This window comes from Gossypium hirsutum, chromosome D05 (genome assembly GCF_007990345.1).
Source record: "Gossypium hirsutum isolate 1008001.06 chromosome D05, Gossypium_hirsutum_v2.1, whole genome shotgun sequence".
In the NCBI taxonomy this organism is placed as follows: Eukaryota; Viridiplantae; Streptophyta; class Magnoliopsida; order Malvales; family Malvaceae; genus Gossypium; species Gossypium hirsutum.
Window position 1 is genome coordinate 13,096,821 of NC_053441.1, and position 72,089 is coordinate 13,168,909.

The window sequence follows — 72,089 nt, forward strand, 5'->3', positions numbered from 1 at the left end:
TCAACCAAATAATCATTAGGTTATCTGTTGGAACATGTCTTCCTTTGTTTGATTCACAGTTGGAGTAGCATAGCAACCTCGTGGTTAGACTCCATTACCTCATCAACTTTAATCATTGTTATTCTTGTTGTTTCTCTTCACTAACTGGCATTTCATTTTATTGATAAGATTTCTCCCATTTTTATTTTTATTTTGCTAAAATTCTTTTTAAATAAATGACAAGTTCCAAACTCTATCTTGTTCAAGCCGGCCGAGATTAGATGGGTGATGGATGTGGGAGGCAGTTCAGAGCTTATTTTAGAACAAAATTATTTAAACATATACAATTAAAATGTTCAAAGTTGACGATAACTTATAGTGAAGCGATGAAATCATCGATCGATAAAAATCAACGATAAAGAAATGAAATGAAATGAAATGGTTCCACTTCATCAAAACGACAGCAAAGAGACAATTATAATCCATGACATGATCAATATAATACAATATAAAATATAAATATTCCACCACACATACGTCGTAACAAAATATTATAATTGAGCTGAAGAACCAAAGCTCTTTTCTATACATATATTTTGTTAGGTAAATTATTATTGTTATTATTTATAAATTTTAATAGGATTATTATTAAATGTAATTTAATAAAAATAATAAATAATTTAATTATATTTTAATATAATTATTTTTATAATAAAATATTTTAAATATTTTATTTTTATATTTTTTGAGTCTAAGTTTTAAAGGACTAATAAAAAATTTATTTTGTTTTGTTATTCCATTAAATGAGTATTACGTTCAACCAGATAAAAGAATAATTTACCATTCAATGAATAAGGAGGGGTGCTATCCCATTCTCCCAACGGTGTTGATATAACTCAAAATTAGAAAGAAAAAGTAGAGGCTATAATTTAGGTTGAGGAAGAGATTAATGAATGAGAAGAAGAATCTCTAGCTTTCTGCTTTTTAGACTTCATAATGATATTTATGTTACAAATATGGCACCAAGCAAGATTCTAAATCTATTGATGATGTTAAAAGGTGAGGGCAAAACCTAAAGTGCGTTTGTGTATCTTTTGAGCTTTCATTTTCTTACTAAAATGATGAGTTTTTCAAGAAAGTAATAGGAACCCGGATCTCTTGGCTATTGGCTTTATATCATTGGTGATTAAGAATGATTTGAATATTTAATTAATTTTCATTTAATCTATTGATTTTACTGAAATGGAGAAGGAAATACTTCATTAATTATGTTTTTTTCAAGTACAATTGATATTTCCCCTTTTATTATAGATGTGGAAATGACCTTTGGCAATAATATTTCTCCTCAATTATTTGATGTAAAGGATTTTGAACCCTATGCACGTCACGATCAAAGGGCTAAGTTTAAGTTAATTAAAAATAAACAAAACCCTACTAAGATTGGCCCTCTGCATGTTCTTACTTCTTGATATAAGACAACTGTACTTTTATTTAAGACTACAGCCAATTTTCATTTTAACATATTGATCTCCAATATCTCTTTTTAGAACATTTTCAGGGAAGCATACACCCTACAATTACTAGGTTAGGATCCCACATTGTTGAACTGATGGCCATCGATAATGTTTCATTTTGATTTTGTTCTAATTTGGCTCTGTTTCGATGCTGCACTACCTTTTGTTCTGTATTTCATATTTTTGTTTTTTTTCTTTAATTGGAGGTAAGAGATTACCAAAAATTTTATAGATAAATTCAGCTACATTTGAGTAGGCATGATAATGCAATTTCCACCTCAAAACTGGGAGTCTATAAAATCTATCCAAGAGGTTTCATTACAGTTAATTGAAAAGTCCTCATCACCCTACCACAAGAAGATTATTATATTTTATTTTCATCCAATGGCTTATAACTCATGTGAAACACAACATCCCAACAAATCTGTCCTTGATGTGTATATATATATAAAAATAAAACCATGCAATATGTAACTTGGGGTTAAGGGTTTTTTTCTAGACTGTTAGAGACGGTCCTAATTTCTTGCCAAGTAATTTCAAGGGCTTCAGACTCTATCAATTAATTATAGACAAAAAGTTAGGAGTAATTAGCTATATGATAATTACAATACTACAAAAAGAAGAAGAAGAGCACACCTTTAAAATTCTAATATAAATAATACTATTTAAGCAAAATCATTGTTGACGACGACTCAACTTATAATATTATCAAGAATAAGGATTTGGTATACATGCATCAATCATGTTTCTCCTTGCATTATTATTTTATACGTTGACATAATATGAATTATTATTCTATTCAATCATTTACCCTGAAATCCTTCATCAAAGTAACCGACCCCTCCTCTGAATAAAAGGAATTGGGGACTTCCCAAATTATTGATTTTTTTTAAAAATAAATTATTTTGTATATATGTAGCAAAATTATGATAGTTTTGTATGTCTCCTGCAGTTAGTGAAGTGCATGCAATAATGGAAAGTAATTGCATGGACGAACATGATTTAATTGAAGTATATGTAAATTTAGTGCTTTAATTTGTAGTTGGCCCTACTGGCATAACTTCTAATGTTTCATCCTGATTATTTGTTCCAGATTTGTTTTTTATATTTATCCAAAAGCTCAAAAGATTTTCGGATATATATTTTATTTCTTTAGACTTGAGATGATAATTTGTATTCTTAGCACCCCAAATTTTTATTTATGAAATTAGACATATAAATTATTCATTTGCACTATTTATGTATAATGGTGCTAGATAATGGGAATAAATATATACGGGTCGAATTTGAATGGGTAGGTAAAGGTTTTGATCCTTTTCAAATGGAAAATTTTTATTTAAGTTCTCTATAAAATAAAGAAAATTGCATTTAATCTTTTCAAAAAAAAAAGATGAAATAATAAATTAATACATTATAAAATTATGTTTCTCGGAATTTTATTATCCAATTCCGGTCTCCCTAAATAATTTTTTGGGCTCACTCTTTAATATATATACATGTTTTGGCATTTTGATATGTGATGTTCAGAGGCAGGTAGTTTTGGCTACCTAGCCACCCCAAAAAAAAAACAGTAAAATATTGATTTTTCTCTTGAAATTTTTAAAATGTTTTAATTAGGCCTTTCAATTTTTTTTTGAATATTTTTGTTTCTTTAGAAAATTTTTTATTAAACTTTCTTAAAATTTTTAAAAATTCTCATTAATATCACAGAAAATTTAATTACACTCCAAATTTGTTTTTTAAAAAATCTCATTAAACTAATAATTTTTTTAAAAATTTTATTAATCCTGAAAACTTATTCTATTAATAGAACAAAATTGATAACAATTTAGGAAGAAAATACTAGTAAGACTAGTGGTTTGATCTTCATTCCCAAGATAGGGATGTATTCAATCATGATAGTAACGCCGTACCAGACCAAATTATAAGGGAAAATTATTCCACTTTATGCCACCTAGATTTTGTACAATCTAATCGACTCGAAGATACAAGACATGCATGGCTAAAATGTAAGGAGTCCTTTTGAAAACGAAAATCGTTGAAAGGGAATTGAAAAAGATAACTCTTCGTAGTTCTTACTAAACTTCCAACCATTTACACCGACCACCAGCTACCGTACTTTCTAATGGAAGACAACAAAAACAAAGTGGGAAGACAAAGTACCCCCAATCAAAACCATAATGAAACTGACAGGTTTTTTCTTTTTTTTTTTTTTTTCTTTTTTGGTTGTATAACTATTACAGTATCTCCTATTCCAATTCCAAAAGTTGGCGATTTCTAGCACCTTGAAGCCTAATTTGGCGATTGAACTTCTCAATGAACTCTTCGACTCTCCTGTTAAGTTCCTCATTTGACATGGTGGAAAACTCGTCGTCTTTGGCACTTGGTTCCTCATGTTCATGCTGCTTTTCCGTCTTTGAACGATGTAAAGCACCCTTCTTGTCGTCAAGTGCTTTATTAACATGTTTCACTTTTTCAGACTTGCTTCGTCGGATAGTTTTTGGTTCAATCTTCTTCTTCTTGTTCTTGTTGTTGATCATTACCTGGTGATCACAACAAGTTCCATTATCAGCTGCTTTAATAGGAGTTTCGTCCTGCTGAGTAGTCTTTGCTTCGAAATTGCCAGTTGAAGGTTCAATTTTGACAATTTCCAATATCTTTTCCGGGATAATTTCATTGTTAATTTCGATTACATGATCATCTGCTTTATTCTTTTCATTCGAAGTAATCTCTTCTCCCACGGGAATGTTCTTTTTCACAATTTCGGGGTATTGCGAAACAAATGGAGGAGCAACAGTAGTAGTCGTCGTCCTGGCTGCTTGGCTACGCAAGGCGTAATATTCATCGTAAAAGTCACGCTTCTGGTCTTTGGAGGAAGAGAAAGCACCGTAATCAGCGGCAATGATGAGGATGAGAGTGTTGGAAATGACGAACCAGAACTTGTTATCGCTGAAAAGAGCCGACGGTGAAAAGCTGAAGACGTAGAAGATAGAGAAGTAAAACACAATGGAGAAAAGAAAGGCAAAGGGTGCCACCATTCCTTTTCCTTTTGCCTTTCGATAGGCTCTGGATTTGTGGGATTTCAATGGATTTTCCATTAGACTTGCAGTTAGAGAGCTTAGCTAAGTGTAGGGAATGGAAGAGGGAGAAGAAGGGTATAATAATATTTGAAGACTGAAAGAGCAGGAGCAAGGCTTGGGGATTTGAAATCGGAGTAGGAGAAGTTCCGAAGCTCAAATCCGCCTTTTATAGGGGTCTCAATTAAGTTGGGAAATAATTGAAGCAACCACCATCACATTTGTAAATCACAAACACACCCCTACAATTTCATTGTATTTACTTAGTATGACCTACTACCTTTCTTATCATCTTTTCAATAACTACGTGATTTATGTTTAATGAAAACAAACTTAGGGTTAGTATTTGCTAAAGTTCAAATATAGTTATATATTTAATGTTTCCATTACACAATTCATCTTTTCAATTTGAATGCTATTAATGTATCAAATAAATTTTTATAATTTTGACACATTGGTAACAAAGTTTAATTTAAATTCCAAAAGTAATATTTAAAGGACAACCCATGTCTCATTTAAAGTTTTAAAAAGATAAAATATTACCTACTTGTAAAATTAAAACATCATTTAAAAATACTTTTATATTTTTAAAACATAATTATAATTATAATCATTAATGGAGATGACAATTAAAATAAATTTTTTTAAAAAAATCTCACATATAACTTTAAAATTTCCTAGATATGGGTCTCATCAACTATAAAAAAGATATTGCAATTTGAAAGAAAATGATATTTTCTGGATATGAAGCAATCATTGCAAACAATTTCCTTTTTACTTCAATTAATCTTGAAAACACGTAACTTCATAAGGGATCAATAAGAGCCAACAACTTATAAACTTTGGTCCAAATAGTTTTATTAAATTGTAGTGTGATCCTAGTCATTTGCTACATTCATTCTGAGTTGTAGACTTTAGAAATAAAAAAATAAAGAGAAGAAAAAGAACACCGTTAATATGGCCAAGAATGCATGTTTTGGCACTTATATTTCACATCACCGGCACAATTATGATCGGATTACCATAATATAATATCCAATTCATCGATTTGAAGTCAAACTGTAAACCAAGTCAAATAATATTTGCCTTATATCTATCATCACAAAACGACATCACAATCTTCTCTCAATCATACGTTCATCTCTTAATAAACTTTCCACTGTTAATTGGACCACACTTTAACACGCATAATACAAGACTAAAAATTGAAATTACACCCACACAGTCATACCCCATGCTAAAACATGATTGATTCCACGTGTTAATTTCCCTGTTGAGGACCCACAATCCCAAACCCCGGCCCTCTTTTTAATGATCATCAAAGGGTGGGATCTGGAGGCCCATCTTTTCTTCATGATTATGTGCCCTCCACGACATTTCATGTAAGTGCAATGTAAATGGGAGTTTCCTTTGTTTGATTGCTTAATCATTGAACTTTTTTAACCCAAAAAAGCCACCCCTAGTCCCAACTGCAACTATTCAAGGCGGGTCGAGTTTAAATAGGTTTAAATATGATATTAATATATTTTATATTTACTTAAATCTCGACTCAACTCAAAATATAGATTTAAAATTTTGTTTAAGTTCATATATATTTATAAAAGACTAATTTAAACTCATTTTAGACTCATCCATATTATTTTTAATTTTTTATATAATTTTAATTTAATATTTTTTTATTTTTTTACTTATTAAATTGTTTATATAGTTATCTTAATATATTTTAATATTTACATTGTAGTATTATATATTTAGTACATATTTATTGTATAACATATAAAATAACATAATATAAAGTATTATAAACTTAAAAATAGTTCAGGCCGAGCTCAAGTTTTAAATATTCAAGCCCGAGTTCAACCCATATTATGACTGAGTCTATTTTTCTCCTAAGCCCATTTTTCGAGCCTAATATTTTTACCCAAACCTTCTAAAGTTTCAACGGACCTTCAAGCCTGAATATATAGCCCGACCCATAAACAGGTCTAGTTTCAAGTGTATGTTTAATTTTCTAATCATTCTCTTCTCCAAAAGTTTTTGAAATTTAATAAGGGGTAAAACAACAATTTAGTCTCTAAATTTGACAATTTTTTTCAATTGGTCCTTAAACTTTCTTTGTTCACATTAATTTTTGAACTCAACAATTTTTTTCTTCAATTTTGGTTCATGTGATGTTGCAGCACCACATTATCACCTAAAAATTAGGTGATAACATGGCACATTCTCATAATGTCACATCATTAAATAGACCAAAATTGAAAAAAGTTACTAAACTCATTCAATATAAACAAAAAAAAACAAAGATTAAGTTGAAAAATTACCAAATCTAGGGAGTAAATATGTACATTCCCCTTAAATATAAACCAAAAACATCCTGATCTTAAGCATAATATAATATATTAAGATGTATAATATAATAGAGGTGGTGGACCACGGTTTGTCACCTTTTAATTTTGCAAAATTTGCCACAATCTTACACATGGTACCATACAAATCTTTGATGGGGACCCGCCAAGGAAAGGATCTCTTCTTTGTAGCCGCCAAGTGTTGGGTCCCATCCCACTTGGATGTTAGCCACGTGTAGGTGCAACAACACCAACTTTTTGAAGATCAAAATGGGATTATTATTTTGACAAAGTTTACAACTATATTTATCGCCTCGTTTGCACTTATAATAATTGTGGAGGACTCATCAATCTCATGATTTGGTAATCTTCTTGATCGCCAGACTCAATCTCACTTTCTTTCTTTTTTTACTATAAATTCAGAACTAAGAATTTTGACATGATATGAAATGTGATGCTTTTATACACACATAATTTAATTTCGAAATATTATATATGTGATTAACGAGATATTGATTTAATGATAAAGTCGAGAGTTTAAAAATCTTGAAATCTCAAATTTGAGTTATATTTTATTTAAATCATGTGAGCGTTCTCTTCAAATTTTATTTTGGTTTAAGTATCACCATGTATGAGTATTATCTCAATATATTTTGATTATTAGTTCAAGTATGCTTTGTAATTGTTAATTTTGGTTATGGTTATTCATATATTATTTGTAATTACAGTATTTTTGTAACTTCAAAAAAAAAGTGTTATCACGAGACATTAAATTACATTTTGCATGCATAAATAATATTTATGTAACACTAAAATAATTTAATTTAATTTTTAAATTTATATATAATTGATATGCATAATTAAACCAAAATTGAAATTTTTATGTGTATAAATACATCAAATCAAATTTAATTTATCCTATCTTCTATTGTTCTTTTTTTTAAAGTTGGCCCTTTTGAAAAATGTTACCCTCCTTTTTGTTAATAACTTGTTATTATAAAATTTTTAGGGTATGGGGAAGGAGATTTTGAGAATCCCATGGCAGATGATGATTGGTTAATCGTCTCTCTTTCTTGCGTGATAAGATCGAGTACAAGATTGTTGCAAGAAATTAAATATGTTTATGGAATAGGGTTTTGTAGTAACCAGAGGAACACTCCAAAGACAGCAAGACAAAGACCAGTTTCGTGGGCTTCCTCATTTATAATTTCTTAATTGATTTTGGGTTCAACGGAAGAGATGGCTTAATTCATGGTAGCGGAGCGCGGCTACTTTCATCTTTATTAACCTCAATATTTAATGGGCGACAAGAGTATTCTAGATCATAAAAAAACAAATCTGATTAATAAGCTAAGTTTTTTTTACGTTAAGAATAACACCAGATCTTGTAGCAACTTCATATACACAAAAATTGGCTTAAAAAAGAATGAACGGTCATGGATTATCTAGATGGCTTTTCTACTTGGGTTTTCTTGTGGTCGCTAGAAAGCGATGGAGGTGTATTTGTTAATCATAATCACATATTATGGACCCTGTTTAGGGTGATGCTTAGTCTTTTGTAATGGTGACGTGTATTTTTATCATGCAAACTACCTCTTATTAATTCTTGAATAAATGAATAACAAGCTGAAAGAAATGGTCACATTAACCCAACACACCCTATTCCTATACAATAGTCAATAAATAGAAGAAATTGATAGGCGCTAAAAAAGAAGGAAACAAGAGAATTAATAAAAAGTGAAGGTATTTATACAAAACGTTTTATTATCTTAAAAACACAACTACAAGAAAACATGCCCAAAATCCTCAAGGATGGAATCTATTTGTCATTTGGGTGGTGCTTGATAGGTACGGCGGCCGTATAGGGTTTGGTTAGGGGCGGTGAGAATATGGACAAAAAGTAAAATCCACCATATATAACTTGATGCTACATTCATGTATCCTTTGATTTATAAAGTTGGTTTTTTTTTTTTATATAAAAAGAGGCTAAATGATTGTTGTTCTACTAACATTATTATTTGCTTTTTTCTTTACTATGCTTTTCCTCTAGAAAAAAAAACCACAAGAAATATATCTTTGTAAATAGTATGGCTTTTCCTTTCGGCCATCAGTAGTTATTTTTTAGCTTTTCCTTTTTAGAATTGCTTTTGAAAAATACTTCTAAAAAGTTAAAAATTTCAGCCAAAAGCAGTTTGTTCTTCACAGATTTTCTTTTAAAAGTACTTTTGGAGTCAGAAGTACTTTTTTTAAGTAATGAAGAACTGGCCCTAAAAGTTTTTTCTAATCAACCGAGGATGATAATAGGTTGTGTTTTGAAATTTCTAGAGGTACAGCTAGATATTTCCTAACAAGATGGCTACATTTCTACTTCGGCAACTGCGGAAAGGCCCACTCTCAAAAGTTCCTTACTTTGGGCTGAAGACCTAATGTTAGCCCACTTTTGCTGAAACTTGAATTTTATTTTTATTTATATATAAGTGTAACATATATATATAACTTCATTGTTTTATTTAATTTTAAATTAATTAATATTTGAAAATAGAGTTCATTATATTAACCAACTTCAAATTAATAAATTTTATTTATTATCACATTAATGTTGTTTTGTTTACCAAAAGCAATTAATTTATTAAAAATTATTAAAAATGATTGTAATAACATAATAATATTATAGTAAGTAAAAATAATAATAATTAATTCCTATCAATGTAATAAATTATGATAGATAAGGCAACAATTATAAACTATATCACTAAAATTTCAGAATTTGCATAAGCTGTTGATAAAAATAAAATATTTACAAATGGCTATTGTAACATTAATTTTTCTAAGTTAACTCACAAATATAGATCATTAAATGGTATGTTTCTAAAATTAAATTTTTTTAAAATAATACTATTAATTCAAAATATTTTTTTTGGAAATTAGAAACTAATAGAAAAATAAGAACAAATATTGATAAAAAATTATAAAATAATGACTAATAATTGTAACATAATAGCGCATATTGCAATATATAATTGATAATAAAAAGATGATTTACAAATATGTTCACTCCATTATTTAAGAGGTTTGATTTCACTATTCAATTATTAGAATGATGAATTTAGGGAACAAAAGTAATGCCATGCCTATTATGAAAAAAAATAATTTTAACTATTGAAATTATTTATTTTTTTAGTTTAGATTTTTTAATTAATAAATTTTAAGTTTATTTATTTTATACAATTACTAAACTTTTGCTTTCTATTTTAAAAATATTATTTTATTATTTTAAATTAATCAAATTTCTAAATCAGAATAATTATTATCTAATTAATAAGTGCATATTATCTTGAGATTAAACAAAGGTATTATTTCATAAATCAAAAAATAAATATGCATGCACGTGATATTAAACTAGTTTATTTGATGGACAGAAATTGTTTAAACTTGGATGGTTTTTTTAAATAAACTATAAAATCAAATGTTTAAAAAACTTAATTAGGATTTAACTAGTTACAAATTTAATTAGGAAAAAAATTAAAATCATTTTTTTAAAAAGCAAATATTACTATTAATATTTTTACATAAAAATAATTTAAACCGAAACACATAGTGAAATTTAAACTTAAACCATCAAAATTCTCAAGACATTTCAACTAAAATCTCATTGGTTTCTTGTATATTTTTTTTTACTCTCATTATTTACTTCTTTTAGATTTATTAAAAGTCATAAATTAATTTGATTATTCCAATTGGAAGGCGTAAACAAATAAGTTGTCTCTTATGTCACATGCATGGTGGATAATTTATTAAAAGTGAAATTATCTTGAAAGTAAGTTCCAATTTTTATTTCTCCAATAATCCCATTTGACTTTAATTAATTGTCATGTTATTCAAAATTTGAATATTACTGAGAACCAACAGTGTCGCAGACAATTTTAATTTCGGCCCACGGAAATGGAAAATATTAACAAAAGATGCAACAGCAGAACTCATTAAGCCCAATTGCAGATATCCAGAATTTGTCATTTTCTTCGGAAAATGTTGATGAATCTCAGCACTTGCTCAATTTTATAAACCCAATCATTTGGATTGGATTGTGTCAGAGAATATATGCTTTAATTTACTATTAACAACATTATTGACAAGACAAATATTTTTTATTATTTAAATCATTTGTAACCAATACTCTGCTAATATTATGATATTATTTTTTCATCTTCTTTATCATATTATTTCCGTAAAAATTACCAAAAGGGAGAAAAAGGAGAAGAAATTGATAATTTATACTTGAAGCATAAATAGGTGTTTAATTTGCACGATGCATTTTAATAAAATTCCAAATAATTAGTTATTGTCTAAAATCTAACTTCTCACATAAGCCGTCAGCCATGCAATCGCGGGTCAAAATTTGATAAGAAATTTCATTAAAGAAAAATGAAGCTCTATCCTCATTGAATTTTGTGAGGTTGGGCGACTCTCATCACACGTCAAACAGTTGCTTGTAACGATCACACGCATTTGATGTCCGTGAGGAGCACCATCCCAACATAAGAAAGCGACGACTCTCACTCGCCACACTCCCATCGTTTACAACAAAGCTTGTTTAGAGTTTATGGGGGGAATACTTATCTTGAGGAGGAAAATAAAGGACAAAACATCCATTTCTCTTCCTGTTTTAATAATATTTGATCACATTTAATTTATATGGAGATTTAACTCATGCCTGGTTGAAAATTCAATTAATAATTTTATTATAGAAAATGATTATATTTATTTTTTTTATACAATGACTAGAATTATTTATAGTCACTCCTCAACAACACATGAATTCACATCTTTTTATATTGACAATAATATCCATACCAATCGAGTTAATCTTCTATAAATGGGTGGAAAAAGAATTGAATCTAGAATTTTGTACTAATTACAATTTATTTCCACAGTATAGGTGAAGGGTTCGATAGTAATTTTAATTTCAAAATGATAAATATACTATTGAAACTTTTGTTTATAATTAAATTAGAGTAATCAAATTACATCGAAAGAGAAATTACATTAACCGAAAGACACATTAATTAAGATTCAAATGCAAATTAGATGGGGATGGTTGGAGCAATGAGAATAAAAGGAAAACGATCACTACACAGGTTCTGACGTTTCCATGACCCAGATTTGGCTTCAATGCTCGCCTTGAAAGCCCAATCCCAATAATGCTCTCTCTATATTTCTCTCACATCTTTTCTCCACACCATGTCACTTGTTTGTTTGTTTTTTTGGTTACTTCTCTCTCCACCATTATTTCCAATCCTTTTCACTTTATCTCCCCCCCCCCTCCTCTCTCTCTCACTCCCCATTGTTGGACGTAGCCAAGGTCTGTTCTTTGCTCTTTATAATGTTCTGTCCGATTATAGTTTTCTCTTAAAACCTTAGGTATGTCATCATCTTTGTATGTTTGATTATGGGTTTGAGCTGATTTCTGGCTTTGGTCGAGTAATTATTGAATGATCGAAACTTGTCAACCTTTCTTTTTGCGATTATTTTCATTGAAGTGGATTTAATTTGAACTTTCCCGTCAACATCCTAAATTTAATCCAGTGGTGTAATATTACAATCATGAGCTTTAAATAACTAACGTGTGATCGTTTTCACTATACTCCTTTTTAGTTATATGTTGTGGAGTTCAATTATTTTGACAGAAGATTTAAGTGGATTTGAAACTTTTGAGTCATTGAAAAAAAGTTGGAGAAAAGTGATAAAATCATTCCTAATTGCCTTTTGCTGGGACTTTTTGGCCTTGAAAGAAAAAAAAAAGTAGTACTCTACAGATTTCTTTTGATTCTGCCATGCTGGCCACTCTAGTATTGGAGTTTTAGGCAGGGGTTTAGATTGCGGTGATCTTATAGTGTAGTTGACCTTTGTTTTAGCTCTCCTATTTTCTCTGAACAACATCAGTCTGACGTATTTTCTTTTTCCTGGAATTCAGATTACATTGGGATAGCAAAAATTATCTGTAAGGAAAAAAAATGGAGATAACTAATGTCACTGAATATGAGGCCATTGCAAAAAAGAAGTTACCCAAGATGGTTTATGACTACTATGCATCAGGTGCAGAGGACCAGTGGACTCTCAAGGAGAATCGAAATGCATTTTCCAGGATTTTGTAAGTTCTGTTACTTTACAAATGAATAGCTTTTGTATTGTGGACTTGCGATGAAAAACGTAACCATACTTCCAAGTTTTCTGGCAATCTTTTTTCTTTGTGGGTTATATAGTAGTTTTAGTTTTATCTTTTCATTTAATTATTCTGGTTCATTTATTTTATGATAGGTTTCGACCCCGCATTCTTATTGATGTTAGCAAGATTGACATGACCACCACTGTCCTGGGATTCAAGATTTCAATGCCTATCATGATTGCTCCGACTGCTATGCAGAAAATGGCTCACCCTGAAGGTATGAATGTTCTGGTTTTTTAGTACCCTTGTTATGAGATTGTTTGAGCAACTAATGTTCACATATCAGATTGAGCACAGTCGTCTTTGGTTGCTGAGTATGCTTCAACTTGCATGATGATTTACATTGCAACTCTGGATATTTCCTGAAACAGAACAAATTTGTATACGAATGATTTCCAGATGCGAAGGAGTGAATAAAATGTAAAATTTAACTTTCATATGCAGACATAGCATCAACTCTTATGATGTTCATGGACTATGCCATAGAAGTCAAACAAATCAGCTTAAATATTGAATGTTTTTTGAAATTAGAAATCTTCAATTCATTTATGGAGCTGGTTTGTTGTCTTTAACTGAAACACTAAAGATTGTAGGTGTATATTATGTACTTGTTTTAATTCGTGTATCTCTGTCTTAATGTGAAAGTGTGTTTCTTTATGCAGGAGAATACGCGACAGCCCGAGCAGCTTCAGCTGCAGGAACAATTATGGTTTGATTCTCACTATTAAGTTATCTTTACTCTAAATCCGAATTTGTATATGTATAGCTTGTATTCTGCCTCCCGCAGTCTGCTGCTTTAGATTTTATTTATGATTTTCCCCTTCAGACACTATCCTCGTGGGCTACTTCCAGCGTTGAGGAGGTTGCTTCAACGGGACCTGGCATTCACTTTTTCCAACTCTATGTGAGTTTGAGAAATCATCTTTACACTTTTTGCATATTGTCTTGCTTGTTAGTGTTGTGTTGTATCGTCTGAATCATCAAATGATCAATGGTTACTGCTTATTTGTTCAGGTATACAAAGACAGGAATGTGGTTGCACAGCTTGTGAGAAGAGCCGAAAGGGCTGGTTTCAAGGCGATTGCCCTTACGGTGGACACTCCAAGACTTGGCCGCAGGGAAGCTGATATCAAGAACAGGTGAGACATCAAATGCAAGCAAATTAACTTCTGAAAGTGGGCGAAAGAAAGGAGGGTCTTAGTTTTGGTTTCATTGTTTCACCGTGCGAAGAATATGACAGTATTGGATTTCTTGCACATACTCGCTTGCAGGTTTACTTTGCCACCATTTCTGACTTTGAAAAACTTTGAGGGTTTAAACCTTGGCAAAATGGATAAGGTAAATTCTATTTTATCCCTAATCAGTCTCAGTCATTCATTATCTATTTACTTTACCTGTTTGTTCATCTAATTGTGGAGATTATCTGGCAGACCGATGACTCTGGACTAGCTTCTTATGTTGCTGGCCAAATTGATAGGTCACTGAGCTGGAAAGTAAGATGTTGTATATAATATATATATTACATTTCTGGGACTGTATAAAATAGAAAAAATTCTCAAATTGTGTTTATGGTCTATAAAACAGGATGTAAAGTGGCTCCAGACGATAACATCGTTGCCTATTCTAGTTAAGGGTGTTCTTACTGCTGAGGATGGTATGCAAGCTGATCTAAAGCCATCTTAATGAAACTACTTCGTTTCAATATTTTTGTCATGAAACCTGCAATGTTAATATTGCAGCAAGGCTAGCCATACAAGCTGGAGCAGCAGGAATCATTGTATCCAATCATGGCGCTCGCCAGCTTGATTATGTGCCTGCAACTATTATGGCTTTGGAAGAGGTACATACTTCCAGTGAATAACATATACTATAATTGCCATTTTTTGAAAATCTATATGCGTAGTACTGTTGGAGTTTAATAACTTAGTGGAGCTAACATACAGGTTGTTAAAGCTGCACAAGGCAGAGTTCCTGTTTTTCTTGATGGAGGGGTTCGGCGTGGAACCGATGTCTTCAAGGCATTAGCTCTGGGTGCATCGGGAATATTTGTAAGTATTTGTACATATAGGATAATTAGCCTATCCTCCCCTGCAGCTGTTCCAGAACATATCTAGCAACCCCTTGAACAACCCACGCGGTATATATTCACATATAAATCCTGATTGAATTTGGAAACCGTGTGATATTTCATTTTCAGATTGGAAGGCCAGTAGTGTTTTCATTGGCTGCGGAAGGGGAAGCTGGTGTTAGGAAAGTGCTTCAGATGCTACGCGATGAATTTGAGCTGACTATGGCATTAAGTGGTTGCCGCTCACTAAAGGAGATCACACGAAACCACATTGTTGCCGATTGGGACGAACCTCGTGTTGTACCCAGGTTGTAAAGGTGATGATGGCTTCTTTCAAATGGTCAAAAGTTCTAAGAGTATATTTCCATTAAAATAAACTTGGTGCTTGATTTGATACAAGTGCTAAAAATTTAGCTTATGTTTTGACAATAGAAGGCATTCATTTTATCAGTATATCTGCTCCTTTTTCTTGCTTCAAATTAATGTTGATATGATATTATTAGCCTGAATAGAATGGAAACCAATATCAGCCAATCCAAGAACTGTTGCTGTATGTGTTAAAATCAAATTCAACTCTTGGGTACAGAGGCACACAAGTACTGAGTTACATATACCGACAAAATGATCCAATTTCAACATTTTTTTACTACCACCAACAGTTGTTTCGAAACGTCCGAATCTGAGAACCAGAACTTGAAATCGTATGTGTCAACTTTTTTTTCCTATAAGGTTTAAGTTAATTTTAAAACAAGTATAAATATTGCTTCAATTAATATCTTTTTTGGATGAATATTTGTTCTGCGAGTAGTCATCCTGGATTGAAATCAAATAATGTTTAGAACAAGTTCAACCACATTTATATTCCTCGTTTAAAACAAATTATATTTACAAGAAGAGTCCTTGTTCATAATAAACTCTTTCAACAAAACAATATTCAAAATAACCTCGAATATGACAACATTTTTGTCTTAGGATATTTTGAAGAGTTAACTTAGTGGATCAGAGGTAATTAAGAAATTTCTTTTTAATTTTATCATAAACATAATGAATAACCATTATTAATATATATTTTTACATAAAAATCTCATTCATTACTCTTATTCAATATTTTCCAATTTTTAACATTTTCAAAGCACTTTTGGGCATTAGTTGCAATTTGATGATGATAAATTTGCTAAAACATTTTTAATTAAATAATTATTATTTTATAATATTTAGGTAAAAAAATTGTAAACTGTGTGAATTTGGGCATTGGTTATATTTTGGCGGCATAAAATTTCTAGATCTACTTAGGTTAAACATGTTCATGGGTCGGGTCACCTGGCTCGAAGGCCCGCCCGAAATGTGGGAGGGTTTGGAGAAAAATATAGGCCCGAAAAATGGGGCATGGACAAAAAATAATGCCCGTTTAAAAAATGGGTCCAACCTCGGGTAAGGCATTTTTGGCCCGGGTCTGGCCGAATTCACTAAAGGACAAAAAAACCATTTTTTATTTCAATATTGTTTTCTTCTTATTTGCTCCCTATTTTGCTACCATTTTATTATTATGTTTGTAACACCCCTAACCCGAATCCATCGCCGGAATAGGGTTACAGAACATTACCGAAGTTTACAAATTAATTATCAGACATTTCATTTCATCTAGCATTCATATTAGAAACTAATCAAAATCATACATATTGTCCCTTAAACGAGCCCTTGAGGCCCAAGTTACGCATTAGAAACAAATAAGGACTAAGTTGAAAACTCAGAAAATTTTTTGAAATTATTTAAAATTTTCAACACTGCAGGGGTCACACGGTTTAGAGACACGCCCGTGTCTCAGGCCGTGTGGGCATTCGAAATAGGGACACATGGCCGTGTCTTAGCCCGTGTCCGTGCCCGTGTAGACGAAAATAGGACATTTTACAAGCCATATTTCTCACCCAATTCTGTGTCATCTACAATCAACATTACACATATCAACAAGCCATAATTAGACATCCAAAACAAGCTAAAATAAGTGACTAAACTCAACAAATTACATATAAGCCATCATTAAACAAAATACCTATATATGTCATTATAACCAAAATCAAAATATTTGAAAGTACCGATAGAACCGATGGATAGTGTGATACAACTCCGACAAGCTTCCAACCCAATCGAGCTTCCGATAATCTCAAAAGTAAAGGAAAACGAATACATAAGCAATGAATGCTTAATAAGCTCGTATAAATTTTAATCATAATACATCTTTTTAAATATGAAATTTATACATATCAAGAATAATCCAATATTGATACCACAATACCCATGAAGTTATATTTCACAACTCACTAAGTGAATAAATCTACAGTATCACTAATACATATTATTCCTAGCATAGTAGGATTTAAAACAACTTTAACTCTTTCAAATTTTCTTTCTTTTCATTTGCGTTTCTTTACTTTCCACACTCATTCCATATGCATAACACACCAGTCATAAGCATATCATTCAACCATAACTACAAGCTAGTGCATTTAAACATAGACCTTTTTCAAATTAATCACATGATAAAGCATTTCATAAGAAATTGCATAACTTAAACATTACCACTCTTTCATAAGCACAAGCATATTTTCATTTGAGCACCTACCATTTCAATGCATCTTATAATTAAACATATTATCATTCAACCATTAGTTTGACACTTGTCTAAGCATCAAACAACAACACTTGTTAGCGTACTTGAACATATTTCATATAATTTCAACATGAATAACCTTATTATCTCAACATGTCACACTTGAATTTATTACTCGTCTCAATTTACATAATTTTCATTAATCAACATATCAAGATATTGATATATATGCATTTCACGATACATATCATTCTTTTACTGTTTCTTCATATACATATATCATCCAAGATAACTCCCGATAACTTACCATTCGAAGAACAACTTATGAATATTAGCACATCATTTTCAGAAGCTTGAAGGCTGAACAGAAGCTCACGAGAGCTAAATAGAAACCCATAAGGGTTGAACGGAAGCTCGTAAGAGCTTAACGGAAACCCATTAGGGTTGAACAGAAACTCATATGAGTTAAACAGAAGCTTGTGAGAGCTAAACAAAAACTAAACACGAAAGTTCGCAACAAATGCTGAATCTCGGTTTACTTGAGTAATTTGCCGTCAATTCTTCCTTTGTTGGCTTTCGCCACACAACAATTGTACTCAATCCCGCGTTCTGTTTAAATCGGATATTCACTTCAAATTCATAATTTAACAATATTTTATTTTTCAACTACATGCTAAATACATAATAATTTAACAATATTCTATTTTTCAATAATATACTAAATACATAATATCATTAATCATTTCAATATAATTATTAAACTTAAACCATACAAACTTACCTGAATTGAATTGTAATAATTGCAGGAGTTCAGGGACTATTTCGCTATTTTTCTTTTTTTTTCTCAAGTATCTACGGAATCTTGATCTAAAATATAAAATTACTCATTCATTAGCATGTATTTCAGTTTCAATTCATTTCACAATTTATACCCTTCAATTTTTTTGAATTTACACAATTACCCCAGTTTTTACAACTTTTACAATTTATCCCCTTAACTAGTTAATCTATCAAATCAACTAATTTTTCTCAATTAATAATTTATCCAAATATTCTAGGCTATCATACAACCCTTAATAAAACAAAAATTTAATACCAAACCCTAATATTTTAACCATTTTCACAATTTGATCCTAACATCAATATTTAACAAAATCACTTTATAATATCATCATACAACAAAATTAAAGCTCTAAACCCACTTGATATTAATAATTTCTTTCATTATATTAATTTATACAATAAAAAATTCATTTCATGCAATTTGGTCATTTTTTACATTTTTACAAAATTGCCCTTAAAATTTTACTTTTATTCGTTTTAGTCTCTGAGCCTAAAACATGCAAATTAGCCATTTTTAATGTAAAACCATGCTACCTGAATATTCATGACATTTAAAACAGCCCATTATCATGTTTTTCTATCACTACTAATAGGGGTGTGCATTCGGTTAACCGACCCGAAATAGCTATAACCGAATTAACCAAGATTCTAAAATTTTTAACCGTTAACCGAACCAAAATTTTTTCGGTTAATTAGGTCGGTTAACCGAATTAACCGAAAATTGTATGGTTTTATTTTTGGTTAAGAATTAACTGAATTACCCAAATTACCTGAATTACCCGAATTGAATCACTACATAATTAAAAATATTACATAAGTTTTTGAATCACTACATAATTAAAAACATTACATAATTCTTGAAATTAACACATAGTTGAAATGTAAGTCTTTAATATTCTCCATTTATATCCATTTCTTCTCTCCAAAAAATCTCCATTTACATTAAACCTAAAAAAAACATGTGTAATTGAGTAGATACTTAAGAGTTAGACTTTAGTTTTATTTTTATTGGGTTGGTAATTGGGTAGACTTTAGTTTTAGCTTTATTGGGTTGAGTAATTGGGTAGACTTTAGTTTTTGTTTTATTGGGTTGGGTAATTGGGTTGAGTAATTGGGTTTGGTTGGATAATTTTATTTATTAATTTTTTCGGTTAATCGAAAAAATTCGGTTAACCGACCGGTTTCGAACCGAATTATCCGTTAACCGAAAAATCATAAAAAAATTAACCGACCCCGACCAAAAAAATTTGGTTAATCGACCGATTAACCGAATTCGGTCGGTTAACTAATTTTTTTCGGTTTTACCCGAATTATGCACACCCCTAACTACTAAACTTAAAAATAACATAAAACCTTAACATCCATACCTTATTCTTTTGAAACCAAAATTTAGCTTAACTTTCTCTCTCCTCCAGCTTCTATTTCTTGAATCTAACTTGATATTCTAGCTCCCCATAGTCTCCTTATTATTTTTCTCTCTTAGTAGCTATAAAAATTCTTTTGATTTCTAAGTGAAAATGATAAATTTTTAGTAAAAGGACCAAATTATAAATAAAAGAAAATTTCTTTCTTTCTTTTCTCTTCTCACGTTAGTGGCATGGAAAGATGATGAGAATTCTTCATCTCATCATCTTTCTTTCCTTATATACTAAATAAAATAATAAAAAAATATAATTAAAAGTCAAATCAAAATATTAATAAACTATTATTTATTTAATTAATCTAAAATATCACCAACATCATCATTACTCTTCAAAATTATCTTCTTTACTAAATGACTATTTTGCCCCTTATGATTCTTCAAAATGCTTCCATTGATTTTGGTAAAATTTTGATTTAACCCCTCATGCTTTTTTCACTTATTCAATATAGTCCTAATTCATCCATTTTCCTTAGTTTCTAGATCATTCCACTTTTTAATCTTTACACTTTAACCCCTCAAATTTTGAGTATTTACTCTTAAGCCATAAAATTTTTCTCACTTTTACGATTTAGTCATTTCTTGAATTAATATATCATAATATACTTTCCAGTGTTGACATAACTTAAAATTTCACTTTTTGTCACTTTATTTCCTTATTTTACTATATCAAGAACAATATCTCACTTTCTTAGGGTGGGTTTGGATGTGCGGTGCGTTTAGCTGCTGTTAGTGTAAAAACAACGGTGGCGGTGAGATTAGATACTGTAACGATACTGTAGCGTAAGATCAAAAGTAAGCTAAACGCACCGCACCGCACCCAATCGTCCATCCAAACTCACCCTTAGTGTAGTAACTTTCGGGGTATTACAATGTTGCTACTATTTTGTTGTTATTATTTGGATATTGTATAAAACTTATTTTTATTGTTAATTTTGTTATTATTTTAAAGACATTTGTTAATTTTGTTATTATTTTAGAGGCATTTGCTTGTTAAGTTGCATCTATATTAATGTTATTTAAGTATACATATTTTTCAAAATTTATTTTCAATTTGTTAGAAAATATTTATTTTGATATTTTTAATATTTTTTATGTATTATATATATTTTAAAATTATATAAAAATAATATAAAAATTAATATAGATAGGCCAAATCAAGCCCAAATTTTAATATTTTTATTCAGGTCGGAATTAAATAAAATTTTAAACTTATCTTTCGAGTTCAGCATGGACCCAACAAATGAGCTAAAATTTTAGTTGAGCCCAGCTTGACCATGCATACCTCAAACTTAGGTGATGTGAAGTTTCGAACGAAATTTCGTGACCCATTACCTGACATTATCTCAAATTTCTAAGCATCAAATTCATACGCGTCTTCGGGGAAGTTTCTTTGGGCATTTTGGAGTGGCAAAGAACGGGAAATCCAGAGGAAACACAGCTGGGGTCTGGAGGGCACGATTTCCTGGTGATTTCATTTACCCATATTTTTGTTTTCTAACACACGGCATCCAGCTGTATGATCATTTTCTAAGTTGTTGGGATTGTGATTTTTGAGTCGGCACCTTAATAAATTGGGCGTGATTTTGTTTTTATTATTCACCAACTTGTTGGATTTCCAACTTTACTGCATGCCCTTGAGACCAGACCACACAATCTCCAGCTACCGTCACAGTGGACATCGGTTCCAACAAAGCCAATGCCTAATCCAATCGCACGCCTTGTCCTTTCACCACACAGTTTCCTGATTGAGTGAATGGCCCTACAAGGCTGGATATATATACATTATCAATCATATAATATAAATTTTAAAAAAAGTTTAATATTTTTAGAATAATTTAATTGGAAGTGAAATTATTACCGTCAAATTTTCCAGGATTATTACAGTTTCTCTCTTACCATGTAGTGAGAATATTCTTAGGAGATGTTGACGATATAAAACATGTGGAAATATGTTAGTCCAAGTCGTAAAATTTAATTATGGCATAATGAAAATTTGAAAAATTATTTAAAATCAACTCTATACATATTGATTAAAATTCGTATTTAATATTGATATAGATTCAAATTTAACTTTCTTTTTCCAATAATAAAACGTTATAAATATATTTTCTTTCAACAAAACTATACATACATATATATTATCAGGAAAGTAAAAGAATTAAGTTAAATAGCAACAAATGGCATAATAGATAACCTTCCTAACAGCGTTAGCACGCATAATGGACAAATCGCAATAAAATATGGTTCGTAGTGTTTAAGGATGTAGGTATAGTTTGTCAAATTTTGATAAAGTTTTTGTGCTTTTTATTGTTTATTTATTTATTTTTAAATATTTTGTAACCTATAATTATAGTGATGGTACTATTAAATTACATTGTCTTCTCTAATTTAGCCAACATAGCAACACATTGATTACCTTCTTTAAACGTGTACTTCAACTGATATCAATGGAAATCAGCAAAGAGAATGACGCAACCATAAACAAGAGTATGCAACGAAGGATTAGTTGAACTCTGATTTTGAATTAAAGTAATAAACCCCCATAGTCCCGCTTGCAAATTTGTGATACGGGGAATACGGCGATAAGCTCCAGCTGCCCAGTATCTCGAAGGAGCATCCCATTTTCAGCCCTCCCAAGATTAGCAGCCATTGCAGAACCATCCGTACTGAGTTTTACGATTAAAATGCATATATAATTGTCCCCCAAAGTGGATTTTACAGTTATGGATAAATAAACATATTTTCAAAATTTTTATGTAACTGAACGAATTACGAATTTACGATAAATTGTAGCAAAGTTAAAACCCAACCTTAGATCTCATATATATTATATAAGGTACAAAAACATTTAAGAAAACAATTTTATATGGAATGGTTACTTTTGTGACAAGTAGATTGTCACATTGTTTCGCACATCATCTTTTATATTATAAAACCGGATTCGTAATTTAAAAAATTATAAATTATTTAAATCACACCTTAAATAGTTAATAACACTTTTTAATATTTTAATATTAATTCATGTACAACTCAAAAAAAAAGAATTTTTCCTAATTAATTACAAAAAAGTTATTTAGAAAATTCTAATTATTTTTAAAATATTTAATTTGTGAAATGTTATGCATAAATTTCTTTTATCATCTTTTACAAAAAAAAATTATACAAAAATTATGAAATGATTTAATGTATTTTTGTTGAGGGGAAATGACTTTGACCGTTTTATTTCCTTACTTCAAGTAAAGCGCGGAACACTTAAATTTATTAAGAAAATATTTTATCATTTTGATCGAGGCCTAAAAGAACAAAAACATTATCATTTACCTAGGCTGATCAATTGATGTATCTCAATAATTTTAATTAATAGATGCATTGCAAGGGAAAGAAACTAGTTTGAAGCAAGACGAAAGATGAAGCCTACAATTTTTGTATATTGGTTGTAAATGATGGAAATGGAAGACCATCACAAGAACAATACAACAAATAAATAATTAAGCATAATTGACGTAAATTAACAAATTAATGGTTAAAAAAATCATACTCTTCAAGTACTAGCGTAATTATTCATTCATAAATTTACAACAAAAAACAAAATTTAAAAAAAAAGGGTAATAGTTCCTAGCCGAAAACATAGATCAGTTGCTTCAATTCCACTAAATTTCAAGCATTGATGATGACCTCTATATATTAATGGTAAGGAGAGGTAGCTTGGATTCGCGTCTTTCGTTTCTGGAGGAACCGTTGAAGCGATCTCTTCATGGAAAGTGATGTGTTTGGGCTATTCACCTGGGATTTTAACGTCGGCGACACCGGTTCACATCCCGTCGGACTTTTCATTCTTTCATCTCTTTCCCGGTTTGCTAATATTAGAATGGCTTTTGCCTGCAATTTCATGTGCAAATGTTTATTAACAAAACTGACCCACCAAATCCGTATATCATAACTCTCAGAATATATATATATATATGGAGTTGTTTTAGTGAATCATGTTCATGGATTTAGGATTCAATAAATTAATATAAGAGTTTTTAAATCTGATTTAAGTGTCATGCCATAAAATTCGTGGTTAATATTAGGATTACAATGGCAAATTATATCTGATTTAAAAGTATTTAAGTAACTAGGTTATCACAAAAAGTAGAGATTTTTATGATTCACAAGTGAAGAAAACGTGATATAACATAACATTTCCAGTAGTTTCAAAAATAATTTAAAAGTATTAATATAGAAATCTTCTTCGCCATTCTTTTGTTTTTCTTCATCCAACTCCAATGCATTTATTTCCTAAAGTTTCTCAAGTAAAACGGAATCCTAACCTGAAGCTCTGTAACATCAGATACGCAAACTCTTCCATTGTAGAAAATTGTTAGCTGTTGCTGCTGGGTTTCTGGGCTTTCAATTCTTGCTTCCATCCTTCAATCACCAAAAAATGAAAAAGAAATCAGTTATACTATTCATTTCGTTAAATACTTATCAATGCTGATGCGAAAACCGAATGCCTACAGCCTACATATATAAAGAGAAGGAAAGGGAAGTACTTACATGTCGTGACTGTCGCTGGGATAACTAGAAGGAAGAAGACGAAGTTCCAAGTTGCAGTTTCGTCTCATTTTTATATATAAAAAGAAGTCTGTTTTAAACTAAAGCTGCGATTAAAAGCTTTGGGTGGTTTAGGGAAGAAGCTGAAGAGATGGAATATAGAAAGAGAAGAAGAAAATGAGAATATGTTGGGGGATAAGATGAAGAAGAAGGGGTTAAATATAAAGGAAAGGTGGTGGGGTGGGTACTGAAAGCTATGTTAAACACGCGATGCACAAAAAACGCGACACACAATACAACCCATTAAGAAATCAAAATAAAACAGAACAGCTCTAAATTTCTTGAATTTAAGCACATGGAAAACGCTCTTCTTATTTCCTAACTTCTTTTTCCATTGTTTCACAAAGGTACAAAACGGCAACTTTTTCCTGTTTTTTCTCCTTTCTAATAAAACTACTATGCTAATCGATAACCTCATTTTCCTGATTTGCTTTTTTACAAGTCGGCATTACTTTTTTTAACAAGAATGTTTTTTTTTTCATGAAAATTAAATTGCCTTTTCATGTGTTGATAATGAAATTTTAGATTACAATAATCAGATAAAATGCTATATTTATACTTATCAGTTAATCCAAAATCAATAAATTAGACCTATTTTTAATTTTTTAATATTTTTATTAAATTAAAATTTTATTCAGTTCAATTTATTTAAATAAAATAAGAAAATACCGGCCTTGTGGAGGGGGAAATTTTTAATGATAGACAGTATTGACATTTACGGAAACGATGTATAAATTCAATTAAATGACACAGAAATGGGTTGGATTTTTCTTTTGGGGATGGTCTTTTGTTTAACATTTGGGTTGTGTTATTAATATTAGCCTTTCTAAGCTACCAAATTAACTAAAGAATTTGAAAAACCTCCGTTGCTTATAACATCATTAATTTTAGAGTGAGATTGTTTCATTAAAAACAATTTTTAAAGTTTAGATTGGTTATTTAGAAAAATTAATATTATGTAAAAGATTCTTTATATTTGGTAATTTTCTTGAAATCATTTTGTAAAATTCGTTGGATGTGAAACAAATATAACATAAATATATTTGCTACAAAATATTATAATAATATTTTATTTTAACAGTCAAAATTAATTTCTAATAAGATTGAGAAAAATATAATGTCGGTAATGACAATATATCGCAAAGAAAAATAGAAATAGAAAATAAAGAACACACAGATTTTACGTGGAAACCCTTTCGGGAAAAACCCACGGGCAGAGGAGAAGAAAATTCACTATATCGAATTCGAATTAATTACAAGAGGAGTAGACTATATCTATTTATAGGCTTGTAAACCTTATTCTAATAGGAGTGAAACTCCTTATTCTAATCAATATCATATACATGGAGTTTAATAAGATTTAAAAAACATTATTCTAAAATAAAATAAAAGAAGTATAATTCTATAGGAATTTTAGTTTTATTTTATTTTACCACTGTATTTTATTTAAATAAGGATTCAAGTCACTTAATTCTAACAATCTCCACCTTGACACGAATTCTTAATAAACAAGTTCTTCATCGCGAATTTTCAATGAACAAGTTCTCCACCTCTTCCATAAAACCCCTTAAGGGTTTATCTTCAACAATTAACACCAACCAAGTCTAAGCAATGCTCAAACTTGGTTATAGGAAGTGACTTAGTCATCATATCTGCAGGATTTTCATGAGTACTAATTTTGCTCACAACAATATCACCACGAGCAATAACATCACGAACAAAATGATACCGAACATCAATGTGTTTTGTTCTCTCATGAAACATTTGATCTTTTGTAAGGAAGATGGTACTCTGACTGTCACAAAATACTGTATTGATTTGAAGGTCTTCATTGAGTTCACTAAAGAGTCCCTTCAACCATATAGCTTCTTTACAAGCCTCAGTAATCGCCATGTACTCAGCTTCAATGGTAGACAAAGCAACTGTAGTTTGCAAAGTGGCTTTCCAACTGATTTCACAACCTCCGATTGTAAAGACATAACCGGTGAGAGATCTTCTTCTATCGAGGTCCCCAGTAAAATCAGCATCAACATACCCAATGACTCCATCTCTAGTTCTTCCAAACTGTAAACAAACATCGGTAGTACCTCGTAAGTATCTTAAAACCCACTGAACTGCTTTCCAATGTTCTTTACCAGGATTCGCCATGTATCTGCTAATTGCACTAACTGCATATGATAAATCTGGACGTGAACAAACCATGGCATACATGAGAGATCCCACTGCACTAGAGTATAGAACATGTGACATGTACTCAATCTCATCATCTGATTGTGGAGACAAAGCCGATGAAAGTCTGAAATGGGCTGCTAAATGAGTACTAACAGGCTTAGCATTCTGCATATTGAATCTGGAAAGAACTTTCTCAATGTACCCTTTCTGACTTAGATACAATTTACTTACTTTTCTATCCCTGAGAATCTCCATACCAAGTATCTTCTTTGCTGGCCCCAAGTCTTTCATCTCAAATTCTTCACTTAGTTGGACTTTGACCTTTCTTATCTCTCTTTTATCTTTCGCTGCTATCAACATGTCATCAACATAAAGGAGTAGATACACAAAAGAACCATCACTTTTTTTTTTAAAGTAAACACAACTGTCAAAGCTACTTCTCTTAAAATCATGAGAAGTCATAAAGGAATCAAACCATGGCATACATGAGAGATCCCACTGCACTAGAGTATAGAACATGTGACATGTACTCAATCTCATCATTTGATTGTGGAGACAAAGCCGATGAAAGTCTGAAATGGGCTGCTAAATGAGTACTAACAGGCTTAACATTCTGCATATTGAATCTGGAAAGAACTTTCTCAATGTACCCTTTCTGACTTAGATACAATTTACTTACTTTTCTATCCCTGAGAATCTCCACACTAAGTATCTTCTTTGCTGGCCCCAAGTCTTTCATCTCAAATTCTTCACTTAGTTGGACTTTGACCTTTCTTATCTCTCTTTTATCTTTTGCTGCTATCAACATGTCATCAACATAAAGGAGTAGATACACAAAAGAACCATCACTGTTATTTTAAAGTAAACACAACTGTCAAAGCTACTTCTTTTAAAATCATGAGAAGTCATAAAGGAATCAAACCTCTTATACCACTGTCTTGGTGACTATTTCAAACCGTAAAAGGACGTTTTCAGCAAGCAAACATAGTCTTTTTTTCTGAAACTGTAAAACCCTCTGGTTGTTACATGTAAATATCCTTCTCAAGTTCTCCATGCAAAAATGCAGTTTTTACATTTAACTGTTCAAGCTCCAAATCATGCATGGCCACAATACCAAACAAAGCTCAAATCGAACTATGCTCCACAACTGGAGAGAACACATCTGTGAAGTCCACTCCTGGAATTTGATTGTAAACCTTTGCAACAAGCCTTGCTTTATATCTGGGTTCTTCAACTCTTAGAATTCCCTCTTTCTTTTTAAACACCCATTTACAACGAACAACCTTTTTACCTTTAGGAAGTTTCACAAGATCCCATGTTTGATTTTTGTGTAGTGATTCCATCTCCTCTTGCATAGCAATCATCCACTTTTTTGAGTCTTCACAACTAACCGCCTCAGAATAATTAGATGGCTCTTGATTTGCATCTATATCTTCAGCCACATTTAAAGCATAAGCAACTAGATCAGCCTCGACATACTTCTTTGGAGGTTTAATTTCTCTTCTAGTTCTGTTTTTGGCGATAGAGTATTGTGGTGAAGAAGCAACTCTATTTTGAATTTTTGTACTGGCTTTAGTAGTCGACTCTGTTGTAGATTCTAGATCAACCTGATGCTCCATCTGCTTTTGATTTTCTTTATTGGAAGAGTCTTTAAGAGATAAGTTAGGTAGCATAGCAGTTTCATCAAAAATAACATCTCTGCTAATCACAACTTTTCTATTTTCAGGACACCATAACTTATACCATTTTAAACCAGCTTTATAACCAAGAAAAACACATTTAATAGATCTTGGTTCCAATTTTCCATTATCAACATAAGCATACGCAGGACAACCAAAAAACTTTAAATCAGAATAGTCAGTAGGATTACCAGACCATACCTCTTGTGGAGTCTTTTTCTCAATGGCAACGGATGGAGATCGGTTGATAAAAAAACATGCAGTAGAGGCTGCTTCTGCCCAAAAAGACTTTGATAAGTTGGCATTTGACAACATACATCGAACCTTCTCTATGATTATTTTGTTCATTCGTTCTGCAATGCCGTTTTGCTGTGGAGTATGACGAACTGTCAAGTGTCTCATGATCCTTTCTGACTGGCATAGTTTATTAAATTCATCAGAACAGAACTCTAAGATATTGTTTGTGTGGAGATATTTTATTTGCTTTCTTGTCTGTTTTTCAATCATGGTTTTCCAAGACTTAAATGCGGAAAACACATTGCTTTTCTGCTTCAGGAAGAACGCCCACACTTTTCTGAAAAAATCATCAATAAAAGTTAGTATATAATTAGCTCCGCCTCTCGAAGGCACTCTGGATGGCCCCCATGGATCAGAATGAATATACTCTAACGTTCCCTTCGCGTTATGGATTCCTCTGGTGAATCAAACTCTCTTTTGCTTCCCAAAAATGCAGTATTCACAAAACTTCAGTTTGCAAATTCCTTGCCCATCAAGAAGTCCTTTTTTGCTCAATTCTGCCATGCCATTCTCACTCATATGCCCTAGGCGCATATGCCAAAGTTTAGTAATATTATCATCTGACAAGGAAGAGGATGACACAGCTACATCACCAATAACAATAGAACCCTGCAAAACATATAACTTGGCAGTCTTTCTCTGCCCTTTCATCACAATGAGGGAACCTTTAGAAATTTTCAAAACCCCACTTTCAGCTGTGTATTTGTACCCTTTTGAATCAAGAGTACTCAATGAAATTAAATTTCTCTTTAAATCTGGAACATGTCGTACGTCACTGAGTGTTCTGACAACTCCATCAAACATTTTAACTCTAATTGTTCCAACACTTGCAATTCTACATGAAGCATTATTTCCCATCAACACAATACCTTCAGACATTGTTTCGTAAGTTGTAAACCAATCCCGATTGGGACTCATGTGGAAGGTGCAACCCGAATCAAGGATCCACTCCTCGCTCGCTTTGGAATTGTTGACAGAAGCGACTAGAAGTTCACCATCGCTGTAATCTTCTACAACATCAGCTTTACCAGAATTTTCTAGTTGTTTTCCATTTTGATTCGCAACCTCCCTTTTGATCTTATTCTGTAGCTTATAGCACTCAGATTTAATGTGCCATTTATTCTTGCAAAAGTTACAAGTTTTACCTCTGTTTGAAGACTTCGATCTACCTTTAGATTTACTGCAAGGATTCCGTTCCTGTGTCCTTCCACGATCATCATCAACATTCCGATCTTGTCTCCCACGAACAATAAGACCCTCTCCCTAAGAGTCAGTTTTAACCACAAGATGCTTCATATTATCATACGAGGTTAAAGAATCATAAACCTCATCAACTGTGAGAGACTCGCGGCTATATAAAATCGTATCTCTAAATGTTGAATAAGACGGGGGCAACGAACAAAGTAGAATCAGCCCTAGATCTTCCTTATCATACTGAACCTCCATGGCCTCTAAGTTTGAGAGAATTTCTTTGAACACTGTTAAGTGTTCGTGCACAGATGCACCTTCCTCCAAACGATGAGCATAAAGACGCTGCTTCATATGTAGTTTGCTAGTTAGAGTTTTCGACATACATATATGTTCCAACCTCTTCCATAATCTAGCGGCAGTCTTTTCCTTCATCACATCCTGCAAAATTTCATTAGACAAATGCAGATGTAATTGTGTTAACGCCTTTCGATCATTGCGCTTCTTCTCTTCTTCCGTCAAAGTTGAAGGCATCTTATCTACCCCTAGTAGGGCTTCCTCTAAGTCCATTTGTGCAAGAATTGCTTGCATCTTTATCTGCCACAATGCAAATCTGGTGTATAAAATCGTATCTCTAAATGTTGAATAAGACGGGGGCAACGAACAAAGTAGAATCAGCCCTAGATCTTCCTTATCATACTGAACCTCCATGGCCTCTAAGTTTGAGAGAATTTCTTTGAACACTGTTAAGTGTTCGTGCACAGATGCACCTTCCTCCAAACGATGAGCATAAAGACGCTGCTTCATATGTAGTTTGCTAGTTAGAGTTTTCGACATACATATATGTTCCAACCTCTTCCATAATCTAGCGGCAGTCTTTTCCTTCATCACATCCTGCAAAATTTCATTAGACAAATGCAGATGTAATTGTGTTAACGCCTTTCGATCATTGCGCTTCTTCTCTTCTTCCGTCAAAGTTGAAGGCATCTTATCTACCCCTAGTAGGGCTTCCTCTAAGTCCATTTGTGCAAGAATTGCTTGCATCTTTATCTGCCACAATGCAAATCTGGTGTTGCGATCCAACAGCGGAATTTCGTACTTCAAAGACGTCATTACCGTGATTGAGATGAACAACCCGGAAGCTCGGATACCAATTTGAGAAAAATATAATGTCGGTAATGACAATATATCGCAAAGAAAAATAGAAATAGAAAATAAAGAACACACAGATTTTACGTGGAAACCCTTTCGGGAAAAAACCACGGGCAGAGGAGAAGAAAATTCAATATGTCGAATTCAAATTAATTACAAAAGGAGTAGACTATGCCTATTTATAGACTTGTAAACCTTATTCTAATAGGAGTGAAACTCCTTATTCTAATCAATATCATATACATGGAGTTTAATAAGATTTAAAAAACCTTATTCTAAAATAAAATAAAAGAAGTATAATTCTATAGGGATTTTAGTTTTATTTTATTTTACCACTATATTTTATTTAAATAAGGATTGGAATCATTTAATTCTAACAAAGATAATAATTTATAACAATAAACATCATATATAAACTTAATAAAGAATATCTAATTTGATAATAATAAATATTATACATAAACTTAATAACAAGCCATGCTTAATTAAAACTTCATTTCAATTATATATTAGATATATGAGACTGAATAGTGATACATTAGAGTTAAAAGTGAAGCTAAGGATGATTTAAGCAAATACTCATATTTATAAAATTAAAATATTCATATTTTATATTATAAAATATTAATATTAATATAAATATTTTTTATATATATTAAGAATATTATTTTTAATTATTATTTTTGAATTTTATTATTAAAATAAAATTGTAATATTAAATATTTATTAAAATTTTTAAATAAATTATTATATTATTAAATATATGTTTAATAATATTGAATATTATCATATTTTATATTAATATTTAAATGTTTTTTAAATTAAAATAAAATATTATTAATAGTATAATAAATTTAGACTTGTTTCAAGTTTAGTTTTTATAGAAAAATAAATTTATTCATAAAGACGTTCTTTTTTATAAAATGATTTGTGCTTTTTCGAAAGGTCAATTAAGGGGTTTGTTTTTCGTTTACCTAAAAATTATTTTTCGCTAATTAATATATTTTTCATGAAATAAACATAAAAAATATAAAAATTATTTTATATAAGTTATTTTCTGTAAAATAATTGGATCCTTAAATGCTATGTAAATCTATTAGAAGTTAGTTTATATATATAGATGGTTAGAATAATGAAAAAAAGAGCCTATTTTTCTTCTTCAAAAAAAAACAAAAACTTATTATATCGAATGAAATTTAGATATTTTATAGTATAACTGAATTTAATAGCTTTATTGTACGGATTATAAGAAACGGTTGTACGAGCGTTATGTTTTCTGTTTAGCGACGATAAAATCCTTTTTGACTTTACATATTAACTACTATTACTTTTTACTTTTATCATGCACGTGTCACCATATTCACCATATATTTGTAATTATGGGGGAAGACAAAGAGGAGCATCCTACCTTTGCTCTTTAGGATCGTTTAGGTATTTACTATTTCGTATTGAAGTATTTAATTAATTATTAAAAAATATTTTGCTTCAAAAAAGTTGTTGTTCAATTTATTTTTAAAATCCCAATATATTTGTTGTGTTGGCTAAAAAAACACCCCCAACATATTAAAAAAATACCCCAATAAATAACACATTTTTATTATAATTAATAATTAGTTATTAATTAATGTTCTTTTACTTTATTGATTGGTTAGTAGTTAATATCTTTTTACTGTAATGATTAAGAATTAATTATCACCTCTCCACTCACTTTTTTTATCTCATTTAATTGTTAAACATATTTTTATTATTGTATTGTTATTAAATATTATAAGTATTGTCATTATTATTAAAGATATAAGTATTATTATTCAACATATTTTTTTTATTATAGGATTATTGTTAAACGTATAATGAATACATAAATACAAAAATATGAGCAAAATGTTAAAATATAATAAATTAATATTATTCAACAATAATCCTCTATAGTTATAACAGGTGTTTTGAGGTTACAAGGTTTCAGTTGTCTGTAAAATTCTAGACGTGACATATACATGGTTTGCCATCCAACTGTAGACATGGTAGGCATTGGGTAATCTCCTTCTAATTGTACCATCACATTATGATTATCATATACATGTGCAATTGTAATAGCATGATGATATTGAAAATGTTCCGGACCTCTCCAAATAGGAAAGAAAGTTATGTCACATTGCTTGGTTAAATAATTAAGGATCACCCCAAACCTGTTAGCAATTAGGACACCTGTCATAGGCATAACCATCCAGTGTTCTGCTGGTGCAGGCGATTGTGAGAAACATAGTGAATTACGTAATTCATCGATTCCATAAGTGAAAACTCTAGCATAGACATCATATGAACTCAATAACTCGTCTAGCAGTTGATGTTGAACATAGAGCCATTGATCTTCGCCATAACCATGACAAACAGATATTGCTCGGAATCCGTAATTTCCATCACCCCTGACATCTTGTACATGTGTGATGTAAGGGTGGAACATATCTGGAATTTCTTTCATTAGTGGATGAGTGCCACATGATTCAGGCATCCGGTTTAAGTCTATGAAGTCTGAAGCTTGCTCTGATGGCTCCTGGTTTAAGTCTGAAATTTCGATTACATGTGAACTATGTCTTGCAGGTACTTTGTTCAACTCTACCAGATCCAACCCAATAGATTTTGACGTGGTTGAATGGCTACGTCTTTTGGGAGCTTGACTTATAGAATTGACTCGTTTTTGTTGTTGTTTTTTCAAGGTTGGTCGTACACGCATATTGTTTTGAATTGTAGGTTCTTTAATGAGTGTTTTCCTCGGCTGGAATATATCTCTTAACTTTCTTAACAGAATTTTTTCCCCGGATTTTGACTACTTAGTGAAGTTTTCTTTGAACATTTCTAACTCACCGTCACAACAAATATCCTCATTTTCCACAGAAGTTGACGGTGATAAGTCAAGCTTCCTCCAGAATACATCTATTGAATCCAACGGAATACACTCACCTGCATTGAAATGCCATTAGTTTATAAAAATTCAATATATAAATAAAATTTAGAAAATAATTGTTAAATATACCACCTGAATTCAAGTAGATTGATAGCATGCAAGCGCATGGTAACCCACAACTATGACGTAGTTTACAACCACAGTTTGAAGAGTCAAGTTGATGTCTACTCGACCGCTGAAGTTCCCCTTCTAGGATATCTAGAGCTTTAAGTGCCACAAAACCCCGCAATAATCTGAAACACAGTAAGTTGTGTTTGAGGACAATTCTACTCTTTTCAAAACTTTCATATATCGAAGTAAGTTGAGACTTCACAATCTGATCGATACAAACAACAAATTTATCTAGAGAAGAATTTTTTGCACAAAGGTATTTCTTTAGCTTTGCATGCTGGCTCTTAACTCTATTCGTAGTTCGTTCTTCAAAGTTGAGATGCCGATCAATCCAGACCGATACAAACATTTCCTTATATTTGCTTAACCACACTTGATCTAGATATTTTAAAACACCTGAATTTATATAAATGTTAGTTATGTATAAAAAGTCTTCTAAAACTATAAACAATTATTTATAGAATAACGAGGCTTGTATCTGGATATTCGCTCAACATTGATTGAAGTTTTCTGTAGTTTTCGATGTACAATATCCACGTTAGAGATTCAACGAGTACAGTCCACATAGCACGAAAGGAGTCCCACTCATGTTGCGACTTGATAGACTGCCTACAATGCTTTTTAATATTTTCAGTAATGTGCCATCTACATAGTAACTGAGTGGCATTGGGGAAAACTTGTTGGCATGCATTCATCAGAGCCAACTCTCTGCCCGTCACAATAACACGTGGGTACATGCACTATTCTAGTGTCAACTTTAGACATGTTAATGCCCAATTATAGTTCTCCTCCTTTTCGTTAATGATGAAGGCAAAAGCTATACTAAATGTCTTGTTGGTTGAAGTCACGCCAACAATTTGAACAAAAGGCAGATCATATTTGTTCATTTTGTACGTTGCGTCTACAATCAAAACGTGCGGAAATGCACGCCATATATCCAATGATCGTGGATGAATGAAGAATAGATTTTCCAATTCATTTGAAATATTATTTACTGAAAACTCAGTAAAAAATTATTTATCATTCAAAAGCAACATAAGTGTAACACCCCTTACCCGTATCCAACACCGGAATAGGGTACGAGGCATTACCAAAACACATACACTTGTAAACATATTTAACCGACTTATAAAATTTCATCTAAATTAAAACTTTCAAAATAATTAACATGTTTCTATAACTTTTCACAATATATCCTCAAAATATTATAATCATAATAATTAGGGCATACGAGACCCGATACATACTCATGCAATTTAATGCTTCATTTCCATTTCATCCAATTCGCAATTTCTCATGCTCACAATTTAAATCATATCACTAACAATTTCCATTTAATTCACCTACAATTCAATAACATTAAGTTCAACACTAATACATATTTACCATTTAACTCAACTTTTATCGATTATACCATTCAATAACACATTTATGAAATTCTCAATTTTTCAATGAAAATATCACTTTAGCTTATATAACAACATCATCCTGGTATAAATACACTACCACTTATCCATTTACTTTAATTTTTTTGGGCCCATTTGTCACTTATCGTCATTAATCAAATTAGGGAACGGTAATGGAAAATTGAGTACTTCACTTTCACTTTACCACCATAGTATAACTATGGTCTTACATATGACCACTTATCACTTGTCCCTGATCAGATAAGTGTAGCTAGGCTACCACTTATCACTTTGTCACTTGATCAGATAAGTATAGCTAAGGCTACCACTTATCACTTTTTCACTTGATCAGATAAGTGTAGCTGAGGCTACCACTTATCACTTTGTCACTTGTCACTTGTCACTGGTCAGAATTACTCAAATCCGGCGTTCCGCTCATTTGATCATTTATTCAGTTTTCGCATTTTTATTTTATTCTCATTTCAACAATAAATATATCTCAACATACATTATATAACTCATGAAATTAACATTTAATCGTTGGATTTCAGTCATATGAATTTACTATTTCAATGCATAACTTATAAATTTAACGTGGCATAATCTAGCCACTACTTGGCCAAAGTCTAAGCATGTACGGTAAATATGTTAGCCAAATACACATATAGCATAAGCATTATAAGCATGGATGAGCACAATATTTGTTCATGTATCACGCTTACCAACATGTGTTAATTCGTAAACCATTCATGATATATTTTTTTTTCATGGCAAATCATATACCAAATATACCATACACACATTCTATGAAACTTTATTTTCATACATGAGTTTAGACCATGACCAATAATGTACAAATATAAGCATCATTTCTATTTCATCGTTTATCAATTATAATCAAGAATATAACCAATTATACACAATTCATTCATATACTTTATTGTCCTCCTCCTCCTCTCCATCCCACATCCCTGATGCATATAACACACTTAAATAGCATTATACATAATTTTACTATTCACTTATATTTAAATTCAAAGCTGTCTAGTCGAGTTACAGTCACTAAATTATTTTTATCTAGAGCTACAGAGCTCTAAATTAAGATCCATAAATTTTTCCCGAAACTAGACTCACATATCTTCTTACCATAAAATTTTCAAAATTTTTGGTTTAGCCAAATAGTACAGTTTATTCTTTAAAGTTTCCCCTATTTCGCTGTTTGACAGTTCCGATCACTCTTCACTAAAAATGAATTATCTAATTGTACAGAATTCAGATGATGTTTCTGTTTATTTCTTTTGAAAATAGACTCATTAAGGATTCTAAGCATATAAATTATAACCAATAATTATTTTTATTCAATTTTTTTATGATTTTCCAAAGTCAGAATAGGGGAACCAGAAATCATTCTGACATGGTCTCACAAAATTTATTATATCTTATAATTTACAATTCCATTACTTGCACCGCTTCTTCTATGAGAAACTAGACTCAATAAGCTTTAATTTAATATTTTATTCACCCTCTAATTCAATTCCCAAAATTTTTGGTGATTTTTCAAAGTTATACCACTGCTGCTGCCCAAATCTGTTTTAGTGTAAAATGTTGATTTCATTTTTGCCCCAAATTTCACAGTTCATACAATTCAGTCCTTGATCAATTAACCCCTCAATTAAGTTACATTTTCTCAATTAGTACTTTACCTAGACATTATAAATTATTTCACAACTATTGAAATTCAGAATTTCCACATAAAACTCTAACTTCAAACTCTTTTACTATTAGGTCCCAGACATTCACTTTCTATTCAATTCTTTCAATAAAATCAGCATATGAAAAATTTAAAGCTCTAATTTCATGCTAAATCATCATATACTTCCAGCATGTATTCATAGCAACTTTCAACTTCTTTCATAGAATCAAAAACTAATGAATACCATAAGTGGTCCTAGTTGTAAAAGTCACAAAAACACAAAATTTTCAAGAAATAATCAAGAATTGAACTTACCTGCAGTAAAAATAGGAAGAACCAGCTTAAGGAAACCCTTATATGGTGTTTTAGCTGATGAAAATGCAGAAAAATGAAGAGAAATCTAGATAATTCCACTTTGGTCCTAACTTTATTAAGTAAATTTTGCAATATTCCAATTTTGCCCTTAATTCTCCTGACTTTGTTGCTGATTTCATGCCTTTGCCGTCCAGCCCAAATAGACCTTGGGTCTATTTACCTTTTAAGCCCTCTTCCTTTTATCATTTAAGCTATGTAATTTTTCCAAAATTTTGCATTTGTTACAATTTAGTCCTTTTAGTTCAATTAATTATCGGAACTTTAAAATTTCTTAACGAAACTTTAATACTAACTTTTTAACACTCCATAAATATTTATAAAAATATTTATAACTCAGTTTAAAATCCTCGAGGTCTCGATACCTCATTTTCGATTCTAATTATTTTAATATTTATTTCTAGTGCACTATTCACTATTTCAAAAATTTTTCTAACTTCACATTTAACTTATACCCACTAAATTAATAATATTTTCTACCAATTTGTCAAATTTAGTGATCTCAAATCACCGTTCCGACACCTCTAAAAATTCAGACCATTACATTTTTCCTCGTCAGATTTGTGGTCCCAAAACCACTATTCCGACTAAACCTAAAATCGGGCTGTTACAATAAGAACCTGTATCGGAGTCTTACCGACATTCTGGGACGAGCGAAGCTTTTGCCGTGCATTGTATATGATTTTTAGTGTAGAAACGTTATTCTCGTCCTGCTCTTTTAGTGTCGATAATATGTCACGTGGTGTAACATTCTTACTCGTCAAATCAACCAACAAATTTTTTTCGTTTTCTTTCAACCGCCTTGCATAAGAATGTCCCTCCATATGTTGTGCAGGTGGATGGTTATGTTGATCACATATCACCCTCAACGTCCACCCATCATATTGTTTTAAATACGAACCTACCAATCAGAATTTACAGTTGGTCTTTTTGGTACCAGACTTTTTACTTGATTCTTTAAATTTGTATTCACCGCCACGGTCACAAATAAGTGTGACGTAAGACACCACACCAATTTCCTTTGCTTTTGATCTTCTCGTGACGATGATATAACCAAGAGAGAATGCAGTGTTTTGCACCCATTGCATCAACTCTTCACAAGACTCGAACACCTAAAATTTAAATAATTTTGTTAACAAATATTAAATGTTATGAAGATAAAAAAAATATTAACATCATGATAAATATTATACCTGATCGATAAAAAATGGTGATGTCGTCATAGAGATCTCATTGCCTTCATTTAAGTTACTTCCGTAAAAATTCGACATCTTTTGTTGAACACTACAAATTATGACGAAAAAATCAGTAGTTATAAAAATTTAAAACAGATTTTAATTTATACAAGAATTAATAAATAAAAAAGAAAAAAAATTAGAAAAATAGATTTTTATAAAAAACAGTTTAGAACAAATTTATAAAAAATAAAATTACAAATAATAGAGTGTAGTGAGAAGGCCTTACTTAATTTTGTTAATAATAATATGAGTTTACGTTAGGGTGTTGTTAATGTTCATCAAAATAAACATATATATAACTCTGCTTATTTATTGTATTAATTACAACAAAATTAATTTTTCCCGTTTTTTAAGATGTTGACTCTAATTTTTTGGACTAAAGTGATTACACTAATTAATTTAAGATGTTGAAAATGAAGATATTTGGAAATGTATTAATTAATTTCTTTGAACCACATTAATTTAAGATCTTGACTTTAATTATTGTATTAATAAAAAGACTTATTGAGAAAGACGCTCATCCAATAAAATGAGAAATGCTGTAATCAATTACATGAAAAAGGAGAATTAAGATATTTTTTTAATATGTTGGGGGTGTTTTTTTAGCCATGTTTCCTGAGTCCATGAAATCGTTGTTGGTTTATATTCAAAATGAGGGGAAAAAGCACTTTTGTCCAAAAAAATCAAATGATAACATCACTACTGGGTGAAATTTTCTCTTTTTTTGACATACAATGCGTGGAATTCAATGAACCCAATAATGACTACCATATGCTTTTTGCTATTATCACTTTCATTGAAAATACAAGCTATTCACTATGTTATTAATGGAATATAAAAGTATTAATAGACCCGAATTACATCGGCTCAAGATCCGATTTTTTTTAAAAATAAGACCTGGCTCATTTTATTGTTCAAAGAAAAGAAATTCTGTAACCAAGTTAAATCGGGTTGAGATTAAAAATTAAGCCCAAACCTCACCCAAGTTAAATTAGTGATTTTGTTGGAATTTAATATTTCACTATTGATAAATATAATGATTTATATAGATCAAAATAACACCCAAATCTGAATCTAAAACTTCAAAATATGGCATGAAAGAAAAATAAAATAAACATGCGATCATATTTATAACATCAAATAAAATGGGTTAGGCTTTGATACTTTATGCCATTTTGATTAAAGGAAAAAAAAAACGAGGAAAATCATGAGTTTAGACCATATACTATTATAACCAAATAATAAACGAGTCAATATTAAATGTAACAAGAATAAGAAAATGAGATGGTGTCACATTTTAACTGGTATGTAATATTAACAAGAAAATGATATGGTGTCAAATTAAATAAAATAACTGAGGATAAATTAGAAGATTTGAATTCATCATAATCTAAAAAAGGAAAAGAAACGCAAGATTGCATGGAAAATGCTACAACTCAGAAATGTTATTTTAAAGTTAGGGAAATCTTTATTGCATGAAATTTGTGGAAAACGATATTTGAATGAAACAGCTTTAACCAGAACAAAATTTAATATTTAAATTATACTTTTTGAAAGATTGAAGTTGAAAATACCAATATATTAATATTTAATTTTTTATTATAGCGAAATGATTTGATTTGATAACAATAGAAGCAGTCTAAAGAGAATATTAGAGCTAAAAGATTCATCCTACACTGAAATAAAAAAATTAACCAAGTCGTACTAAGCTGAAAAATAAAATAAATTAGGATAAATGACTGGTACCCCCCACATTTGCAGATGCCTTTTGTCAACTTGTTTGTATCTCGCATTGCTTGATTACACACAGCTGAAGACACCACCTTGATCACTAAAGTTCGCAAAGCCAAGGGTGATACTGCCACAGCCAGGATGTGTTGTTTTTATACCTAAAGAAATTTATTTATTATATTAATGGTAGTATTTCGTTCATATTGATTTTGTTTTTTTTTTTTTTTTGAAGTTACAACTTATAATCAGAATACTGACTGAACTCAAATTGACAAAATAGGATGCATTTCAGAATAATTATATTATCATTGTAATCAACTTGAAGAACCTGTAATATTAAGTCACTGTTAAAGTCTATGATATGCACGTTGGATAGACAATGGTCTATGAAGTAAAACAAATATTTTTAACATAAAATTCAAGCAGTAAACTTGACAGTCATTATATTTAGTCATTTAAGCTCTTCAATAGCTAAATTTTTCTGGTTATAAATTGCCCTAGTTCATGACAATTAATTACCATATCGATATCCAACACCAGTCTTGAATAGAATCATTAGTTCTTTTTTTTGGCATGCAAGCTCAACATTTGTTTGTAACAATGCATAATGGGCTCATAATGATGAGAACAAAGCTCACCCATAGCGTTCAACACCATGGCCATTTAGCATCTTTCCATACAAAAAATCGTTCCCCATGATATCTCTCAGCCTCAGTTGCTGAATCACTTCCTCCGACCTGCATGTGTTCATCTTTGTTCTGTCTCAATCCCGGACAGCATTGCAGTTTCCTATCACGATTCAAAGCTTCCTCCCTGTATGATGGGTTAGTGTACCTTGGATGTTGTATGAATGACACATTTTTCCACCATAATTTCAGAGCCTGAAAAAAAAAAAAAACAATGTGATCGAGAATGCGCACACTGATTAAATTGTAAAGCATCTAGCAAATGCATTTCAGTCCAAACTCCAGCAGGTTGAATGACTTGATAGGATGTACGTTCCTAATGGGAACTGTAAAACCAATGGCCACTCAACCTCTGGGGCATATCCAAATAAAACAGAGTCCAGCTGCAAAAGTAATAAACCAATCTTAAATTTCTAAGCAACTGGTGACAAACATTCAAAGTGAACCTTCTGTTGAAGGCATCCAAAAGCATAGTAGTTTCCACTCAAGATGCTATTTAGTAATGCTGATTATATCAACTCGGCACTCAGATCATAAGGCCGAGTCTAGAAGTGCAGAAAAGTTGCAACATAGGTGATAGGGCTTGAGGTAAGTGCATGTATTTACACATTAATAGCTTAGATGATCAAGAAACATCATCAGTTATAGTTCAAATAAACAATTGAATAAGCTTGTGACTAGCGAGTATGGTCCTCTTTCAAACTTGAAAAAAGCAGCTAACACCAAGGTTACTGATTGAAAGATGGCAAAAATTGCTAGCAACATATTGAACCAAGGTTACTGATCAAAAGCAGGCAATCTCATAAGATAATTCCATATTCAATGATGTTTTATTTTAAAGTAAAATGAATATGCAAGAATAAGAAACCCGACTAGCCTGCCCAATTGATAAAATTGATTTAGAGAAACAAAGGAAAATAAAAGTAGAAAAAACAACTGTATTTCTACTGACATTATCACCCGAAGGCTGAAGCAAATTAACCAAGTTGAGTTCATATTAAGGTCAAGAGCCCGACCCGCACTAGAGTTGAGCATTGTTGAGTTCCACTTACATGCCAATATATCCATAGGGCAACTTTATGAGGCATCAGCCAGAAATATAGTGTATGATCATGCACTGATTCCAGGGAGACTCTTTTTGCTTTCAAGGTGGCCAGAAAATAATCACCAAGCTCAGGGTGTTGGACGGAAATTGTAACTAGTAAATTTTGACCAGGAGCATTTGCTCTAAGGCTCCAACTCCCAAGCATATCCTGCACATTTTTTTCCAAAGATGCTTACATGGTTGGAGAAAACACAATTCTTGATAAAACAAAGGATGAAACAAGGAATCCCCAAATATTACACTATAGAATCGATGTCCAGATCGAATATCCAGAACATAAAAATTAAACCATCTACAGTCTACACCAATAAACCGCTATTTTCATATATTTTAATTGGCATGAAATTTATAGAGGAATTTGGCATCACTTGTTTATAAATCCAACAGCGGAAACAACTGAAGTCATTATGAGATGTGAACCTTCGCAAACCTTACTTTAATGGATCTCCCTATTGTCAGTCACAGTAGGATTCCGAGTACAAACAAATGCATAAGCACACCTGAACGCAACCATGCTTAATTTTATTTTTAGGCTTGCTTAAATGTTCTCTTTCCGTCTTTCATACTCGAATTTACTTTCACAGGGCAAACTATGTTTGTGTGGAGTGCCAACAAAGTTTTTGAGTTGACACCTTATTTGCGTTTCGCTAAATAAATTCCCAACCCCAACAAATTGAGCAAACTTCCGAGTTCTGAATGGTATGTGAAAATATATAGAGAGAGACACACGCACACTGCAAAATCATGAAATGGATGAAACTCGAACCTACCATGAAAGGGCTGACATGCAATGGTTTTGCCACTAAATCAGAATTTGGGTCGAAAACAAATGATACTCTTTCGCCCCAGGGTGTATTAGTCACCTAACACGTTAAATCAACAAGGATGTCAGCAACCGAAGTACTAAAAACTTTTCGTACAAAAATGGCGCTTTTCGTACTCAAAACTTTCTATAACGTAAATCGAAGTAATTTTTAAAGCAAAATTATACTAGCTCGTATTTATGTTTCCTAAAATTCTCCTCCCATTTGGGGGGAAATTCAACATAGAAAATACAAACCTCAGCAATGCATTTTTTCAGAAGCTTATCGGTTCCCTCCGAATCATAGCAGTAATATAAACTCAACGGATTTTGTTCATACCCCACGCTTGGAGGAATTGTTAGTAGAAAACTGTCGCAATAATTTCATCAAAACACTAAAACAATTGAGATTTCAAAAGAAAAAAAGAGTTGACAAAAAAGAGGGTAAGAAAATTCAGGAGCTTACACTGGGCCATCAGTTTTGGTAATCCTACGAGCCTCGTCGGCGGAGAGGTGGTCCGGTGGCGTGTTCGGAGCGTGATCGAGGTCGAAGAGAGCATAGCGGACGGAGTAACGGAAAGAGTGGCGGACGGGGCGGCGACGGTCGTGCCATACGGTACCTTGGTAGAGTGAAACGGGTTCAAATTGGGAGGTGGAGAGAGGAAGACGGTGGCGCATGAGGAGGAAGCGGAAGGGAAGGAGGAGAGAGAGTGTGAGGGAAGTGAAAAATGTGGATAGGATGGAGCATAAGAGATAGAAGACTTCCATTTTCCCGTTAAGAACTTTGAGTTTACTTGGTGGTTGGTGACTTCGTGTGTTTCACCGCTGCCTTTTGGATTGCTCGATGTTTCCACGTCTACTATATATAGCGTTGACACGTAACCTCCGATTGCTATCTTAAATTAGTTTCTCAAAAAATGGTTATGAATAGTATTTTCAGAAATAAAATATTTATTTTTGATATTTTTTATGAAGTAAAAAATATGTATTTAAATAATTTTAAATTTATTAATATTATAATACTTTAGTGAAAATTAAAAAATATTTATTATAATTCTATTAAAAATATATTTTTAATATTTTTAAGTAACTAATTTTAATATTTTAAAATTTAATTTGAATATATAAATTATTATTTAAAAAAATATAACCATTAAAAATTTAAATATATAAAGTATTATAATATTAATAAATTTAAAATTATTTAAATACATATTTTTTACTTCATATAAATTTATATAAAATACATTGAAATATAAATAAGTGTTAAAAATGTCATTTGATTTTAAGGGTTTTCTCAAATGCAAAAGTTAAAAAAATGTTTTTCTTTTATCTCAAACACTTTTAACTTCAAAAGGTGTCAGTTTAGCATTGGCTATGACTAGACCTGTCCATGGGCCGGGTGGCCCGGCTCGACTCGACGGCCCGCCCGAAATATGGGAGGGTTCGGGTAAAAATATTGTAACACCCCTTACCCAATACCGTTGCCGGAGTCGAGCATGAGGCGTTACTTGACTTAACTTAAAAGTTCGGGGCATAAAAATTTACTTTCAAATTTAATTTCATCATTCATAATAAAGTTGTCCACCTGTACAGCAGTCACTAAAATAATTATAATTCAAGCTACGAAACTTGAAATTTATATCCGTAAATTTTCCCTGAAATTAGACTCATATATCTATTCACCATAAATTTTTCAGAATTTTTGCTTTAGCCAATTAGTACAGTTTATTAGTTGAAGTCTCCCCTGTTTCACTAATCGACTATCCTGACCACTCATCACTAAAATTTAATTATCTCTTATTAAAGGCTTCATATGGTGATTAAACTTATTTCTACTGAAAATAGACTCATTAAGGAATCTATACATATAAATTATAACTCATAATTCCTTCTGTACAATTTTTAATGAATTTCTAAAGTCAGAACAGGGGACTTCAAAAACATTCTTGCCCTGTTTCACTAAAATTCAAATATCTAAAAGTATATAATTCTTTTGCTTACTCAACTTCTTTTATATGAAATTAGACTCTTTCAGCTTTAATTTCATATCTCACTCAACTTCTAATTCTATTTCCACTATTTTTGGTGATTTTTAAAAGTTACATCGATGCTGCTGTCCAAGAACTGCTCCATTGCAATTTTTTTAAAAAAATTTAATATAACCCCTTTATAATTGTCTAACCTTCCCTGCAAATTTCAAATCACAACCAATTCCAGTATTTCATCTACTTCATTTAAATACTAATTAAGTTCAACCAATCAACCATTTCAAACTAAAAACATGTATATATTTCGATATCTAACGCAACTATAACATTCAAATTTACTTTTACTTCAATTCCCTATACATGCCATATAAATCCAAAAAGTTGCTTAACATAAACTACCGGAGTATATCTGGATAGTGTGATTCTTGATGTAGATCCGATCCTCCGAATGTATAAATACGTTAATCTACAAAAACAATAAACACACACATGTAAGCTTATAGAAAAGCTTAGTAAGTTCATAGGCATAAAACATAAATCTTACCAAACACTTGTACACTTATACAATATACACCATTACTAAATTTACCTGTCAACTACAATCTTTGGTGAGTTCCTTGGTATAAACTCACTACTACTTATTCTTTTACCATAATTCCTTTGGGCCCATTTGTCACTTACCATCCTTGATCAAAATTAAGGAACGGTTACGGAAAATTGAGTACTTCACTTTCACTTTGACATATGACCTCTTATCACTTGTCCTTGATCAGATAAGTATAGCTAGGCTACCACTTATCACTTTGCCACTTGATCAGATAAGTGTAGCTGAAGCTACCACTTATCACTTTATCACTTGATCAGATAAGTGTAGCCACTTATCACTTTGTCTCTTGATCAGATAAGTGTAACCACTTATCACTTTGTTTCTTGATCAGATAAGTGTAACCACTTATCACTTTGTTTCTTGATCAGATAAGTGTAGCCACTTATCACTTTGTTTCTTGATCAGAAGTACTCAAATCCGGTGTTCCACTTAATTTGATCATTTATTCGATTTTCACATTTTTATTTTATTCTCATTTCAACAATAAATACATTTCATCATACATTGTATAATTCATGAAATTAACATTTAATCATTAAATTTCAGCCATATGAACTTACCTGGATCGATTTGCAGAATTTGTAAAAGTTCAGGGACTAATCGGCTACTTTTTCTTTTCCTCGACTTGTTTCGGGTTCTCGATGTGATTCAAAAATATGAAAAACCAGCTTATTCCAGACCTCCTATGGCGTTCTTGCTGATAAATTGTGAAGAGATCTCTAGATTTTTCACTTTTGTCTTTGTTTTAAATGTTTAATTTGTTAAGTTTCCAATTTTGCCCCTGTTTCTCCTTACATTCTGCTGATTTTTTTTACCCAACCGTCCAGCCCATATAATTTGGGCCTAATTGCCTTTTAAATCCCTCCACTTTAGTCACTTAAGCTATTTAATCACAATTTAACAAATTTTACACTATTCTCAATTTAGTCCTTTTTAGTTAATTAACTATCCAAACGTTAAAATTTTCTAACGAAACTTTAATACCAACTCAATGACACTCTATAAATATTTATAAAAATATTTATGGCTCGGTTGAAAATCTTCGAGGTCTCGATACCTCGTTTTTTTATTTTAATTATTTTAATATTTATTCCTAGTACACTATTCACTATTTCAAAAATTTTCCTAACTTCACATTTAACTTATACTTACTAAATTTATAATATTTTCTACTCGTTTGTCAGATTTAGTGATCTCGAATCACCATTCCGACACCACTAAAAATTCAGGCTATTACAACTCTCCCCCCTTTTAGGAAATTTCGTCCCCGAAATTTCGTACCTGGAAATAAATTCGGATACTGAAATTTCATCAATTCTTCCATTTCCCAGGTTGCCTCCTCAGATCCATGTCGATTCCATAGCACCTTAACTAGTGGTACACGTTTATTCCTCAACTCTTTAACCTCCCGAGCTAAAATTTTCACCGGTTCCTCTGAATAAGTCATGTCAGGTTGGAGCTCTATTTCCGTATGAGAAATTACATGTGATGGATCTGATCTGTACCGTCTCAACATAGACACATGAAACACATTGTGAATATTTTCGAGTTCCGGGGGCAAAGCCAATCTATAAGCTACCGGACCGATTCTTTCAATGATTTCATACGGCCCGATAAATCGTGGGCTGAGTTTTCCCTTTCTGCCGAACCGCAAAACTTTCTTCCACGGTGACACTTTCAAAAATACACGATCACTCACACTAAACTCTATATCCCTTCTCTTCAAATCTGCATATGATTTTTGCTGATCGGAGGCAGCTTTTAAACAATCTCGAATAATACGAACTTTTTCTTCAGTTTCCCGAATCAAGTCCACTCCCACCAGTTTCGATTCACTTAATTCAGACCAATATAATGGAGTTCTACACTTTCTTCCATACAGAGCTTCAAACGGTGCCATTTTAATACTAGTTTGATAACTATTATTATAAGCAAATTCGGCTAAAGGTAAATACCTTTCCCAGCTGCCGCCGAACTCAAGTATACAACACCTTAACATATCTTCTAAAATCTGAATCACTCGCTCTGACTGCCCATCTGTCTGGGGATGAAAAGTTGTGCTGAAATTTAATTTGGTGCCCAGAGCCTCCTGTAATTTACTCCAAAATCTCGAGGTAAATCTCGGATCTCGATCCGAAATAATAGATATTGGTACCCCATGTAACCTCACTATCTCAGACACATATAACTCCGCTAACTTTTCAAGCTGATAATCTGCTCTGACTGGAATAAAATGTGCCGACTTAGTTAACCGATCAACAATCACCCATATCGAATCTTTCTTCTTCGGAGTTACTGGTAATCCAGATACAAAATCCATCGTGACATGTTCCCATTTCCACTCTGGAATCATAATGGGCTGTAACAACCCTGTCGGTACTTGATGCTCAGCTTTCACCTGTTGACAAATCAAACATCTTGCTACATATTCACAGATTTCTCGTTTCATTCCAGGCCACCAATACATTTTCTTCAAATCACAATACATTTTTGTACTCCCCGGGTGAATAGAACACATACTACTGTGAGCCTCTGATAAAATATCATTTTTCAAGTCTAAATTATTTGGAACACATATTCTATTACGATAATATAACATACCATTTTCATCAATGGAGTATTCTGAGCTTAACTCATTTTGAACCATCTGTCGTTTTAGCATCAATTTTGGGTCTTCATCTTGTAATTCCCGAATCCGTTGAAAGAACACAGGTTTAGCTTTTAATTCCGCTAGTACAGAACCATCCTCATTAATAGATAAATGAGCACTCAATGCCCGTAATGCAAATAATGATGATTTCCGACTAAGTGCATTTGCTACGACATTTGCTTTCCCTGGGTGATAGTCAATAACAAGATCATAATCTTTCAGCAACTCTAACCATCGTCTCTGTCTCAAATTTAACTCTTTCTGAGTCATTAAATACTTCAAGCTTTTATGATCAGTATACACATAACATTTCTCACCATATAAGTAGTGTCTCCATATCTTCAAAGCAAACACGATCGCTGCCAATTCCAAATCATGTGTAGGATAATTCTTCTCGTGCGGTTTCAGTTGTCGGGAAGCATATGCCACCACTTTTCCTGACTGCATAAGTACACAACCCAAACCACTCAGAGACGCATCACTATATACTACAAACGGTACGCCCGATTCTGGTTGAGTCAACACTGGAGCCTCTGTCAACATCTTTTTCAACTGATCGAAACTCTGCTGACATTCGTCTGACCATATAAATTCAACATTCTTTTGTAGTAATCGAGTCAACGGTAAGGTAATCATTGAGAAATCTTTGACAAATCGGCGATAATAACCTGCCAATCCTAGAAAGCTCCGTACTTCAGTAACATTCTTTGGAACTTTCCAATTTACCACTGCCGCTATCTTACTTGGATCCACTCTTATTCCATCAGCTGATACAATATGACCCAAAAACGCAACTTCCTGAAGCCAAAATTCACATTTGCTGAATTTCGCATATAACTGTTTCTCCCGCAAAGCCTGTAATACAATCCTTAGATGTTGTGCATGTTCGGACTCTGTCTTTGAATAAATCAATATATCGTCAATGAACACAACCACAAATCTATCCAAATATGACTGAAAAATTCTATTCATCAAATCCATAAAAGCAGCAGGAGCATTGGTTAAACCAAATGGCATCACCAAAAATTCATAATGACCATATCGAGTTCGGAAGGCAGTTTTTGGCACATCACACTCTTTAACTTTCAACTGATAATACCCAGATCGAAGGTCTATCTTGGAAAATACTGCAGCACCTTTCAACTGATCAAACAGATCATCAATACGAGGCAAAGGATATTTATTCTTTACCGTTACCTTATTCAACTGCCTGTAATCTATACACAGTCTTAAAGAACCGTCCTTCTTTTTCACAAACAAGACAGGTGCTCCCCAAGGCGACATACTCGGTCTAATGAACCCTTTATCTAATAACTCCTGCAACTGCGCCTTCAACTCTTTTAACTCAGCTGGAGCCATTCTGTACGGTGTCACTGAGATAGGAGTTGTTCTGGGGATCACATCAATTACAAATTCAACTTCTCTATCAGGTGGTAGACCGGGTAACTCTTCAGGGAACACATCAGGAAATTCATTCACCACTGGCACTTGTTCGAGCTTTAAATCAGAACCCCGAGTATCAAGGATATAGGCCAAGAATGCTTCATTGCCTTTGCGTAATAATCTCTGAGCAGAGAGAGCTGAAATAATTCTGACTGTATCGCCCATGTTTTCTGACCCAACTGAGATTACATCTCTTGTTTGACATTTCAAACTGATTTGCTTATCACGACAATTCACCACCGCATCATGTCTCATTAACCAGTCCATCCCCAGAATAATGTCAAATTCCCGAAAGGGTAACAACATCAAATCAGCGGGGAATTCATAGCCTTTCACTTTCAGTGGACAATTACGACATATCAAATTAACCATCACACTATGACCTAATGGATTTGTAACTTGTATATCAAATTCAGTGGACTCAACAAATAAATTCTTTTCAGATGCTAACATAGTGCAAATATATGAATGAGTAGATCCAGGGTTTATCAATGCATAAACAATAACATCATAAAGATAGAAAGTACCAGCAATTACATCAGGAGCCGTAGCTTCTTCCCTTGCTCGAATGGCGTAGGTACGTGCTGGTGCTCTATTCTCTGATCGACCAACTGATTCCCTCGTACCCGAACGGGTAGTCCCTGTAGCACTGCTCTGGCCCGAACGTCTACTTCTTTGAGGAATGGTTCTCTGTATCTCTTTCTGTTCCACTTCATCTTTTTGCAGCCGGGGACAATCTCGAATAAGATGATCAGTAGCCCCACATTTATAACAAGCCCCCATCTTAGTCCTGCATTCTCCGAAATGATATCTTCTACAATATTGACACTTAGGTCGTGAAGCATTCTGAACACTGCTCACACTTGCTACAGGTCTATCGAATACCCTGAAATCAGATTGTCTTGGTCTATCTCTGCCCGATCTCCCCGACACTGATGTAGTTCGATTAATTTCTTCTCTAGATTTCTTCACTGGAAAATCTGAAAATGACTTAGAAGCACCTCTTTTGAATGGCTCTTTACTTTTTCGATCCCGCTGCATTTTTCTGTTGTATACTCCTTCAAGCTTTTGAGCACGGTCTGACAGAACAACGAACTCTCGTATTTCATTACCCCCAATCATCATTCTAATTTCATCATTTAACCATTCTTCAAACCGGATACACATTTCTTCTTCAGTAGGTACAATGTCTCGGGCATATTTGCTGAGGTAGACAAATTCTCTTTCATATTCAACTACTGATTTATTTCCCTGTCGTAGGTCGAGGAATTCCCTTTTCTTTTTATCCAAATACCGTCTGCCCACATATTTCTTCTTAAATTCATTTTGGAAAAATTCCCAAGAAATTTTCTCTGCCGGAACCACAGCCTCGATCGTCTCCCACCAACTATAAGCTTCTTCTTTCAACAGAGACACAGCACATCTCAAATAGTCATCTGGTGAGCAAGCCATTTCTTTAAAAATTCTTATCAAACTCTGTAACCAATATTCAGCTTTGACGGGATCATCATCAGTCCTTCCCCGAAATTCTTCGGCTCCAAGTTTTCTAAGCCTTTCCAATGGAGAACGCTTACTAGATTCAGTCGTTGTAGGAGGTGGAGGAGCAACCGGGGGTACCATCAATGGAGCAGTAGGGGGAGGAGGTGGTTCAGCCTGATTTCTTTCTTGCCTCATTTCAGTATACCACTGATTCATAATCCCATAAATCATATTCTTTAATTCATGCTCTCGCATTTGGGAAATCGGAACATCACTGCTTGCTCTTTGTTTAGAATTCTGTGCTCTACCGTTAACTTCTTCTTGATCAGTAAGTTCAGGTATATTTGACATCTTTATAATCGGAGAGTATCTATAAAAATAACAAAGATTAGATCGGATCATACACATCACACTATCACAGATTTATATGGCATGTATTTCTAAACACTTTACACTTCACACATATTCCGAGGACCGGCTAAACCAGGCTCTGATACCAATAAAATGTAACACCCCTTACCCAATACCGTTGCCGGAGTCGAGCATGAGGCGTTACTTGACTTAACTTAAAAGTTCGGGGCATAAAAATTTACTTTCAAATTTAATTTCATCATTCATAATAAAGCTGTCCACCTGTACAGTAGTCACTAAAATAATTATAATTCAAGCTACAAAACTCGAAATTTATATCCGTAAATTTTCCCTGAAACTAGACTCATATATCTATTCACCATAAATTTTTCAGAATTTTTTCTTTAGCCAATTAGTACAGTTTATTAGTTGAAGTCTCCCCTGTTTCACTAATCGACTATCCTGACCACTCATCACTAAAATTTAATTATCTCTTATTAAAGGCTTCATATGGTGATTAAACTTATTTCTACTGAAAATAGACTCATTAAGGAATCTATACATATAAATTATAACTTATAATTCCTTCTGTACAATTTTTAATGAATTTCTAAAGTCAGAACAGGGGACTTCAAAAACATTCTTGCCCTGTTTCACTAAAATTCAAATATCTAAAAGTATATAATTCTTTTGCTTACTCAACTTCTTTTATATGAAAGTAGACTCTTTCAGCTTTAATTTCATATCTCACTCAACTTCTAATTCTATTTCCACTATTTTTGGTGATTTTTAAAAGTTACATCAATGCTGCTGTCCAAGAACTGCTCCATTGCAATTTTTTAAAAAAAATTTAATATAACCCCTTTATAATTGTCTAACCTTCCCTGCAAATTTCAAATCACAACCAATTCCAGTATTTCATCTACTTCATTTAAATACTAATTAAGTTCAACCAATCAACCATTTCAAACTAAAAACATGTATATATTTCGATATCTAACGCAACCATAACATTCAAATTTACTTTTACTTCAATTCCCTATACATGCCATATAAATCCAAAAAGTTGCTTAACATAAACTACCGGAGTATATCTGGATAGTGTGATTCTTGATGTAGATCCGATCCTCCGAATGTATAAATACGTTAATCTACAAAAACAATAAACACACACATGTAAGCTTATAGAAAAGCTTAGTAAGTTCATAGGCATAAAACATAAATCTTACCAAACACTTGTACACTTATACAATATACACCATTACTAAATTTACCTGTCAACCACAATCTTTGGTGAGTTCCTTGGTATAAACTCACTACTACTTATTCTTTTACCATAATTCCTTTGGGCCCATTTGTCACTTACCATCCTTGATCAAAATTAAGGAACGGTTACGGAAAATTGAGTACTTCACTTTCACTTTGACATATGACCTCTTATCACTTGTCCTTGATCAGATAAGTGTAGCTAGGCTACCACTTATCACTTTGCCACTTGATCAGATAAGTGTAGCTGAAGCTACCACTTATCACTTTATCACTTGATCAGATAAGTGTAGCCACTTATCACTTTGTCTCTTGATCAGATAAGTGTAACCACTTATCACTTTGTTTCTTGATCAGATAACTGTAACCACTTATCACTTTGTTTCTTGATCAGATAAGTGTAGCCACTTATCACTTTGTTTCTTGATCAGAAGTACTCAAATCCGGTGTTCCACTTAATTTGATCATTTATTCGATTTTCACATTTTTATTTTATTCTCATTTCAGTTTCTTGATCAGAAGTACTCAAATCCGGTGTTCCACTTAATTTGATCATTTATTCGATTTTCACATTTTTATTTTATTCTCATTTCAACAATAAATACATTTCATCATACATTGTATAATTCATGAAATTAACATTTAATCATTAAATTTCAGCCATATGAACTTACCTGGATCGATTTGCAGAATTTGTAAAAGTTCAGGGACTAATCGGCTACTTTTTCTTTTCCTCGACTTGTTTCGGGTTCTCGATGTGATTCAAAAATATGAAAAACCAGCTTATTCCAGACCTCCTATGGCGTTTTTGCTGATAAATTGTGAAGAGATCTCTAGATTTTTCACTTTTGTCTTTATTTTAAATGTTTAATTTGTTAAGTTTCCAATTTTGCCCCTGATTCTCCTTACATTCTGCTGATTTTTTTTACCCAACCGTCCAGCCCATATAATTTGGGCCTAATTGCCTTTTAAATCCCTCCACTTTAGTCACTTAAGCTATTTAATCACAATTTAACAAATTTTACACTATTCCCAATTTAGTCCTTTTTAGTTAATTAACTATCCAAACGTTAAAATTTTCTAACGAAACTTTAATACCAACTCAATGACACTCTATAAATATTTATAAAAATATTTATGGCTCGGTTGAAAATCTTCGAGGTCTCGATACCTCGTTTTTTTATTTTAATTATTTTAATATTTATTCCTAGTACACTATTCACTATTTCAAAAATTTTCCTAACTTCACATTTAACTTATACTTACTAAATTTATAATATTTTCTACTCGTTTGTCAGATTTAGTGATCTCGAATCACCATTCCGACACCACTAAAAATTCAGGCTATTACAAATATAAGCCCGAAATATGAGCTTGGGCAAAAAACGAGGCCCATTTAAAAAACGGGCTGGGCCTCAGGCACCACTTTTTTGGCCCGGGCCCGGCCCCGGCCCGACCCGAATATAATAAATATATTTTTATTTTTATTTTTTAATTTTAAAATAAATTTTTTTATTTTTTTATTTTAAAAATAATTTTTTAATGTTTATTTAAAAAATGGGCCGGGCCAGGCCGGGCTCGGGCTTATGATTTTTTTCCCGGGATGGGTCTGAGTAAAATTTTAGGCCCATATTTCGGGCCGAGTCTGGCCCGGGCCTAGGAGGCTGGCCGAAAATTTTTTCGGGCCCGACCCGAACCCGACCCATGGACAGGTCTAGCTATGACATCCAAATCACTTTTAAAAAGTAATGAGAAACAAAAATTTTGCTATTATTCCCTATATTCAACGTAGATTAGGGGTATGCATTTTTCAGTTTTAACCAATCAAACTAAGATAGTTCGATTAATCGATCGGTCATCAAATCTTTTTTGATTGAGTTAGTTAAAGGTTTTTAAAATTTATTATTATTATTTAATTTAATTCAAAATCGAGTAATTAACCAAAATTATTAATAATATATTACAGGCCCACTATATTACATATAAGTCCAACATATTAGGGCACGTTTGGTTCGCTGTATTGGATTAGAGGCGTATTGGATTAGAGGTGTATTGGGATTAGAGGTGTATTGGATTAGAGGTGTAATAGCTAATCCACTGTTTGGTTGAATGTAATGGAATAGAGGCGTAATAGTAATCTTGTGTTTGGTTGAATGGAATAGAGGTGTAATAGCATAATGGAAAAAACTAAAATGACTAGAATATCCTTACCATAAATTTGTTTTGGTAAATGATTATTGTTATTGTTATTTAAATTATAATAAGATTATTATTATCAATAATAAATAATTTAATCATATTTAAACATAATTATTATTAAATATATTTTAATTAAAATATATAATTTAATAAAATTCTTAATAATTAATATTCTTATATTAATTTACTGAAATCATAATATATGATACTGTAAAATATAAATTAACATAATTATTATTAAATATATTTTAATTAAAATATATAATTTAATAAAATTCTTAATAATTAATATTCTTATATTAATTTACTGAAATCATAATATATGATACTGTAAAATATAAATTAACATAATTATTATTAAATATATTTTAATTAAAATATATAATTAAATGAAATTCTTAATAATTAATATTCTTATATTAATTTACTCAAATCATAATATATGATACTGTAAAATATAAATTAACATAATTATTATTAAATATATTTTAATTAAACTATATAATTTAATAAAATTCTTAATAATTAATATTCTTATATTAATTTACTCAAATCATAATATATGATACTGTAAAATATAAATTAACATAATTATTATTAAATATATTTTAATTAAAATATATAATTTAATAAAATTCTTAATAATTAATATTCTTATATTAATTTACTCAAATCATAATATATGATACTGTAAAATATAAATGAACATAATTATTATTAAATATATTTTAATTAAAATATATAATTTAATAAAATTCTTAATAATTAATATTCTTATATTAATTTACTGAAATCATAATATATGATACTGTAAAATATAAATTAACATAATTATTATTAAATATATTTTAATTAAAATATATAATTTAATGAAATTCTTAATAATTAATATTCTTATATTAATTTACTCAAATCATAATATATGATACTGTAAAATATAAATTAACATAATTATTATTAAATATATTTTAATTAAACTATATAATTTAATAAAATTCTTAATAATTAATATTCTTATATTAATTTACTCAAATCATAATATATGATACTGTAAAATATAAATTAACATAATTATTATTAAATATATTTTAATTAAAATATATAATTTAATGAAATTCTTAATAATTAATATTCTTATATTAATTTACTGAAATCATAATATATGATACTGTAAAATATAAATTAACATAATTATTATTAAATATATTTTAATTAAACTATATAATTTAATAAAATTCTTAATAATTAATATTCTTATATTAATTTACTGAAATCATAATATATGATACTGTAAAATATAAATTAACATAATTATTACTAAATATATTTTAATTAAACTATATAATTTAATAAAATTCTTAATAATTAATAATCTTATATTAATTTACTCAAATCATAATATATGATACTGTAAAATATAAATTAACATAATTATTATTAAATATATTTTAATTAAACTATATAATTTAATAAAATTCTTAATAATTAATATTCTTATATTAATTTACTCAAATCATAATATATGATACTGTAAAATATAAATTAACATAATTATTATTAAATATATAACTTGAAAATTATATTCTGCATAAACATAATTAACTTATACTAAGAAAAAGTTAGATGAAAATGAAATTGTACATCATAATCAATATGTTCAAAAGTTTTACAACATCAAAAAGTTTGAACATTGATATTTAATGGTGAGAAAGAAATCTTCTGACCCATTCCAATCGGGCAACAGAAGGTAAACTGAAGAAAACGATCATTTGAGTTGGATGATCGGGAATTTTACTCAAAGCATTATACCGCTGATTGTCGGTTAAACCTTCAATTGACCATAAGGCTGAATATAAATTTGAAGCTTTCTCTTCCATCTTTTCTTCAGACTTCTGCTGAACTACCACCTCGGAGGCAATACTCATACTGATTCTATCGCCAACGGCCTGGATTTTTTCCCCCAACAAGGTGGCAGCCTCCTCAAATGAAGCATACACATTATCACGAGCATCATATTTCTTTTTTCTCTTGTTTGAAGATGAGGAACCCCCTTGATCTCTATCTCCTCGCGGATCCATACCGGAAACATCCATGTCGTCTAAAGAGACGTCAGCTTCGCAGTCATAGAATGTGTTTCTCTCTTCATTCATATCTGTAGTACGATCATCCTCAGCATGTATTTCTTCAAGAACATCAGCAGCTGTTTGAGCGTCTTTCCCAGTCGCCCGATCTCTTGCGTATATGACAGTAAGCTGGTTGTAGTAAGGGAAAGAACGATGTCTGAACTGAGAGGCTTCTTTGTGACTCTGAAAAAAACGAGGAAATCATATTAGTTATAAGTTTTGTAAAAAAGCAAATAAATACTTGAAATATATTTTACCTTAACATAGGATTCCCAAACTGCATCTTCAGCAACAACGAGCTGCCTATGCTCGTCCCAACCAAAACCGCTGTTGTTTTGACCATTAAGCATGTCGTAGACGACTGACCATTCCCTTTTTAAGCACCTAATCCGAGATTCAATATTTGGTCTCGCCTTCAACATTGCTCCTGGTAAAGCCTTTTCTAGCATTTTCTCTAGCTCGTTCAAATAACCGGCTTTGAATCCGGTATCAGCATTAAATGTTCCTACATCGTGCAAATCCACCATGCAAGAAACCAAGGCTGCATCCTCTTCTGGAACCCATTTTCTCTTGCTTCCTCGAGAAGCTTGAGAAGAAGCACCCGTTGGTGGAACACCTGACATATTGTTCTTAAGAAAAAAAAACAAATTAACATTATTTACTATTTTGAATATCATGAATCAAAAGGTGAACAATTTATAATATTATATCGGTAGTTCAATACTAAATTTAAATTTATAACACATGCTGAATGAAAAGATAATTAAATTATAATTCAACAAAGTTTAGTACAATACAGAATTTTAATCAAAGACCACCAAAGTTTCATAAACTAGATACATAAAATAACATCAACTTATCAATTCAAACTCAATTTGTCCCTAAACCTAACTAATTTCTAGATGTTTGCCATTCATCGAACATTTGGTTGGCTAGTTCCATCCTCCAAGTTGCCCAAGCATCCGATGGATGAATATTTGTGATATTCGGTTCATCGTCATCCACCACATTAGTAGGTAATCCTTCTCCCACCTCCGCTTCAATGGGATCAATACTCATATGGGTTCGAATAAAATTATGGAGCAAACAACATGCAATAATAATTCTATTGTGCACCCTTACATGATAAAACGATGGACTCCTAAGTATTCCCCATCTAAGTTTTAATAAGCCAAAGCATCTTTCAATGACATTACGTGCTGAGGCATGTTTTATATTAAAAAACTCTTGCGGAGAACTTGGCTGATAACCCTGACGCCACTCGTTCAAATGATATCGCTGTCCTCTAAATGGTGCAAGAAATCCCTCACAATTTGTGTATCCAGCATCAACTAGATAATAACAACCTATAAAATAATTTTTTTAAAAAATGATTAATTCAGCAAACAAAGTTTGATCTCAATGAATAATTCAAATTCCTCTAACTATACACTGTACCACGAGGAACTTTTAGTCCATATCTTCTACTAATGGCATCTCGAAGCACCCGTCCATCGGCAACTGAACCTTCCCAACCAGGAAGAACATAAACAAATTGCATCTCAGGTGTACAAACACCTAGCATATTTGTTGCTATGTCACCTTTTCGGGTTCGATATCTAGGTTTATCAACTGTTGGCACCCTAATCTTGATGTGGGTTCCATCAAGAGCACCTAAGCAATTCTATATCACATGATATAAAACCTTGAGTTAGAATAATCATGTCATTTTTAGTCAACTAAATGTCGTACAAGCTATATATAAAACTCAGTCTAATACCTTAAACCATTTCCACCTTGTGTCAGAAGAATCGGCTGTAATTGGCTCCGGCTTTTTAAATAAGACATCTTGTAAGCGTATGACAGCATTTAAAACACTATGAAAAGCTCTGCTTACAGTTTCCCCGGACCTTCTAAAGTGATGCTTGATAACTCGATTTTTCAGGTGATGGGATATGATATGTAAAAACATTGCTACTTGCTCATCAACAAGCATGTTTCTTGACGACTTCAATCCCCCTATCGATTCTAACATCTCACATAGTTTAAAAAAGGCAGTTCTATTCATCCTAACTTGTTCAATACAAGTCTCATCACTAGCATATACAAGCCTTTTCACATAATCCCATTTTGCATAAAAATCTAAGGTATAAGACCTAATCCTTGGTCTATAAGTCTGTAGGCTAAGGCTGGCACCCATTCTAAATAAGAACCAAATCGCAATTCTACAGATTTCCAACCATAGTGTCAATGCAATACCAATTCTTCTACGCCTCTCACGTAGTGCAATTAAAGGCAGACGGGCCATTACTGCACCATATTAAAATTAGAACACACTATCAATGAATTGAAGTTGCAATTACACATTATCAAATAAAATAAACAATACAAATTTAGAACACACGAAGCAAAATAGTATCTACTAAATGATATCGTTTCAACTTTAATTTCATTTCTTTATCAATCACCCAAACAATAAAGAAATTATAAAGCATGTATAATTGACCTAAAATTAATTGTTGGTGTATGTATAATTGACCTAAAATTAATTCTTGGTTTATTTTTATTTACCCTAAAATTAATTGTTGGTGTATGTATAATTGTTGGTGTATGTATAATTGACCTAAAATTAATTGTTGGTATATGTGTACTTCAAGTTTTAAAACTATGCTTAAACACATTAATTTATAGGTAATAATATTAAATACAATAATAATAGAGGATCGAATCTTAATTTAATTGATATCATTACCGTTATAGACAAATTTGAGAGTTATAAAAAATTTTATTTACTCTTGAAGGTCCGGGATATGCGAGGTCGGGCTTTTTAGTATATTACACATCAAGATACAGGTAGTGTATATTTAGATGAACTAATTTTATTATAATTATAATTGGGATTAGATTATGATAATCATAAATTAGTACTACAAATCTAAGGTTATATATTGAAAGGATATAACACAGGGAGGTAATAATAAAATATTATAGCTGCGTGCTTCCTTATTTTATTTATTTATTTACAATTATTTGGATTTACATATTGCAAATCATCATGTGATTTTGCAGTGAGATTTTTTAGGAGATATATAAATACCATTATATTATTTGATAATTCGACATTAGGGAAATATTTTAACTGCACAACTCTTTTAATTTTGTTAGTGCGACATTCATGTGTTTTAAAAATTTATAAAAATTATTAAAATGATATAAAACTTTATTTTTTAAGAAAATATAGAAATATTTTTTTTAATTTTAAAAAAATTAAGTAATTATTAACATAGCGTGCATACAGACATGGATGATAGGTTAATAAAGTTAACCAAATAATGCAGTCAACAAAGACAAGAACAATCTACATTTGTATGAATTGCCATGTTTAAATCATTCATTCCTTTTATTTCTCATATGCGGATACTCTGATGAGTAATCCATATCAAAAGGCCCCCTGTTCTATATTATGAAGTGGATGATGCCCTCATGTTTTCTGAGACTTAAAAAAAGGTTTGCACAAATATTTTAGTAACTTTACATGATATCATAGGTTTCTACATGTGTCTGTGGCTGGTTAAACTATTTGTTTCAAAGAAAAGGCAATACTCATATTGCTTAGAGTTGAAACGCAAAAAAGGGCAACTAATAAATGTATGTCCTAATTTCATCGGAGGAAATTTTGACAATGTTTCAGGACAGACATGCCTATGAAAAACAAACATAGCCAAAAATACAGCTGAATAAATGCAAATTATCAATTCTTTGTCTCAATCAATTGGGGCATGATCCAGAATTGAAAACCAATAAAGCACATATTTGAATCAACATACAGTGGCATCTATGCCAACACTACATAACCACTCAACCATCTATTGAGATATGCATGCATTATATCAGCATAGGCATTCATATTCAACGACCTAAACCCTTCTTTGAAGAGTTCATGACGCAGCAGCTTTTATTTTTATTATAATATTTTATTATTTCAGTTTATTTCACAATATTTATTTTAAGTATTAGATATATTATACATTAATATTTATTTTATTATTTCAGTTCATTTCACAATATTTTATTATTTCAGCTTTTATTATTTCAGTTTATTTCACAATATTTATTTTAAGCATATTTTGCTTATATCTAATGAAAATGCTAATCAGCCTCGAGACAATGGATTGAAAGAATAACATCATGAAAACAAATGCAAAACCAGCCTTGCAAATCAAAAGGTCTTCTGTCTTTAAAGAATTTTCCTTCTAGCTCCTCCTGAAAGGAAATAAGATAACTTTCTCACACTCCAGACTAGAAGGTAAACAGCAAGGCAATAAAATTAAGAGAAAAGCAACGTCTTAAAGATGAGTCATATAGCAATGAAGAGGCCCATAAGTGAAAGGGAGTAAAAGAGAAAAAGGGGATATTAAACATAGAAGAAAGGCATGGAATTATTTTACATGCTTTCAGTCACAAATTATATTGCTAAAAAATGCAGTAGAAAGTACAGTAATAAAGTATAAATTCAAAAGTTCCATTTATAAATGTGAAACTGAAACCGCAATGATCAAGTAATCCTTTAATAGTATGTTTCTGGTGGACTGGAAATTTACAAGGTCTAGTAGGTTTCTGGTGGCTGGTTTTGTTGGAATAACCAAACCAAACATGGTGTAAAAAAATGGAACTTCAATCCGTTTGCCATAGCTTTCATGCCCCAAAGTTCAAATTCCACAATCATCGTCGCTTTCCCTTTCAATCTGTAAGTAAATTCTCTCCCAAATTTCCCCTTTTTGATTTTTTGTTTTTACCCTTAAATTAGTTTCATCAATGGCAGAAACTAACTCTTTGTCTCCAATTTCCAGAATTTGAAGCCCCCTATCACCAACCCCACACTAAGAACTCGAAAGTTAAAATCCCTATCACCAACCCCACACTTATTTATATATGATTTTCCAGTAAAAATCAAAGCTAAAATTCCTAACACTATAATAAATGACATACGGTCAGAAGAAAGCTTCAAGAGTAATTAACTCACAGTAACTCCAAGAGCAGTACTTGTCGAGAACAGGTAAATGAAATCACCAATCAACTGGAGAGATGTTCGGCTGTTAATTCTCGAAACATCGATCTTTTGAATTGCGTTGAAAAGAACTACTGATGTTGCATCATTCACTACTCCTTCTCCAAACACTAGGCTGTATAATAAAGGATTTTCATCTTGATGAAGGACCTATAAGGAAGTAATCAAATCTAAAAATCTCTTTCTGTGAAATAATAAGCAAAAACGGGGGGGGGGGGGAGATTTGCAAACTGACCAACCTGCAATGTACAAACTGTATCTGTTGATGAGAAAATAGTTCCTACAGCTGAAACAGAACAGCATGAAACAATGGGGCCGGAGACCTGAGACGGTGGAGTCGGGTGGAGGTGACTTCGCTCGCAGGTTCTGTTTGATGTTGGGAGGGAGAGGCTGGAGGTGGATTTCTAGTTGGGAGGGCAAATTAGGGCTAAGGCTGTAAAACGGGTGTAAACTGAGGAGGAGGTAGGGATTACAAAACAGAGAATTTCGGGGATTAGGAAAGTAACGGATTAGAGGGGGATTAGCAATACATTGAACCAAACGGCAGATTAGAGAGGGATTAGGTGGGGCCCACCGATTAGGGGTGTATTGGCATAGCCAATACACCCAACCAAACATGGTGTTAGAGATAGGTCCAATACATTATATAAGCCCAATATATAAATTTTAATGGATTCATAAGTATTATTGTAATGGGCTTAAAAAATTATAAAAAATAAAAACATTTGTGAAAACCTTAAAAAATAAATTAAAAAAGTAAAAAAAAAGTAAAAAAGAATAATGTTTTTAATTTAGTGTTGTTAATTTGTTATTTTTCTATTTCTTTTAAATTTCATTGAATTAAAAATAAAGAAATTTTTCTTGTCATAGATTATTTTTTATGTTTTAAAATTGTTTAAATAAACATGAACAAATTTTGGTTAATTCCAATTCAACTAAAATTAATTCGGTTGATTAATAGGTTTTAGAAAAAAAATAGGTTTGGTTAAAGGTTTTAGAATTTTGATTAATTCGATTAATGGTAATTCGATTCAGGTGTTAACTGAACTGACCGCTTGAACAGTTGATCATAAATTTAGTCAATATGTTTAATATGATAAAATTTTAGTCATGTACTCTTCAATTTGATTAATTTTAATCATTGTACTTTTTAACTTTGAAATTTCATTCCTAACCCAAACATGAACTTTTTTTTACGATAAGAGTTAAAACAATTTGGTTAAATTATGCTATTAGTCTTATGTTTTGCATAAAGTTGTAGATTTACTTAATATTTCCTAATTTGACCATTATTAGTCATTATATTTTTCGAATTTCAAAATTTTAATTTTGACGTAAACAACAACGGTTAAACTAATTGGCCGGCTTTTTTGTGGACAATATGTAAAAATAGAAAGTTGACATTATATTACACATATGATAACATATTTACCAATTAAATAATTATTTAATACACAAATAAAGAATATTTTTCATTTTCACAAGCGGAGTTTAACAAATCTTATAAATATATAGAAATAAAATACATGATAATCTTTTAACCCCATGTATAAACCTAAAACTATTTTATCATCAATCAATCAATGAGATTTATAAAAAAGATTTTCTCAAATACAATTTTTTTTTTACTATAAAAGATAGATGTGATGTGATGTGGTTAATCAAGCATGAGTCCTTGTCATAGAAATCGTAAGCTGAGAAGTAGCAGATTATTGTCTCTACGATTCCCATCCACATTAACGAGCAACTCGGTAGGTCACCAATATAGCATGATCATGTACAACCCATGGTCATCATCTTATCTTACACTCACATTATCATCCAATCAAACCTCCCTACCTTTCAATTAACTGCACGTGTCATAAATTCAATCGCCGAAACAAACGGTGGCGTTCGCCATGCAGTTAGCCAGTTTCTCGCTCTATTTTCGTTCGCTTTTGGGGTACTTCAAACAAATCGCCCAACGTACACAAGAAATAAACCAAATAAAATAAAAACAGCCTCAAATTCTCCGCCCATTTTCTTTTCATTTTTCACGTATAAATTTCACTCCTCCTCTGAATAAATCATTTGCGATCCCATTTCTTTGAAATAAAATTTCGTTTGTATTTTTCGCCGGTGCAAATCCAATGGCTGCGATCTTCCAAGGAGTTGGAGCTGCCGCAGCTTTGTCATCCTCACCGTCCAATTCTTTCGATTCCAAGAAATTCGTTTCCTCTCCTTGTAGACCCTTCTCCGGTTCGCTGCTCTTAGGATTTTCTTCGATTTTCTTTTATTTTCATTTCTTTCCATTTTTGTAAGTTTTTTTTTTCAATTTGATTTTGTGCAGTGAGGAAAGGAGCCAGCTTTGCAGTTGTCAGATCCGATGGAAGAGTAAATCTGAACCCTAAGGGCCGAAGGGCCCAACAATTGATTTCCAATGCAGTCGCAGTAATGATTCTCTTTCACATTTTGGATTTTGAAGTTTATTTTTATTTTTTAAATTTTGTGTTACTGATTTTATTCTTAATTTTATTTAGACCAAATCTGATAGCGCCGCTGCTTCTTCATCCTCGAAACCAGGGTATGATTCTATTTCCGATTTAGAGTTAACTTTCGAATTAGTGTTACATAGTAGTTAGTTGCTTAATATTTGTTAAACACGAGTTTTATGAAAGTGAAAGCAAGTATTTAAGTCTTCTATATCTCGTGGAAATATGAAAGATGTCGATGTTAGTACCATATAATTTGCATTAATTGGAAAATGCCTTCTACTTTGCCACCTAACAACATTCCTGTAAGATAGCGTTGAATTCTTTCCTTTTTCGTTCTTTTCTTGTCTTATTTTGGAATGTTAATGGATTTTGGTTTTCTATTCGGATTTATCCATTGCTGGCCTTTGACTGAATAAGTGAATATTGTTTTTGTTTTGTTTAATCACAATTTTGATTTTCTTATGTATGACTTTTCTAAAATAAGAGAATTATCTTCGATGCCATAGTTTTTAGCTTGCACTATGCTTCTGCTGCGTGTAGAACAACGTTTTTAACCTCCTATTATGTTGTGAGGTCCAGGCATTTGACTCCATTCACATCTTTCTAAAATCACTGGGCTTTTTCACAAATGTCAAGCATTGTTCTTTTCCGTTGCAATCATGCAACTTTTATGCCTTGTTTGGTTATCTAGCGTATTAACACAAGGAAAATCTTAATTATTACATAAGTATTAAAATAGTTTGCCATAACATAAATAATAATTAGTATAAAGTTAAACTAAAAATAGAAATATGAGGAAAACTCTTGTAAAAAAGTAAGACCTCTTCAAAATAAGTAAAATAATTTCCTTCCTTCTGCTAAAAACAAGTTGTGAGTGGCTAAAAATTAGCAAGTGAAGTTAGTTTATTGCTAACTCATGTACTAAAACATATTGAGAAAATAATACTCCTACCAAGCATGGCATTAGTGCAATGATTGAGTCATCCCAGTCTGTCAACTAGATGTCATGGACATGTGTGTCAAATGTTGAATAGAAATGCCGTTGCTGGAGACCTATGTGTGTGCATCTATGTGTGCATGCTTATAAGTTTGTATGTATATATGTACTCTTTGTTTCTGTGTGTTGCTATGGAGTTATGTTGCATTGTCAAATTTTTGCATTCATACTTGTTATTATAATCATGTCTTTTGTTTTGCTTTTTTTTTATGGACAAATGTTGACACCATTTCAGTATCTATTATCAGGGATATATCTAACGAGATATATATTGTATTTCAGGCATGAGCTTTTACTTTTTGAAGCTCTGCAAGAGGGTTTGGAAGAAGAAATGGAGAGGGATCTTCGTGTATGTGTCATGGGCGAAGATGTGGGTCACTATGGAGGTTCATACAAAGTGACCAAAGGACTGGCAAAAAATTTGGGGACCTTAGGGTTCTTGACACCCCAATTGCTGAGAACTCCTTCTCTGGCATGGGAATTGGGGCTGCTATGACTGGTTTGAGACCAGTTGTTGAGGGCATGAACATGGGATTTCTCCTCCTTGCTTTTAATCAGATCTCCAACAACTGTGGTATGCTTCATTATACATCCGGTGGCCAGTTTACCATACCAATAGTCATTCGTGGGCCTGGTGGTGTTGGACGTCAACTGGGGGCTGAGCATTCTCAACGTCTTGAGTCATACTTTCAGTCAATCCCTGGAATCCAAATGGTTGCATGCTCCACCCCATACAATGCCAAGGGCTTAATGAAGGCTGCAATCAGAAGTCAGAACCCTGTTATCCTTTTTGAGCATGTTTTGCTTTACAACCTCAAGGAGAGAATCCCAGACGAGGATTATATCTGTAATCTTGAGGAAGCTGAGATGGTAAGGCCTGGAGAACATGTCACCATTCTAACCTATTCAAGGATGAGGTATCATGTAATGCAGGCGGCTAAAACATTGGTGAACAAGGGTTATGATCCTGAAGTAATTGATATTAGGTCTTTGAAACCATTTGATCTTTACACTATTGGGAACTCAGTTAAGAAAACACATCGTGTTCTTATTGTGGAGGAGTGCATGCGGACTGGTGGTATTGGTGCTAGCTTGATAGCTGCGATTACCGAGAATTTCAACGACTACTTGGATGCTCCAATTATGTGCTTATCTTCACAGGATGTGCCTACACCATATGCTGGAACTCTGGAGGAAGTGACTGTTGTTCAGCCTGCCCAGATTGTGACAGCCGTTGAGCAGCTCTGCCAGTAATTGCAAATTTGCAATAGCAGAAATATTGATGCATGGTTGAAGTTCTGTTAGTATTGTCATGTTTATTTTGAAACCATTCTCTTGCGACTTTGTTTTAGATTATATAAGTTTCACGAGTTATGTTAGTGTTATGTTTGTTGAGTTGTTCGTGGGTTTAAGGCATTTAGTTTGAAATAGGTCTGCACTCCAGTTGCTGTCACATTACTACACACTTATGAGACAAGCCAGTGTGTGTAATTCATTTTGTCTAAATTTTTCTTATGAATGTGGTAGTGCAAATAATCTCATTTCTTCACATCTTTTTATTCTCTTTACTATTTTAGTGTGTGTGTGTGTGTTTTTTTTGTAGCTTTCATTACTTTTTATTTACATTCAAACTTAATCCCATCGTAGCTGCTGTAAATTTCTGCTTTTGGACCATGCTCCAAAAGATCTTGGCTCCACTAGAAAGTACATACTAACACACTAAAATATTTGGGCGTTCACTGCCTGGCTTAATGCCATTGTAGCCCAGCTAAGGTACGTTTCAAACTACAATGAAATCCAAAACCAACATTTTTTCATTTATTACGTTAGGTTAAAATTTTCAAATCTTATATATAATATAATTATAATTTAGTTCCTAGCGTTTACCCATTTTTCACTTTGGTCTTAGTTTTTTTTTTCTATCATTTTGATTTCGATATTTTAAATTTTAAATTGCTTTTTGCCTGATGGAAAAGCTAGCTTAATTGTTAAAATTTTAGTTGTACCAACATGACAACTTATTGTCTACGTAAAATTCTAAAAAATTAATAAAAATATTTTAAAATTCAATAAAATTTGAAAAAAAATTGAGTTAACAATAAAGTTTACTTAAACAGTCTAATAGTCTAATAGAAATTAATTTGATTCAACTTTGAAATAGAATGGAAGTGATAAAATATGTCCTGCTGAACGAAGAGTAAGGTGCCAATTATAGGCTGTTTGGTCAGGCCTATTTTATAGGGCCAACAAACCAAGCTTTGGCCTTTATGACATTTGTTGGGAGCAGACGCTAACTCGCGCTTCTATTGTTGCTTCCCTTTTTGGGCCCTCAGTCGAGAGTAGTTTGTGTATGCCAAACGTAGAACCTTCCTCGATCATATAAGATGAATCGTGAATGAGATGATTGAGGAGAATTTCATGTGAATCACTGGAATTTAACACAGCACATATATTTTATAATAGCTTTCTACCATCCTTCCCAAGACCATAAATACTCTTCGGATGGCTGCTATCGTGGCATTTCCGTAGCCCCTAAAACAGGACTTTTTTTTTTCTTTTCCGTTAGTTGAGATGGTTAGTTGTCTGGTAGAATGCATGTGACTGGGTTGAAACAAGCATGTTCAGTGGCATTCTGCTCAGCATGTGAACGCTTCATACCCTGGAAAGGGTGTTTGTAGAGGCAATATATCATGGCCCGATGAAACAGCCTAGCCTTGGGTTCACTTTGAAAGCTACCATATGTGTAGGGTAGCTGGTTTCATGCATAAGCAACCATTTCAGAGATCGACAATCTATTGCTTTCTTGATTTACTTTCAAATCTACCCATGTTGAAGACAAGAGGAATAAAATCAAATTATCTATAAGCGGTAGCAGATTTCCTAATAATGAGATAAGCCATGTTTGTATGTCCGACCCCCCCCCCCCTCCCAGCTAGTGCAGGTTTCCTCCATCCAGATGGATGAAGTTGCAGTTTTCCTACTTTTTTTTTCTCTTATCTAATTTCATAAAAATTGCTGCCACCTTATCTACATATATCAGCATTAATTGAAATGTCAAAGATGATTTGATCTCGTTACTACTGATGATGGTGCTGTTTGGTTGGCTTTGATCTTCAGTCACAGATAATAGATATATGCATGTGGGCATCTGGATGCATCAACCTACACTATCCTTCCCTAATTAGTTGGGTGCCCATGCCTTCCAGGATAGGAAACAAAAGCTGATATTTACACACTTTTTCAAGTATTGAATAATATCCTTGATTTTTTTGCTATAGACTACTAGCCTCATGTAGTTTATCTCAGGTAGAGCCAATGAAGTTTTACTAATTTAGCTCAAACCTTAGGGAAGAAGGATGATTCACAGAGTAAAATGCCATGACAGTCATGATGTTATGACCAAGTTTCTATGCAGGATTAATACAAATTATTCAATTATAGATCAGTAGTGTCTCGAATTTTTTCATCACGCCAATATGAGTAATAACAGTTTGTGTAGGATTGTTCCGACTGTCCTAAAGCGAGTTGTAACCATCTTTAGGGCTGTATAATTTCAGGTTCTCTATCCAGAATGATTAGAAATAATACTAATAAATCTGAAGCTCGAAACTCCATGAGTTGCGGCTGGTGAAGACAATGCAGCAAACACTTTCTTTTAACTCCATAATGTTTTTTTTTTATTCCAACTGGACATAATGGGGTGTTTTGCAAGTAGCGAGCACCTTACAACTACTTGTCGAGTGTCTTATTCCTTACAGTAAGGAGAAGCAAAGGATCAATAGTAGGTGGGGTTAATTAAGTGCATCAACAATATAGCATAATCATGGTTACTATACTGCAAGCATTCTATTAATTGAAAGAAGGGGTATGATCTTATATGTGTTACATATTTCTATGTTCTTACTTACTTCTGTTATCTGAATGCACTCCATCGTAGTAATGTTTTTCATCTCAGAGTAATTATATTGTCTATATTACTTGAATTATGTGTGAGTGTCAGATAAAAGAATATTGTTAAATTTTAGATTTTCTATGTATTTGGAGAGACGTATCTCCGTATATGCATCAATGTTGATATAAATATTCAACACATATTGGAGTTATTAGAAAGAACAATAGAGAATTATTAGTCTAACAGTCAACACATATTGGAGTTATGGGTGGGGAGTGAATTTAGACTTGAACTCTTGCAAAGAGCTATATCAACTGCGGAAGTAATGAAACAAAAACGTGCTCATTTTGAATTTAAAATTAGATCTTGTGTCAGAGACATGCTTAAACATGTCGTATGATTCACTTCTAGCTGTCGCATGATCCATGCATGAATGTCGCTGTACCGTGTTCTATTTGCACACTCACACTCACTGCCTACTATCACTTTCTTGGCCAACTTATGGGTTCTGAACAATCAGATCATCTCTACTTAGTGCATGAACATGATCTTCCAGCATGCTTCTTGGATTGAAATTGCTTCTTCTTTCTTTTCCTCCATAAATATTTTCTTTAGTCCGTAATTTTCAATCAATTTGGGCATGACTATACATTGAGCATTTAATCTACCCACGTGGAAGATTCGTGCATCCAATTGACAATGTGATGACTTGCAGAAGATCTTTGGATACGATATCTTTTTCTTTTCATTATTTTTTGGCATTACAAATAGTCCATTAATTGATTAATAAAACCCCTTTATCCTGCCTTGGTTTGTCTTTGCAATATATTCGTTTAACATCGTCATATAATACGCTGTGCCAAAGATGGCCTACTCCTAAAACCTTTCCTTAATTAGTTCCTTCGGGATTTTATTTGATATATCATAATCAAATCAAAGCAAAATGTTTCCTTTTTTTTTTGTTTTCTAGCCAAAAATGGACTCAATTGATTAATTAGTAACCATGTCTATCACAATCAAATTTTATATAATAAATTTATAAACATATAAAATAAATGTGATTTTTATTGAAAAATAAATACGAAAATTATAAGTTTTGGGTTGTATTTTTGTAGACTAAGGAATGTGCTTTTTAATGAAAACATGAATTCCGTTTGGTGCATTGGGCTGTGATTTATAATGTGGTTGTGGTGGGTGTGGGAAGCATGTGGTTTTAAGCCGAATGCAGCAGGTGATGAGTGAACTAGTTTGAACCTTAACCCTCATCTCATGTGTTTTTCTTTTCCTTTTCTCGATGTTTCCAAGAGTTCAAACAAGATTCACGGACACAATTTCCCATTGCATTCACCACTGAAATGAACGAGCATCCATACCATCATAATCACATTTATGCAGATAACATTGTGGTCATTTCAAAATGTCATTATATCTCTATGTCTGTTGTTTTTTTGGTTAGAATATTGCAGATAGAGAAAAATTTAAAAAAAAAAAGTCGTTTCTTGGTATGATATAGTTAAAAAGCTATCGCTCTATGTGCACTGAAAAGGTAGGTGGGATGGGAGTGTGAGTGTTCCTCCATTGTTTCGACGTAAGAGGAAATATTGGTTTGGCTAGAACATAGCGCCAAGGGCCAAATCCCCATATTGCACAAGCAAAACTAACCAACAATATTGCACAATGTTGTTTTTCACCAGTTTGCCTTCAATATTAATTAGCTCATGTAATTTTGCGGCTGTATGTAAGAACCCTCTACGTGTCTCGGCTTCCCGATCTCTTGGTAGCCAGTAATATACTTGCCTCCTTTATATTATAGTTTGCTGTCAGGTCTCCAACTTGCCTCCTTTATATATTACATATGTAAATATGTTACATCCAAAATGACGTTTGTGCCGTCTTCGATTATTTACTATATGAAAAATAGCGAGGGGTTAGCCATATTGAACATTTCCAGAGCAAAACATATATAAATCTTTTGTTTTCCAATATTTTAAACCCTAGAAGTGCATTATGGTTGATATAAATATGTATATAGGTAGATAGTATTATTAGGTTATAATAGTACATTGACCATCGAGAAATCTCTAGTTCTACGTAAGGATCCTAGAACATTAACATGAAACGAATAAGGAAGTCGTCACTGATCATCCCATGAGAACTTGAAGAGTCAGAGGTTGATTTCAACGCAAAAGGTCACCAAATGTTCATGGCAACTGAAATCCAGGAGAGCTTAGAGAGAGATGTACGTGGTTGAATGTACGCTCAACACACAATTGATATTTCAAGTGCCACATATTGTGTTG

The 72,089-nt window shown here is 32.0% G+C and overlaps 5 protein-coding genes across 8 annotated transcripts; 2 read left to right on the forward strand and 3 right to left on the reverse strand.

Moving 5' to 3' along the window:
* Positions 1–3,545: 3,545 nt before the first annotated feature.
* Positions 3,546–4,725, reverse strand: LOC107905970 (uncharacterized). Its single transcript, XM_016832771.2, has one exon. The coding sequence runs from the start codon at positions 4,589–4,591 to the stop codon at positions 3,743–3,745; it is 849 nt and encodes a 282-aa protein (XP_016688260.1). The 5' UTR covers positions 4,592–4,725; the 3' UTR covers positions 3,546–3,742.
* Positions 4,726–12,060: 7,335 nt separating this feature from the next.
* On the forward strand, positions 12,061–15,659 carry LOC107905969 (peroxisomal (S)-2-hydroxy-acid oxidase). Of its 3 annotated transcripts, none has more exons than XM_041093828.1 (12): positions 12,061–12,274; positions 12,887–13,063; positions 13,231–13,355; positions 13,801–13,847; positions 13,965–14,042; positions 14,153–14,277; positions 14,410–14,476; positions 14,569–14,631; positions 14,723–14,792; positions 14,878–14,978; positions 15,082–15,186; positions 15,336–15,659. In XM_041093828.1, exons 2-12 carry the CDS (start codon positions 12,927–12,929, stop codon positions 15,519–15,521), a joined length of 1,104 nt encoding a protein of 367 aa, XP_040949762.1. In that variant the 5' UTR covers positions 12,061–12,274; positions 12,887–12,926; the 3' UTR covers positions 15,522–15,659. The 3 variants fall into 3 exon arrangements, with proteins under 3 accessions (XP_040949762.1, XP_040949763.1, XP_040949764.1); XM_041093829.1 differs by having other exon boundaries at positions 12,076–12,333; XM_041093830.1 differs by lacking the exon at positions 12,061–12,274 and adding an exon at positions 12,602–12,794.
* A 7,831-nt stretch (positions 15,660–23,490) lies between these two features.
* On the reverse strand, positions 23,491–24,959 carry LOC107905968 (protein TIFY 5A). Its single transcript, XM_016832770.2, has 3 exons — positions 24,620–24,959; positions 24,394–24,490; positions 23,491–23,959 (listed from the first exon to the last, which is right to left on the reverse strand). The coding sequence occupies exons 1-3, from the start codon at positions 24,685–24,687 to the stop codon at positions 23,765–23,767; spliced, it is 360 nt and encodes a 119-aa protein (XP_016688259.1). The 5' UTR covers positions 24,688–24,959; the 3' UTR covers positions 23,491–23,764.
* Positions 24,960–40,504: 15,545 nt separating this feature from the next.
* LOC107905967 (uncharacterized) lies at positions 40,505–44,140 on the reverse strand. 2 transcript variants are annotated; one of them, XM_016832769.2, is made up of 6 exons: positions 43,737–44,111; positions 43,529–43,640; positions 43,239–43,331; positions 42,416–42,616; positions 41,316–41,558; positions 40,505–40,835 (listed from the first exon to the last, which is right to left on the reverse strand). In XM_016832769.2, the coding sequence occupies exons 1-5, from the start codon at positions 44,036–44,038 to the stop codon at positions 41,325–41,327; spliced, it is 942 nt and encodes a 313-aa protein (XP_016688258.2). In that variant the 5' UTR covers positions 44,039–44,111; the 3' UTR covers positions 40,505–40,835; positions 41,316–41,324. The 2 variants fall into 2 exon arrangements, with proteins under 2 accessions (XP_016688258.2, XP_016688257.2); XM_016832768.2 differs by lacking the exon at positions 40,505–40,835 and having other exon boundaries at positions 41,065–41,558; positions 43,737–44,140.
* A 20,220-nt stretch (positions 44,141–64,360) lies between these two features.
* Positions 64,361–67,446, forward strand: LOC107905888 (pyruvate dehydrogenase E1 component subunit beta-3, chloroplastic). The gene is given in 5 exon segments (XM_016832667.2): positions 64,361–64,664; positions 64,756–64,856; positions 64,946–64,989; positions 66,180–66,310; positions 66,313–67,446. Coding segments are annotated over 5 exon segments (1,224 nt in total). The 5' UTR covers positions 64,361–64,555; the 3' UTR covers positions 67,152–67,446.
* Positions 67,447–72,089: the final 4,643 nt, after the last annotated feature.

Excerpts from the sequence above, each read along its gene's own strand:
- LOC107905968 (XM_016832770.2), bottom strand. The coding sequence starts at position 24,687 with ATGAGACGAAACTGCAACTTGGAACTTCGTCTTCTTCCTTCTAGTTAT. Across the intron at positions 24,491-24,619 it reads CCCAGCGACAGTCACGACAT|GATGGAAGCAAGAATTGAAA; the intron begins GTAAGTACTTCC and ends TGGTGATTGAAG. Across the intron at positions 23,960-24,393 it reads CTGATGTTACAGAGCTTCAG|GCAAAAGCCATTCTAATATT; the intron begins GTTAGGATTCCG and ends ATGAAATTGCAG.
- LOC107905970 (XM_016832771.2), bottom strand. The coding sequence starts at position 4,591 with ATGGAAAATCCATTGAAATCCCACAAATCCAGAGCCTATCGAAAGGCA.
- LOC107905969 (XM_041093828.1), top strand. The coding sequence starts at position 12,927 with ATGGAGATAACTAATGTCACTGAATATGAGGCCATTGCAAAAAAGAAG. Across the intron at positions 14,477-14,568 it reads ACCTTGGCAAAATGGATAAG|ACCGATGACTCTGGACTAGC; the intron begins GTAAATTCTATT and ends ATTATCTGGCAG. Across the intron at positions 14,793-14,877 it reads TGTTCTTACTGCTGAGGATG|CAAGGCTAGCCATACAAGCT; the intron begins GTATGCAAGCTG and ends TTAATATTGCAG.
- LOC107905967 (XM_016832769.2), bottom strand. The coding sequence starts at position 44,038 with ATGGAAGTCTTCTATCTCTTATGCTCCATCCTATCCACATTTTTCACT. Across the intron at positions 43,332-43,528 it reads TGAAAAAATGCATTGCTGAG|GTGACTAATACACCCTGGGG; the intron begins GTTTGTATTTTC and ends TTAACGTGTTAG. Across the intron at positions 41,559-42,415 it reads CCCTATGGATATATTGGCAT|GCTCTGAAATTATGGTGGAA; the intron begins GTAAGTGGAACT and ends TTTTTTTTTCAG.